This window comes from Strongylocentrotus purpuratus, unplaced genomic scaffold, assembly GCF_000002235.5.
Source record: "Strongylocentrotus purpuratus isolate Spur 01 unplaced genomic scaffold, Spur_5.0 spur5_scaffold_21, whole genome shotgun sequence".
Taxonomy (NCBI): Eukaryota; Metazoa; Echinodermata; class Echinoidea; order Camarodonta; family Strongylocentrotidae; genus Strongylocentrotus; species Strongylocentrotus purpuratus.
In genome coordinates, this window is record NW_022145607.1 from 40,380,752 (window position 1) to 40,437,014 (window position 56,263).

General features: G+C 39.3%; 1 protein-coding gene across 1 annotated transcript; it reads right to left on the minus strand.

Moving 5' to 3' along the window:
• Positions 1-5,324: 5,324 nt before the first annotated feature.
• LOC589363 (DNA mismatch repair protein Msh2) lies at positions 5,325-39,987 on the minus strand. Its single transcript, XM_030994796.1, has 21 exons — positions 39,881-39,987; positions 39,736-39,785; positions 37,960-37,995; positions 30,632-30,719; positions 29,681-29,826; positions 26,749-26,946; positions 25,672-25,891; positions 25,167-25,225; positions 23,551-23,671; positions 20,920-21,036; positions 19,561-19,814; positions 17,763-17,877; positions 16,075-16,220; positions 15,243-15,414; positions 13,627-13,690; positions 12,283-12,505; positions 11,286-11,453; positions 10,298-10,389; positions 9,680-9,834; positions 8,348-8,532; positions 5,325-7,271 (listed from the first exon to the last, which is right to left on the minus strand). The coding sequence occupies exons 1-21, from the start codon at positions 39,912-39,914 to the stop codon at positions 7,110-7,112; spliced, it is 2,805 nt and encodes a 934-aa protein (XP_030850656.1). The 5' UTR covers positions 39,915-39,987; the 3' UTR covers positions 5,325-7,109.
• Between the last annotated feature and the right edge of the window lie 16,276 nt (positions 39,988-56,263).

Here is a 56,263-nt window from a genome sequence, read left to right on the forward strand (position 1 = left end):
AGCCGTCCATAGCTCCCCGGATAGCTCCCCACTTTACATATTTGACCCACCCCCCCCCCCCGGCCCCCTAAAAAAAAAAAACACACACAATAACACAGGAACGAACAAAATAATTGATACGGGGTAGCATAGTTTACTATAATTAATATATAATCTATGGTGGAAATCGCTCTGTGTGATTGGGCGTGTCAGTTTTAGAGGGGGGGGGGCATTTAAATCGCTTTGCTAGCAGGCGCGCCGGAAGCAGTTTGGGATTGGGGGGGGGGGGGGCAAACATTCCAGGTGGCTCACTTTCCAGGGGTAGTGACGTAATGAGAAAAAAAAGTTCAGAAGGGGGGGGGCAGACGAAAAATCTGCATCACCACCAGTATTACACGTTACATGCAGGTCCCGCGGAACGTTTTTCAAAGTGGAGTATTATCGATCAGGTAGAGCGTAAATTGGCGTGGGGTCCAGGGCATGGGCCTCGGCAGGGGGTCCAGGGGCTGAGCCCCCGGAAGCTCAGGGGTTTAGGTATTTAATTATGGTTAGATGAGCATCCAGGGGCCCTCTGAATAAGGCAATTGACGTGTTCCAAGGGGAGGGGGAGAGCCCCCAGAAGCTCAGAGGTTTTAATATTTAACTACGGTCAGATGAGCATCCAGGGGCCCGCCTTAGGGCCCTTGGTGGGGTCCAGGCGGCAGAGCCCCCGGAAGCTCAGGGGTTTTAGGTATTTAATTATGGTCAGATGAGCATCCAGGGGCCCGCCTTAGAGCACTTGTTGGGGTCCAGGGGCAGAGCCCCTGGAAGCTCGGGGTTTTAAGGTATTTAATTACGGTCAGATGAGCATCCAGGGGGCCGCCTTAGGGCCCTTGGTGGGATCCAGGGGGCAAAACCCCGGAAGCTCAGGGGTTTGAGGTATCTACTAACGGTCAGATGAGCATCCAGGGGCCCGCCTTAGGGCCCTTGGTGGGGTCCAGGCGGCAGAGCCCCCGAAAGCTCAGGGGTTTTAGGTATTTAATAACGGTCAGATGAGTATCCAGGGGCCCGCCTTAGGGCCCTTGGTGGGGTCCAGGCGGCAGAGCCCCCGGAAGGTCAGGGGTTTTAGTTATTTAATTACGGTCAGATGAGCATCCAGGGGCCCGCCTTAGAGCCCTTGTTGGGGTCCAGGGGGCAGAGCCCCTGGAAGCTCGCGGTTTTTAGGTATTTAATTACGGTCAGATGAGCATTCAGGGGCCCACCTTAGGTCCCTTAATGGGCTCCGGGGGTGGAGCCCCCATAAGCTCTGGGGTTTTAAGAATTTAATTACGGTCAGATGAACATTTTTTATACATTATTTGTGACATTGGCAGGTCACTTATTTTTTCTACGTCTTTCTTTCTTTTTCTCTTTAATATACTTTTTAAAAAAGGAGGGGGGAGGGGGGAGTGGAGGGGGGGGGGGGGCTCGAGCCCAGCCACTTTGCAGACCATGACATAAAGGCTTCTAAATAAGCGTTCTTCGCCTGACTGTAATGTGGGAATTTCTTATTTTCCAACAAACGCATAAAAAAGAAAATCATGTCACAACATTAACATTTGTAAATCACTTGTTTGGAATAAGAAATACACCCCCCCCCCCCCCCCCCATCAGTATGCCAGCGTTCAGGGGCTCATGTCTTCTCACCCCTATAACAAAAAAAACGAACACGCTTTCCCATTCTCGCACAATATGTCCACGATATGCGCGTATCGCTATTATAGAGACCTCCATTTAAAATATCGTATAGGTGGCATGCGCAATGTTTATGAAATTTAATTCCTGTGAACTTTCCTTTTTCTTTGAATGGAATTGTATATGTGATTTAATTCAGGTTTTTATTATTGTTACGTTCTTTTGGATTAAAAATACAAACCATGTTTACTACTTTACTGTTTTTTTTTGTGTTTTTTTTGGAGGGGGGGGGGGCGTTTTGGGGTGGCAAAAATGCGTTTTGCCCCCCCCCACACTTTTTTGACTAGGGGGGGGGGGGAAACTGCCCCCCCCCCCACTTCCGGCGCCTATGTTTGCTGGTCTATATAACTAGGCCAATAATGCCTATATATGTCAACCAAAACGCACAACAACAAAAAGAAATTAAGAAAGAAAGAAGGAATTAAGGAGGGAAATAGGAAGGGTAAAATGTAGACCTGATATTATATATTTTTTATAAGATAATGAAGCGGATCCTAATGAAATGATTGGTTAAGAGCGTACACGTGACCAGGCATTAATTTTGCCTATAACACCTAATTTTACTAATGACCGGCCATTAACGCATCATTTTACAATTTACATAACAAATAAAACATCATCTTCATAAAAAAATAATACACATCATATTTTTCGGGCATTAGTAAAATTACACACACTAGGTATTCTAAACAGTTCAAACACCCTCGGCCATATAGCCTCGGAAGAGGCTGTTCCAAAGGTAGGCTACCTTGTGTGAATAATTCTTACTAATGCCCTCACTGCTGTGTATCATTTGTATATTTACCGTAGAAAATAAAGAAGCAAATTTGAAGACCAAAATAAACATCAGTTTCATTTTTAATATATCATTTCGGGGTTTTTTTTTTTCCATAACAAAATACTAAAAATCATTCCTATGCAGAGCGTCCCATTTGCAAGCCAAAATGAAAAGGCTAAATTCCAACTGCATTTGAAAGACAACACTAATTCAAAACTTCCCTCAAAATGAAAGGGCTTAAAAATACCGACCATCAGTTTTCAAATCGACCTAAGTGATTGCAATCACTTAAGTAGGCCTATAATAATCTGAATTTCAGACCCTTTTAACGAATGGTCGTACATGCCACTCAAAACTAAAAGAGTACTAGTAAGAAAGAAACATTCACCGTGTTTGAATGAATGGATTTTTGAACAAATATGATAACAAACATAGCGAACATAATAACAAAGATGTATATTGGAAAGAATATAGACAATAAAATACAAAATAAAGTTACATTTGAAAAAAGAAAACTTTAAAGTAACTGAAACTATAGACAGAAATCAAACATTGCCAACTCTCTTTCCTATCCAACAAGAACTCTCAATCACCTATCCCTGTGTCACACGATACTTTTGAAACTGCAAATTATTTTATTAATCATTTTGACAATGTTGCTAATGTCTTACATGTATGTAACGAGGCAGGTCTGGATAATGATATGCGAAATCCACTATCTTCTGAAACAAAATTTAAACTTTCTTTAGTTTCTGAAGCAGATGTGCTAAAAGAAATATACAGCCTAAAGAATAAGAAATCGGTTGGTTTGGATGGGATCAGTTCTTATATATTGGAAACTTGTGCAGCAGAAATCTTTAGAATAATAGCATACCTTATTAATAAGTCAATAACTGACGGGGTATTTCCTTCCCAGTGGAAGATTGTAAAAATTATACCATTGCACAAAAAAGGTGACAAATGCCAGCCAGATAATTATAGGCCTATATCATTATTGCCCTGCGTTAATTTTACGAAACTTTTAAAGAGAGGGTTGTTCAAAAACAATTACTTCATTACTTAGATGACAATGATGTATTAGTGAAGGAGCAATCAGGCTTTAGGTAAAAACATTTCACAACTACTGCACTTATCAAAGTAACTGATGAATGGCTTGAACCAATTTATCAAGGGAAAATACTGGGTGTGTCTGTCACATAAGCCCAGGGGTTTTAGGCATTTATATAATTACAGCCACATGAGCATATTTTGATACCTCATTTGTGACACTGGCAGGTCACTCATTTTTTTTCTTTCTCTCTTCCTTTCTTTTTCTCTTTAACATACTTCTCTTATACTTTTATCGAATTAGAAATAAACCACGTTTGATTTTTTTTTTTTTTTTTTTTTTTTTTTGGGGGGGGGGGGGACATGAGCGTATCGCTATTATAAAATCCTCCATTGATAAATATAGGGGCATGCAAAATGTTGAGGAAATTTAATCCCTGTTTATTCTCCTTTTCTTTGAATGGAATATAATTGTTATGAGATTTAATTCAGGTTTTGTTATTTTTCATTTTCTTTTTGGTTAAAAAATACAAACCGTTTTTACTCCTTTACTGCTCATTTTTTCGGGGGGGGGGGGGGGGAGGAAAAAAGAAGTGTTTTGCCCTTCCCCGCTTCTGGGTGCCTATGCTCTCTGTGAACTCTAGTAAAACATTATGCATGCTTTTAGGGACAAAGTTTATGCTTTCTGAGTTAAATGCCACTATAATCTAAATCAAGTTAAAAAAATCAAATATCTTGGAGTAAATGTAGATTGTGAACTTAGGTGGAATAATGCAATTCAAACTTTCATTACTTTGTCTTTGTGATAATTTTCTTCTACCCGATCCGATTGATACAAAGGGTTGATTCCCCTTCAATAACTAGGTTTAAACACATAGTCAGAGGGCAGATTCGATATTAACAGCGCCCCCACGGTCAAGCTGTGACAGGCCGATTTTTCACCTCAGAGGTCAACATCATTCCACCAGTGCAGCGCAACAAGACGACCAGAGTGGTCGGTGGAACTGTGTAAATTCATTCAATTAGATTGATTGTTCCGATATCCGTGCATAGTTTTAGATTGATGTCGAAACTCAAAACCAACCCATCAATTGATTTTAACTGAAAATTTGGCTTGATATTGAACAATTAAAACAAATTCATGGGGGGGGGGGGGGGGGGGGGGGGGGAGTGACTGAAATCACCATATTGTTTTTGATAGGGGTATATATATGTTACCATATAAATTCATGGGGGGGGGGGGGAGTGACTGAAATCACCATATTGTTTTTGATAGGGGTATATATGTTACCACTTTTTTTGCACTTTGTCACATTTTTACATAGATAGTCCCTTTAAATCTCATTTGCCGATTAGCAAGAATGGAAACATCACCCCTGACAAAAATTGCCCAAATGACCTTAATGTGGTTGAGTAGGGTCAATAAGACCATTATTTTTTGGAATCAGTGCAATATTTTACCCCGATAAGCTATGCATGTACAAACCTTCACCCCAAAATTAAAACCTTTTATCTCCTAGTATATAAAAATGCCACAGCTGATATTTTGGTTGACTTTTTCCCATAATGCAACATGTGCTATCCACCAAGCATTGGTGTCGCTAGGTGGCGCTGTGGATTGTGAATCCATCGTGTAAAGGCAAAAACTTGTACTTATAATAAAGCCTGTAAAAGGATCTGAATTTCAAAATATGCACAAGGTAAATAAGCTATTTGATGAATGTGTAGAATAGCTAAAAGAACACAGTCCACTAAACAGCACCTACAATTTAAATTTAAAAAACACATAAACAAGCAAACAAATTGGATTCCATGAAAACATGTTACTTTTATTAGTTTTTTAGAAACATAAATGTATATACACTATACAAAGATTATCATCTTTGATTACAAACAATATTTTTTGGCACTTTTAGCAATTCCAAACTTGCGTGTACAAGAACACAAGTTGACACATTCCATGAATAAACACTTATAACCTGAATTTATTACATGACCATGCCACATATCATACATACATTACTGGAAGACTTGTATATCTACTGAAATATCATACACTGAAACATATAGGTATACATACTCAAGGAAGACAAAAAATGTGGTCTTTATGGACAGGTTCACTTTTAGTACATGTTTCAATGAGAAATACTCTTTACGGGGAACAGAAAATGTTATCTTCATAGACAAATAGTCTTTATATACAGGTGGATGCTAAGCTGTTTTAACCCTTACTGTACTGGGCTATTTTGAGCATCTCCGTTCTTGGGGGGGGGGGGCCTGGTAGGATTATTCCTTGAAATGCACTGAGCGCTTATAACGGCTGCCAAAGCTAAAGCTAGGGTAATAATTTCCAAAGTTCTTTGGAAGCGCATAGAGATGTTATTTCATAACGTTTTATGCGCTATAGTAGTTATGACTTGTATAGCGCATAATACGGGCTATACAAAAACTGAACTATTATTATTATTACTATTCCTTTCACTCAGGAAGGGTATTAGGTTTCATTATTAACTGCAGGTTGCATTTAATTGTTATTGCTATATCAGGCAAACATCAAGGACAAGTTGTGGTCATAAAAAATTACCATAGTAGAAGGGGAACAAAAGCAAACATCATTTTGAACTGATTCATTGAACATGAATATATAGAATGACTATATAGCATTACAAGATTATGTCAAAGCATCATCAAACCATCTACTCAAAACCAGGAGGGATTCAGCTCTAATGAGAATGACTACCTCTTGGTATACAAAACATTCAATATATTATCTGATGTACAGCAGAACCATTCTTCTTTACATCAGATAATGAAAAAAAGAACCAGAGATTTCAGTTAATCATCAATATGTGGATATTACATATCAGGGGGGCGTTTCACAAAACTTCTCATCAGTGACAAATGACAGTTATTGTTATAAGCTACTGAAATCCTTGCTTCTGATTGGTATTAGCAGATTTGTCACTGATTTTTGTCATTTGTCGTTGAAAAAATGCTTTGTGAAACGGGTCCCAGGAGTCAGAATACGTTCGCATAAACTTATCATATTAAGACCGTCATCCATCATTTGGATACTTCACAACTACTGTTGAATAGACTTAAAAGGGCAATCCAACCCTTGAAATAAGTTCATTTGTACGAAAGCAGAAAGATAAGATAAACCGAATGGCGCAAGTTTGAAATAAATTGGACCAATAATAAGAAAGTTATGAATGTTTGAAATATGAGATTACTGAGCCTGGCAATTTGGGCAGTGGATTGTAACATAGTCGCAGATAAGTCTCCGGTTTGTCTGTATACAAAAATATCTTCTTTTTTTTCTTCTTTCTCCTAAGTGTCTTCTCCCTGGGGCACTGCTCAATAATAATCGGGGCAGCGCCAGGAGCGTCACAACATGACGGACATGTGCGCTATATAAGAAGCCACCATCATTATTATTATTATTAAAATATATTAGGGATAGTATATTATTAGGCTTGGGGTTGGGGTAGGAAAATGTATTGATCCAGATTTGAAGGTCAGACTTTGGTTAGTGGAGGACATTGTCTACAGGGAGCAATTGTCGCTGGAGCATGTGTTTTAACAACACTCCCTATGTTCCCCTGGAGAGCAATTCTTCAATGTAAGCATTTCCTTTAGCTTGGACCTCTGCCTTGAGGGACTGTAGCTTGCTCATGACGTCATCTTCTGAGAGGTCATCAAGGGGTAGTAGCTTGACCTTTGACACAAAGTCTTGTATGATCGCTTCTCCTTCCTGTCAACATCAACAAAATGAAAGGACTTCTCAATTATAGCTATGCAATTCCTATTTTTCTGTTGAATCAGTAGTTTGCCGTTTTAAGCACATTTTTTAACTACAGATCTAGTTGACTAGCAATAATATGCAAGTAGAGCATTCTTTCAAGTTTCATCACATGATCTCTTTCATTTTCATGCTCTATATTCAGTTAACAACTAAATTATTCATACCCTTACCAAGTTTTGTAATTTTGGAAGTACGTGAATAACTGATAACCTTATTTGGTACTTGGTTGGGTAATCCCTTTGGCAGCTCACTCAGGAAGCTATACTGGGATGGTAGGTGAGGCAAGTAACTACAAGGAGTGTCATGAATTGCAGGTATGGTGTGTGGATAAAGCACTCATTAATTTACAGTAAAATATGCTAAGTCCAGTGCAAGTAAAAACCAAGCTAGTAAGCTTATATGATGTGGGAACCAACAGGGGGCTGTATCATTTTGATGATGGGAACTGATTACCAAAAACCAGGAGTTTGTAATAAATCATGGAGTTGTCATTTTATGTAGGCATAATCAAAACCTAATGCCTCAGTCACACCTTTGTGTATTTGGCTTGCGTATTGCCGTTTTAACATTTATTCCTATTTCTTGATAATTATCAAGAAATGATTTTCTGGTGTAAAGCAATGGTAATTCTTGATTTCAAGAAATAGGAATAAATGTTATAAAGGCTTGCCATAAATATGCAGCAATACGCAAGCCCAGGCGCGTACGCAGGGGGGGGGGGGGGGGGGGGGTTGGAGGTTAAACCCCCTCCCCTTGAGTTTTTTTTATGTGTATGTTTTGTGTACGTTTTTCGGCAAATCCCCCCCCCCCCCCCTTTTGAGTTTGTTTTATTTTTTTTAATTAAAAAAAAAAAATTTGCCAAAGGCTGACCTAAAAAAGGTGACCTTAACCCCCCCCCCCCTTATTCAGCAGCGGGCCCGATTTAAAAAAAAAACCCTTGAAAAAATCCTGCGTACGCCACTGCGCAAGCCAAATACACAAAGATGAGACTGAAGCATAAGTCCTAATGATCAAGACAGACCCACCTGCTTTTCTACTCTGCGTTTCTTAGCCGTGGGTTCATCCAGCCCCTCCATACTAGCCGCCGCAGATGATGCGATGCTCTGGAAGTCTTCAAGCTCTGCTGCCTTCTCTCTGGCAAAGTCAATAACCTTCTGTGGAAAGTGAGCAAGCTCTGCCACATGGATACCGAAACTCTGATCGCATACACCTAACAAATGACATGTCAAAGGAAGTTTTGTATTAATAACACACAGCAAACTGCAGCATAAATGAATGACACATCTAATGATATGTTGCTAAATTATACAGACTGAATGTTAAATCTCATTTATAACGGTTGCTGAATTGCATTTGTTTATATTTAAATATCTGCAGGTAAAGAAAAAGAAAATCTCCCATTTTAAAATGTTCACACATTTTTTTAAGGTTGTGATTTAAATTCCATTAAGGGAATAAAGCATGACACTTCTTGTGATATATCGTAGAAGCCATTATAGTCTCAAATATTTTCATGAAGTGTTGTAGGGTCACTAATTTAACAATTGAGTTAGCAAAGCATGTGCAAAAGTGTATAGCAAGAAGCCCGTGTTAGTCATTGTGAAATCAATTCAAGAAAATGTCTATGTTCCTCCCCTTAGCACAAAAATAATAATCTGTGCGTGAAAATATTGGCATACCGTATTTGCCGGCGATAAGGCCGCACCGCCGCATAGGCCGCACCCCCAACTTTGACATTTCAAAGGGGGGGGGGGGGGAAACAAAAACAAAAACAAACGAACGGACAAAACAAAATAATCATAATTTTCTCGAAAACACTATTTTTTTTTTTACAAACTGATACAAAATTCATCCATATTCTTATAATTTACCGGAAGTTTAGCTAAAAGAGTGATCGCAGGCAGATTTGGTGTCCGTTACACAATGTACGGTATAATACGAATCTGCATGAAATGGAAAAACAAAATGGCGACTTCGGATGGTTGTCGCGGCAGCTCCGATAGACTGTCCCTTCCTTTACCTTTGCAATGCATTGGCACGAACTTAGATCAAGATCTATCGGCAAATGTTGTGTTAGGACGTTTATTTTCGTCTTCATGTCAACAATGCAAGATAAAATTGTCGGTAAGATGTTTGGAAATGTCCTGTACCATAGTGGTATTGTTATTTTACCGTTTCTAATCCCATACGTGCAAATTTGTATTTGTTTTGACTTTAAAAAAAAAACATTTTGTTACTCTTTCGTCGTAAAGGCCGCTCCCCGACTTTTAGATATTTTTTCTTCCAAAAATACTGCGGCCTTTACGCCGGCAAATACGGTATACAGTTTAATGTTATAATCCCTATGATTTACTTACCAGGCTTGACCTTATAGAGGAGTGTGAGCTGACCGTCTGATGTTAGAGCAGTCACATGAAGATTATTGACCGTAGGGATGACATCAGCTAGGGCGGTCAGCTCATGGAAGTGGGTTGCAAACAGGCAGAAGCCGCAGATCTTACTGGCGATGTATCTGACAAACAAAAGTAAAATATTCATTTTATTGGGATATTGTATTTCAAATCTCCATGTTGTTGGGCAAGCAGAGATGTACAGCTTTAGTATCATTCTGTGAACATCTTCATTAACACAGCAGATGTATTAAACTACTTTGAGAGTATGATGAATATTGAAATCAAAATTTGTCCATCAAATTCAACGTACTGATTACTGATTGCCCTGGGTTAGTACAGGAACGATCTACTTCCCACCAATAATGGGTTATGTAGGTTATGGCAACAAATAACAATCACAATTCTGTCTGCTATGAAGATTTGATGTTCTTTTTAATGAGTATATTTTGAAAGTACAGTATCACCAGTCTGGAATGGTATATGTACATGCATACACAGATATTTCCTATAACTACCGGTATGTCTAGTTATCATGTTCTATGGTAATCATTGATAACCAATCACTTTAAATCTGATCCTTACTCTGAAATGGCCCATGCTAGGCCGAATCCGTCGTAAGTAGAGGTCCCTCGTCCCAGCTCATCTATGATGATCAGTGAGTTGCTTGTGGCAGACTGCAAAGACAAATGGAAAACATGAATGTCACATAAATTTGACTGAGGATATTGCTTGACTTACCCTAAGCTGGTTGACTAACGAGGATATTGCTTGACTAAACCTAAGCTAGCTGACTAATGAGGATATTGCATGACTTACCCTTAGCTAGCTGACTAATGAGGATATTGCTTGACTTACCCTAAGCTGGTTGACTAATAAGGATATTGCTTGACTAACCCTAAGCTAGATGAATAATGAGGATATTGCTCGACATATACCCTAAGCTAGCTGACTAATGAGGATATTGCTTGACTTACCCTAAGCTGGTTGACTAATGAGGATATTGCTTGACTTACCCTAAGCTGGTTGACTAATGAGGATATTGCTTGACTAACCCTAAGCTAGCTGAATAATGAGGATATTGCTCGACTTACCCTAAGCTAGCTGACTAATGAGGATATTGCTTGACTTACCCTAAGCTGGTTGACTAATGAGGATATTGCTTGACTTACCCTATGCTAGTTGACTAATGAGGATATTGCTTGACTTACCCTATGCTAGTTGACTAACAAGGATATTGCTTGACTTACCCTAAGCTAGTTGACTAATGAGGATATTGCTTGACTTACCTTAAGCTAGCTGACTAATGAGGATATTGCTTGACTTACCCTATGCTAGTTGACTAATGAGGATATTGCTCGACTTTCCTTAAGCTAGCTGACTAATGAGGATATTGCTTGACTTACCCTATGCTAGTTGACTAATGAGGATATTGCTTGACTTACCCTAAGCTAGCCGACTAATGAGGATATTGCTTGACTTACCCTAAGCTAGTTGACTAATGGGTATATTTCTTGACTTACCCTAAGCTAGTTGAAAGCTAATTGACTAACGAGGATATTGCTTGACTTACCCTTAGGATCGATGCTGTCTCTAGCATCTCAGCCATGAAAGTAGAGACTCCTTTAAGCTGACAATCTCCTGCTCCTACTCTGGCCAGGATGCAGTCCACGATGGAGATCTCAGCCGTATCACAGGGTACGAAGCAACCGATCTGAGCCATCAGGACTATCACACCAACCTGGGTCAAATAATGAATTTGATGAATGACTTTGTGCAACATTCTTGACAGAAACTAGTTCTTTTTAAGACAATTAGTTGTTGTTTTGGGTACCTCTATTACATTTTATTGATATATTTATCTTCAAAATTATTTTACTTGGCATTACAACACCAATCATATTCAACAACACATCACACATTATATGATATCATCATCCTACAATGGCATTTGTACCCTAATGTATCCTCATTTCACACCTGGATGGACAGGTCTTGATAGGACAGGTCTTGATTAAAGATAAAGGTGAGTTCTGGTAATGCGATTGCATTATGAAAGAAATAGTGTGGAAACAATCAGAAAAGGTCATCTAGCATATAAGTATTGGTGTGTACTGCAAGGTTCTGGAATCATCAAAAAGCAAAGAAATTTGGCCCAGTCTTGGTAAATTTACAAGCATTGTACACAGAAAGATGTATATGGGACTACACTAACATGTGCCATCAAAATCCATCCCAATTTTTATGATGTTACATGCCATATTTAGAATGTTAAGGCATTTGAAGAGCCTTGCTTTTCAGGGAACATTTTTTATCTGTTCATCCGTGCTTGCATAATACAATGATAGTGCTCAAAAATTATTTGTCACCTCTTCCCAGAACTCAACCTTCTCTTTAAGGACATAAAGTGTCATGCTGGGGCTAGAATCCATTACTCCTGTAGATCAATGTAAGGTTGAATTGTCACCAAAATTAATCTGTGTAATTCAACTACAAAATACTATTTGGTTAAAAAATACAAAATATTTTAATCAAATAAAAGTAAATTTGGAAGATTTTGAATGCTCTACCTGTCTGATAAATGTAGACTTGCCGCCCATGTTGGGCCCAGTAATGATGTGGAACATTTGCTTGTCCTTATCAAAGGTAACATTGTTAGGTATGAAGGCCACATCATCAAGCATTTCTAGACACGGATGCCTGGACTGTACAAGATGCAGGAGGCCCTCTCCCTGCGCATGCAGTGTGGGTCGGACGTAGGAGATCGGAGCTCCAGCTGATACATGGGCAAAGCTTTAAAGAAAGGAGAATATGCTGTTAAAGGGATCGTTTAACAATGTTAAATCTGAGATGCACGGCCGTACATGGTATCAGTGTCTGTAATATATTGTTATATTGAAGCCCTAAAAGAATTGCGCTTCAAAATGATCAAGAAGTGCCTCAAAAAAGTAAAAACCTTTGAGTGACCGGTTTTACCATACTAGTTTTCCCCAATAGACTGTAGTGTTATGAAAACCGTTTGGCAAATGCAAAATTTGATTTCGATTTTCAATCATAAATATCTTGATAATCAGACAGGCGACCGGCTTGTAAAAGTCATGGGGTTCCAGACTGACCTAATGGTTTATTATTATCATTGCAGCACAAGCTAAATCAAGGATTTCAGAAGGATCTAAGACAAAGATACCGGATCCCTTTAAGAATGGTACTGACTGCTTGCTTATGGCTTCAAGGGTTGGTCAGACCTGATCAATAACGATAAAACTGGTCACACCTGAAAGAGATAATCGCTGGGGTTCTATCTATAAAGCATGAGGTACACTGTCCACATCATATCTTCTGAATTGACATCACATCAAAGAATTAAATTACTGTCTCTTGGATATGAATGTTCTGATCTGTCCAAAGAAGAATGGTGGTCAAGCAATTCCTTAGAGATGAAATTGTAGAAGCTCATTTCCATAAATATGACATACTACAACTACATACATGCCAACATTTGAAAATCAGAAATCTGTACAAATTATGCTATTTAAAAAAAAAGAGGAACAATCCTAACTCTCCTATTCAATACTACAGACAAATTTGTACAGGAAGAGGAACACCTGCATTAAAATGATAATTATCTTCTCCCAAAAAGAGGAATGTTCCTCTTTAATCTGAACAGTTGGCATGTATGCAACTATATTCAATGCCTATAACACATACCTAACAGGGACAAGATTCATCGCTATAATTATTGTTTAACACAATGGGGCTCACTACATTTAAGGAATTCTAATTGCTGACAAAGGTGGAAATCTCATTTTCAAGCTATGATGATTCAACAACATTTGAGAATAAACAGAAACATGAATTATATCCATATTTCGAGCATGACAAATGAAACGTATCAACGTTAAGAAATAATTTACCTGACTAGTACATCAAGTTGTGCAGTGATGTCATTCATACTCAGCATTGGCTCTACATATCCAGCTGCAGCAATGAAACGAATTGGAAAGTATATTTTCAGTTGGTAATTTTAAAGATAAGCTCCAGTTCTGGTAAAAAAAAGAAAATTAATTCTCACAGAATCAAACGAAACTTACACTGAATGTTCAAGATTACAAATAAATGACATGTGCCAAAGAATTTTGGAAGAAAATGTATACTGGCTGAGTAATGAGCATAGAAAGACAAGGAAATCAAGGTAGTACTAGCCCTGACAACATGTGATGTCCCATATATAGCTTTCTGTGTACAGTGCTTGTTACTTTACCAAGACTCTGCCAAATTTATTATGATTTTGATGACTCCAGAACCTTGCAGTGCACACCAATACTTACATACTACATGATCAACTGTTTCTGATCCATTCCACACCTTTTCTTTCACAATGCAATCGCATTACCAGAACTCACCTTTATCTTTAAGTCAGACAATGGTGCACTTAGAAACACCCGTATTAAGCGCCTACATACTACATGATCAACTGTTTCTGATCCATTCCACCCCTTTTCTTTCACAATGCAATCGCATTACCAGAACTCACCTTTATCTTTAAGTCAGACAATGGTGCACTTAGAAACACCCGTATTAAGCGCCTAATAAATCTTGTGTATTATTATATATTATTGACACAAGAATCATAACAGTGGCAATCGTATTGCCTGCATTAATTACAAGCTTAAAATAATCATGTTACTGTACAGGTAATATTAAGTTCTGGTTATGACAGAGACCAACAATTTCACAGATTCCAGCCAAATTTAAAAGGAATGATCAAAACTACAAATAAATGATAACTGCCACACAAACTTTGTTAAAAACGTGTTATAGGTGCATCATTTGGAATGGGCAAATAAAGATAAACAAGTGAGCCAACCATCCAGACATAAAAACAGTTTTATTAAATATGATTTCCAGCGAGTTTTCTTTAGTAGGCTCATGTTTTGCTGCTTCTAAGACCAATCAATTTACATTATGAGAATCACTACATCATCTTTTCTGGAAACGAAGAAGCTTTGGATGCATTAAAAGGTTGATGAATTTTACAATGCATCAGATTCATAGATATTTTTTGCAATTTACAAAAGTTTTCTGCTGCAAAAATGGCCATCATTCAGTAAATCCCCAAATTGGTTTGCCACAACTTTCCTGTTTTGGGGTAATGTCTTGTCTTATCTTATTATGTCAGTTTCCTGTCCTTTGTGCCCGTCTTGTAATTCTGTTCTTTTTTTATATTTCGATTATTTAGATACTCTAAAAATTTTATGAAAATGTTATTATATTACATCTATTTTACTGTGATTATTAAGACACTTTCAAATGATTTATGATAATAATGTTCTTTTATATTTATTCTTGGGAACCTACAAAAACAAGCTATGCTTTCCAGTAGGTTCCTGTTTCAATTCATAATTTTGAACTTACTTTGTTAACTTTGTTTTTATTGTGCAAACAATTGATGTATGAAATGGAAAAAATAAAATCAATCAATCAATCAATCTATGCCTATCATACTAACAGCACAGCAGATGATACTCACAAGCTATCCCAATGATCTCATCCACCACAGCCTTCTGGGTCTCGTTATACTCCTCCTTGGCAGCCATGTGTTCATCATTCAACCCTCGTAGCTTGGAGTTTGTGAAGCGCACACCATTCTTGTTGGTGTCTATAGTGGAATACTTGCTGTTATTTCTCAGGGCTTTCTCTTCCTAAACAGATAAAAGGTATAAGTTTTGACAAGATAAAAGTGGAAGAAAGAAAATTGAAGTACAACTATTAATGCTACCTAGAAAACACTTTAAAGATTCATAAATCTTATCAGTGTAAATGGAGGACTATATCATATTTCTTAAAGATTTCTCTTTCTACAAGGTTGAAGTGGACAATTTTCCTCCAAAATATACGGCACATTCAAACCATTTCAGATTAAACAGGGGAAGGTGCTTTCTTGCTTTACATTGTGACCCACAAGAAATCTAACATGACCTCAAAATTTCATACATATGTATGAAATTTTGATGCATGTGCTTGCATCAAATTTGATGCATGTGATTGCATCAAATAACTCCAGTGGTCAAAATTGTACTATTCCAGTTTGTTCTTATGAAATGTTTATTGGTGAGATCATCAAGAATTTCAAGGGGTGAAAGGTGCAGCTGTTCCATTCAACAGCGCAGTAGTTGATTTAAAAGAAAGCTGCATTTTTCAAGGTTTTTATCCTGCTGAAATTCATTTTTATTAGAAGACATATTTCAAACTCAATATATAAATTTTGTTTGCAATTTAATTTTTAGCATTAATGTTCCCACTTAACAGTCATGGCAACCAATTTAGGAACAGTATATGCAATAGCAAAATGCCCTTAATACCTTTCTTGTGACTCTGAAGAAGTATCCAAGCATATTATTAGACTCTAGCTTGACAGTCTTGTTGGCTTCCAATCCCAGATCTCTCGCTGCCCTGTTTATCTGAGTTTTGATTTCATCCTCAAGCTCATCCATCTTGGTTCTCAGAACTGTTCACACACAAAAATAAATAAAATGCATATTTCAAAAGTAATTGCTGCATAAACACTTGCTTGCAGAACCAGAGGATTTTCCAAATTTATTATCTCTTTGTTCGCCATGGATCGAAACCCTAAGGAATCTTTCACATAGACTAAAAAAAAACATTGATAGAGACAGGTGGTCTTTAAAGCAGAATTAACTCTTTATATGCCACACACATAATCTCTCTGTACCTCAATGTATTCATGAAACAGATATACCAAAGTTTTCATGATTTTTTTACTGTTTCCAGTGCAAGATTCAAGATAAAGGTGAGTGTTTGTCATCCGATTGCATTGCGAAAGAAAAGGTGTGGAATGGATCAGAAACAGTTGATCATGTAGCATGTAAGTATTGGTGTGTACTGCAAAGTTCTGGAGTCATAAAAATCATAACAAATTTGGCCCAGTCTTGGTAAAGTAACAAGCACTGTACACAGATATATGTGTACAGGACTACACAAATGGTGTTGGGCTACTGGCCTTGATTTCCTAATCTTTCTATGCTCATTACTCAGCCAGTGTACATTTTCTACCAAAATTGTTTGGCAAATGACATTTATTTGTAATCTTGAACATTTAGTGTCAGTTTCATTTGATTCTGTGAGAATTCATTTTCTTTTTTTTACCCAAACTCACCTTTGTCTTCAATCTATAGCAGGGTTAAAAGGGTTGTCATGGAGCTGATCAAGGATGAAATGGCTAGTTTTGTCAAACCATTGTATGAAACATTTGGTGCCTATTGTGTGGCAAACAAGTGACTGTGCAGAGAGCTGAAGTGTTAACTATACATGAATAGATGAGAATAAATAATTACCAAAAGATAAAATGAATGTAATATCAAAGGCAAGACATGATCAAAACAGTCGAAAATGATGCCTTCGTCATGGAGCAATTTTACAAACCAAAACAGAAGCAATTTTTCAAATTCGAGTTTGATTGTAATCCATTAACAGGGTTCTCAGAATATTGTGATTACTAGCTATTTCTCATATACATGTATGACCCTTTAATCTTTGACCTCATGACCCTAAAATCTAATCAGTTCAATGGCTTTGCAAGATATACATTTCCTAAGTTTAATTGTAATCCATCCATCAGTTCTAATGAGAATGCGTTCACCAGTTATTTTTGCATACATAATGAGCTTCATGACCTTTGACCTTGGACCTCATGACCCCCAAATCTACTCAGTTCATTGGCACTGCAAGATACAAGCATGACCTAAGTAGGGCAGGAATCCATCAATCTGTTCCTGAGATAACGCGATCACAAGTTATTTGTGCATACATAATGAGCCCTGTGACCTTTGACCTCGTGACCCCAAAATCTAATCAGTTCATTAGCTTTCCAAGTTACATACATGACCAAAGTTTGGCAGGAATCCATCAATCGGTTCTTAAGATAACGCGATCACGAGAACGGGACAGACGGACAGACGGACAACCCGAAAACATAATGAAAAAGAAAGACCTAGAACACAGCACTGGCCAGAAGGAGGGAGTCACTCACCCATTAAGTTTTCATCAAAGTCCGGCTTGATGAGGAATTCATGGTTCTCCACCTGCTGCAGGTCAAGGGTCGTCTCAACCATCTCCTGGAACTTGGAGAAGTCCATCAGCATCTCCTGAATCACATGGTAAGCAAACATTAATCGACTACGAGGGATGATGGTAGCCCCGAGATCACCGAGGCGATGAGTTTGTATCCATTGCTCGAGTAAAAGAGGTTAATATTTGTTTTATATCCCACATCGGCAATAAGGTCTATTTAAAGTGAATTTCACATAATTAAAAGAACTGATTCTGCAGACAGTTTAGCTTCAGGTAGTATTTAGGTCTAGACTCTTTGTGTAAGCAGCATAGTATTAGTATAGCCATAAAAATCTAACAATTTATTGATTTAAATGTTGTAGTTTGGTCTTAAAAAAACACTGACATTTCGCGTAACCTACTTTGCTATGCTTTTTTCAATGGGCAAGTGGGGCAGCAGCAAAAAAAATACTGTACAAAAGTACTATCGCATTGATCATGTGACCTCGTTTAGACCAATCAGATTGCAAGATTCTTAGTATGCGGGATACATGTATAAAACACAATATCCACAGCTAAATGTTATTCTTATTCATTATTATTATAGAAATGATATCATCACAACACAACGATGATAATGATAATATTAATAATAATAACCCCCAGTATATTTCAATTGGACACATCAATGTATCTAGAGATGCTCAAGGCACCTAGAGCAGCTCTTATCTTGGCTTTCGTCAAGCTGCCCCAAGGTGCTGAAAGCGTTCATACCCAATAGGCGCGTCTTCATCATCTCGAGATTGGCAAATAGCCTGCTATTTCTGATTTGGGAAATAATCCAGAAGTTACAAATCGCATCTTCAACAGCTCGAGATTCGACCTCGAAATTTGAAACTCGACCTTGAGAAATTAGCTCAATATATTTTGCTCAACGTTTGCGCATAGTGCGAGTCTTCGGTCTGGTGAAAACGCACCGGAAAATAGCTAGATATTTTGCAAACTGTCCCAAGACATCTTGGGATGACAATCCCGACCAAATATCCCGCTAATTGCAACTTCGGGCTGATGAAGACGCAAAATAGTTGGATAGTTTGGGATCGGGATAGTTCAAGTAGCGGGATATTTTGCAATCTCGAGCTAGTGAAGACAGGCCTATTGACTACACCTTGGTTGACAGTAAATGTTTATTAATGCTGTGTTAAAGGACATACAACTCAATTGGTATTAAAGCATGTGCCTTCACAAATGAAAGGCAATCAGTTTGAATCTAGTTTGGGCTCACAAAATGAGTTCTCAGAGTTGGCCTGACCTTTAGAGGATGGGTGATGATTTCTCTCAGAGTTGGTCTGACCTTTAGAGGATGGGTGATGATTTCTCTCAGAGTTGGTCTGACCTTTAGAGGATGGGTGATGATTTCTCTCAGCAGATAAGCCTCATCACCCTCATGCTCCTCTCAGGAGTGAAAGTGAGCACTAACAATTTTTTTTCTTTTTTCCCCTCAACTCTTGCATCTGACTAAATTCCCCCCCCCCCCCCCTTTTGAGTAAGAAAATTGGGAAAATAAGGGGAAAATCAGGAAAATAGGGGTAAAATCGGGAGGAAAAAATTAATAAATCAGGAAACCGATTTAAATCGGGTAATTATCAGGCCTGTTCTCTAGGATCTCAATCAGGATGATGTAAACTTAAGAGCAATTGGGTACATAGTCAGGTACACAGGATAGCCATTGGCGATGACTATTCCTTAGATTAGGTACAGTAAGCCATTTCTCTTACCGTTAGAGGATTAGAGAAATGTTCTCTGAGCAGATGAGCCTTGTCACCCTCATGCTTCTCTAGGATCTCGATCAAGTTTGGAAGATAATCTACAGCCTGATACACCTTGTAGCAGTCCTGGAGCGTCGCCCTCTTGCGCTGGAACTTCTTGGCCAAGCGCTGGAAGTCTGGAACCCTCTTCAGTGGCTCTTCTTGCAACGTCTGACGAAGCTCTAGGTCGTTGAAGAATGTTTCCACCATGTCTAGCCTTTCCTCTGCATAAGTGTAAGTTTGAGTACGTGCCAGTCAGTTATAGAGGTTGTAGAGGCAGATTATGTTATACATGTTTCAGATAGGATATATGATATTATTAACCGTATCAGACATCTGAGCAAGGCAATTTTTAAATGTTATTGCCCTCAATTATTGACCGCTCAGAAAAGTCAATGGGATTTTATTTGTAATTTGCCGGTCAATAAGGTCATACAGTAAACCAATGAACAAATATTATTTCCCGATCTGAAAAGTCAATGGCAAAATGCGTGTTAAACTAGTGAGCAATAATCGAGCCAGTTGTAAATTTCATCGCGCACCAGCTGCTGGTATATTACGCGTATAAGAAAATGCACACTATGCGCGAACTCTATTGTGACGTAACAATCACACCCTAGGCACACTTTTTGCAGTGTATCGAAAAATTTGACAAGCACTGGATGCACAGTGCTGGTTTGACAATGTTTTTGCAACTTCTAATGCTAGGAAATCCTGTGCAGTGTAGGCTACATAATTTAAGAGTATAAGATAGTATGAGTTTCTTGTTTGCTCTAGATGTCTGATGTGGTTAATAATAGTAATATTGACTGCCTAATTCACGGCAATACGACTTGTCATATATCACCCTCACCTTTGGATTGGGCGATATATGTCGTATTGCCCAGAAGGCAGTCAATATTACTTAAGTATAGTAAGGATCAGACGAAATATCAAAGAAAACAATATTTTCATTGAACAATTGTTCTAAATCCCAGGATACTTGGTACTACATGGGACGTAGAAAAAACAAATTTTCATTCTTATTTTACAGACATATTTTAAGGTTTCGAATTCATGAGCGAAGAATCAAAGAAAACTTTCAAATCAACAAGAGTCACTTCTCAACTAAAGTTTTAACACAAGTCTCAAACAACTGAGAATCTTTCCACTGAAAAATGCAATCCCTGTGGACCAGTGAACCAACATTTAATGTTAGGATTAGGATTTTTTAGGTTAGGTTTAGGATTAAAATTAGGAATTAGCACAGACAAAATGGACCATGGAGCATAGAACCGCCACCATTAATTAAGATCATCTTCTAACTTGACAATACCAAAAACATCTTACCAATTCTAATTTTGTCAAGCAGTGGTTGCTTGACCCACTGTCCTAATAACCTTTGACCCTGGGCAGTTTTGCATTTGTTGAGTAGACTGGTCAGGCTCATTCCTCCGTTGATGTCTTCTGTAGAAATAAAAGTAGAACGCTGGTCAAGTATCGGTCACATTGAACATTCCTACATGTTTGGAATGGTTGAAGTATAAATAAAAGAATAAAACTAGATGGAATTTTGACTGCGCGCAGTCGAAAATGATGCCTCCGCCATAGAGCAATTTAAACAAGTTTGGAGTTTAAATCTCCAGTGGTTCTTGAGATATCATGATAACAATCTCAATGTATGGAATTTCATAAGTTGACCTCTGTGACCCTTGACCTTTGACCTACGTGCTCCAAAATCTAATCAGATTGTCTTCCTATGGTGATACACACTATCATTAAGTTTGAAGTTTAAATCTCCAGTGGTTCTTGAGATATTATGATATGGTGATACATACTATCATTAAGTTTGAAGTGAAAATTCTCCAGTGGTTCTTGAGATATCGCGATAACGATCTCAATGTATGGAATTTCATAAGTTGACCTATGTAACCCTTGACCTTTGACCTACGTGCTCCAAAATCTAATCAGATTGTCTTCCTATGGTGATACACACTATCATCAAGTTTGAAGTTTAAATCTCCAGTGGTTCTTGAGATATTATGATAACAATCTCAATGTATGGAATTTCATAAGTTGACCTCTGTGACCCTTGACCTTTGACCTACGTGCTCCAAAATCTAATCAAATCGTCTTCCTATGGTGATACATACTATCCTTAAGTTTGAAGTTTTTACATCTCCAGTGGTTCTTGAGATATCATGATAACAATCTCAATGTATGGAATTTCATAAGTTGACCTCTATGACCCTTGACCTTTGACCTAAGTGCTCCAAAATGTAATCAGATTGTTTTCCTATAGTGATACACACTATCACTAAGTTTGAAGTTTAAATCTCCAGTGGTTCTTGAGATATCATGATAACAATCTCAATGTATGGAATTTCATAAGTTGACCTCTGTGACCCTTGACCTTTGACATACGTGCTCCAAAATCTAATCAGATCGTCTTCCTATGGTGATACATACTATCCTTAAGTTTGAAGTTTAAATCTCAAATGGTTCTTGAGATATCGCGCTAACAAACTCAATACAAGGAATTTCATAAGTTGACCTCTGTGACCTGTGACCTTTGACCTACGTACTCCAAAATCTAATCAGATCGTCTTCCTATGGTGATAAATACTATTCCCGAGTCTTAAGTTTAAATCTTAAATGGTTCTTGAGATATTGTGATAACGGTCAAACGGGATGGACGGACGTACGGACGTACGGACGGACAACCCGAAAACATGATGCCTCCGGCACCACCTTCGGTGGCGGAGGCATAAAAAAAACACCCTAGAATGTTACCAGAAAACATTTTGTGGATAAAATATTTCATGATTTCAGAACACTTACTAAAGATGATATGATGTACAATATCAAGGATTATAACTAACAAGCAGATCATGGACATGGACACAAAAACTCTGACTCTGGACCCCCCAATTTAAAATTGAACAGAGGACCCATGCATGACAGACCCTAAAATGTAAATGCACACACTCCCTGTGCACAGAAGTGGTTCAAGTGGAGCCCGGCCAAATCACAACAACATTATTTTGCATGTTTGTTTTACCTGACTACTAAGAAAGCATGTTTAAGCTTGCAAGTAACCAAACGGGGGAACGACGGCTTGAGGTCCTGTCTGATGGACTTGGTAATGAGGATTAATACCTTACCAAAGGGTACTAGTACATTGACTTAGTTTCGAACCCTAGACCTCCCTGTTACGAGAAAACTGCTCTACCACTGAGCCATCTCTCCTCCTTTACAATAGTACCATTTATATTACCCTTGATACAAATGTCTCTGGGTGCTATACAATTACCGTATTTTCCGGCGTAAAGGCCGCAGTATTTTTGGAAGAGAAAACATCAAAAAGTTGGAGTGCGGCCTTTACGGCGAAACAGTAAAAAAAAAAAATCAAGTCATTAAGTCAAAACCAGCAAGAATTTGCACATATGGGACTACGAACAGTACAATAACTATACCACTATAGTACAGGACATTTCAACACATCTTACCGACAATTTTATCTTGCATTGTTGACATGAATACGAAAATAAATTGCTAAACCAACATTTGCCGATAGATCTTGATCTAAGTTCGTGCTAATGCATTGCAAAAGTAAAGGAAGGGACCATTTAACGGAGCTGCCACAAAGCATCCATCCGAAGTCGCCATTTTGTTTTCCATTTCATGCAGTTTCGCATTACACCGTACATTGTGGTAGGGGTATATATCGGACACCAAATCTGCCCGCGATCACTTTTTGAGCTAAACTTCCGGTAAATTATAAGAATATTGATGAATTTGGTATCAGTTTGAAGATTAAAAAAAAAGAAAATTATGATTATTTTGTTTTGTCCGTTGGTTATTTTTCCTTTTTTTTTTTTTTTTCCCTCTTTGAAATGTCAAAGTTTGGGTGCGGCCAATGCGGCCCTGCGGCCTTATCGCCGGCAAATACGGTAGTGTCATGACTGAGTCTATACTCACTCTCTGGGCCAGTTGATGTTAGATTGAGAGCCCGTACAGCAGCAGCATCTAGCTTCATGTACTGACTCAGGTCAAAGGTTGTTAGCTTGAACTGACCAAAGTTAGTCTCATCACCCAGGAGCTTCAGAGAAAAATTGAGATAATACATCAGAGAGATCATTTACATTTACGTTTATGTAATATGAAGTAAAAGGAAATCCTTAAAGATAAAGTTGAGTTCTGGTCATGTGACTGCATTGTGAAAGAAGCGGTGTGGAATCGATCAGAAAAGGTTGATCATCTAGCATGTAAGTATTGGTGTGTACTGCAAGGTTCTGGAATCGTCAAAATGATAAGAAATTTGGCCAAATCTTGGTAAAGTTACAAGCCCTGTACATAGAAATATGTATATGGGATTACACAAACATGTGGCATAAAAATCTGTCCCAATTTTTATGCTGTTACATGCCATATCTAGAATATTAAGGCATTTGAAGAGCCATGCTTTTCAGGGAACTTTTTTATCTCATGTTCTTCCACACTTGGTTAATAACGCTCACAAATTATTTTCACCTCTTCCCAGAACTCAACCTTCTCTTTAAAGATCCTCTGCACTAATCTCATATAAATCTATGTCTAAAATAAAAAGAGATTTTACAACTACTTAAACTGTCAAGATGCTTCTTAGTTTAAAAACAACTATATTTTCAATAAATAGTGTCTTGTTGTGTTGTTATTCTTGATTCAAACACTGTTCCATGACATGTAATATCACACAATATCACAATCCATTACCTATTTAAAACTTTAAAAATAAAATGTTTTTTCTGCACCTAAAACTTCTGAAGATTCACTATATAAATTTGAGCCGTTTAAACTGCCTATGACACTAGGGTATAAACACATACTGGAAAACGTTTGCTCATTGCATTGTATAGCAAAAATATGATATGTGGAGAAAAAGCATTATGTTTAGGTTGAAATCTTTTCATGGGGATAATTTCAAATTCAATACAAGATGTTTATGCAAAAGGCATATTAGTTAGTAAGTGATATTTGCTCATTTTAAATTCTTTTTTTAAAACATCAGATAATATTAAAGATAAAGACCAGTTATGGTCATGCGATCGCATTGTGAAAGAAACGTTGTGGATTTGATCAGAAAAGGTTGATCATCTAGCATATCAGTATTGGTGTGTACTGCAAGGTTTTGGAATCATCAAAATGATAAGAAATTTGGTCCAGTCTTGGTAAAGTTACAAGCACTGTACACAGAAATATGTATATTATGTATCATGTGTATTATATCTATCAGGTCCAAATAGATATAATAATTTACCAAATATATCAATCAGTAGACTGTTTCTCTGCAAAATTTGTATGATCGCGTATTATTCAAAACATGTTCTTTCACATGATTGGTAATAAGAGCTTCCATTTCATTTTTTGAGAGGGGGGCGTTTCCAAAACTGGTCTTTACCTTTAAACCTAATCAAGATAGAACCTTCTTTACCAGCTCCGCATCTTAATGATGTGGTTCTACCTCTGTGTGATAAAATCATGATTTCCAACAATTCTGTGTTTTTGCGTTCCGGACGCCTGTTTTCATGCCACTGCCTGTCCCTAAGCTACCTTACCTCCATGTACTTGATAAGAGCCGACACGGATCCCATGGCATTCGTTTTCTCCATCTCAGCTGGAAAGAGAAAAAAAGAGCATTATCATAAATACAATGATGAACCAATTGAAAATAAACCTGGCAAGAATTACAATTTTTTTTTTTTTTTTTTTTTAAATGGGTCTAGGAAATACTGGAGTGGTGGTGAATTATTATATATACAAATAGAAGCGGCACTTAACTGGAAGAAGGTAGTTCTAGCTATGAAGTCACAAACTAGTTATAATTTGATATATTGTATAATTCTGAACATATTTAGTTATGTTATTGCACCTTCTATGCAATGGGCCCTAGGTGCTTTAAAGAAGACTAACATTCCACAGTAAGAATTTTGAAATATATATTTGCATTATGCAATGCTTCTATTCAATTACAATGAGCACCTGCATGTTTAAAAAAGAAAGGAATTAAATGCCATTTTGTTTCAAAAATAAATTCTAAAAAAACCTGACGGGATTTCTTACGTAGGGCTGCACTGTTGACCTGCTCTACGTTCCTCCCAACCTTCAGAAGACGATTCAAATCCTGAATGATGTCCTTGGTCGTGAAGTCCACTTTCTTACGATCTGTGATGAGCACCCCACCACGCTGCACAACCTGTCTCAGCTTACTGAACTCAGGATTATTAGGGTCACCACCAGAGGGCAGCAGACATTCTCTTGGGCCAAGCTGCACCATGAGTGCCTGATGAATAATGAACAGAAAGATATTTAGGATAATACTTAACAAATATTGACTGCTTTGAGGGGCACGGTGAAAAAGCATTGCCCAAGGTGATCTTGAACCTGTACTGTGCCCCGAGAGGATGAGAGATTTGAAGAGAGCTGAAGAGAGCTGTCCGTTTCTTCACTGTGGAGTCCGCAAGAGCCTACTAATGTTGCCACTGTGGAATCCGCAAGAGCCTACTAATGTTTCCACCAGCTCCTCGTGCATATCCTTCAGCTCCTTCTTTTGGAACACTATGGAATATTGGAAGACTGCACGTTGCTGAACAACATCGATTGACATAGTCAATGGTGGGGATGCTGTTTAACGTAAATTTTGTCACCTGTAATGGGAAAGATGAAATATTCATAAGACAAAATTACGTCAATGAGTACCTGCTCTTCATAGTCGGGCTATGAACTTATCGAACGCCCCTCTTATCTCCAATAAAGACTTCTTTGAAGGTCTTTTTGTTGACATTTGATCGCAGACAGAAAACATAGGAACAATACTGATACAGTCACCAATTGTTAGAGGTGTTTGTTTTTTCTTAGATAGGTGATTTAATCAAATAAAAGCTACTGACATCATAAACAATGGGTGAAAGGTGAAAGAATTAGGTGACAAACTCCTGACTGAGTTACCAATTTTTCCTCCATCAATCTGCCATTTTCATGTCATTTCATAACTCTCCTATTTATTTCCTATTTGGACAATATTTTCCTTATTTATCTGTTCCTTTGATTTATTTTCTGCTTCTCCCGAAAGCAAAAACATTTTTGGACTGCAGTTGGCCTTTAAATAATTTGATGCATAAAATCCTCCTCCTTATTCACCTCTAGGTTTGAGAACTGGTCATTATCTGCAAACTCTGACACGCCCAGCTCCCTCAGCGTTGCATCGGCGTACCCTACCCCGACCAGTCTCTGTCCGCTCTCTCCGGTCACCTTGACCGCCATGACAGAGGCCGAGCTGGACATGTCATTATTACCGAAGAGGATTTCCTCAAACTGGGTCAGATTGCCTGGAGAAGCCTAATGGGAGATGGAGGAGAAGAAAAACAGAACAAATTTGATGCTGGAGAGTTGGGTTTCCTCAACTAGTTCGTGAATCTGGTGTTGTTTTTGTTTTGGTGAGTAAACACAGAGGTGTCACGATCCAAACAACAGTATAGGTCTTACCTGTCTCACTAAAAGTGTTTTCCCCAGAGATCACTTTTCAATCAATATATCAGAATCATTGAATAAAAGATAAAAGAAGAAAATGACACGGTTCAAACTAAATGCATGTACAGCATTTTACTCTGATTGTTATTGCAACCAATAAAATACATTGTTCACTTGCTTAAAAATAAATTGTGTTTCCTACCCTGCTTCACCACTTTCATCATCACTTTGTATAACATTAAAAAATCCTGTTTAAGAAACACACTACAATACTACAATTAATGGTAAGAAAGGCCAGTCAAAATGCCTAGACAAAACCATTCCAGCAGTCATATGACAACCATCTCAAAATAGAGAGGAGAGAGTTAAACTCAACTTGTTTTCTCTTGTGAATTTATCACGGCGGCCTGCAGGATAATAATAGTGATTACTTGTATAGCACCCATGTCTGTCAGACTTTACACTCCTAGCACTCCACAACTACAGTACCCCAGCTTTAGCAAGGCTGCCATTATGGCACTCTAGCATTTCAAGGAATTAATTCCTGCCAGATACCCATTTACCTCACCTGGGTCAAGTGTGGCAAATGTAGATTAATGTCTTGTCAAAGGACATTTGTGCCACTGCTGGACTAGATCAGATCAGTTTTTCCCAATTTGTATCAGTTACAATGGTCTGTTTTCACTCAAACTTTCAGATTATCTTTATTTGTACATCTTGCATTGAAGTCACTACCTTAGCACCACTTTCTCTCATCTGAACAATGATACCAAGTCCCTTTAATGTCTTGGAACACCACAAATCTGATGAGGTACCCACTAGACCACGACACCTCCACACAGAGCTCACACATTGTTTGTCATCTTCACCAGAGTTCAACCTTCTCTTTAAAGGGATAGTTGAGTTCTGTTTTCAGACCGCAAATGCCTTCAAAGTGCATGGTTATTGCTCTTATTCTTATCTATGACATTAATAGTGCCCTTTTAGAACCTAAAATTGCTATTTTTAGACCCCAAAATGTGTGAAATTTAGCCAATACTATCATACCGATTCAGCTCTACGTTCAAAAAGACACGGTGACCGTTAATTATTTAATTAAAAATAATAATACATGAGCCGGCTAATTGTGGGTAATATAAGCAACAAGAAAATGCCAACAAAAAGCCATCATCTGAATCTGGTATTGGCGGAAATGCGACATAAAAGGCAGTTTTTTTCAACGTTTTTTTTCAAATTTTTCAAAATATTTAATATTTGTGGTGGTACACAATTTTTAGAAATCGTTTTATTTCAGCCGTCTCTGAACCGATTTTGATCAAACAAAGATGATTTTGTAATTTAAATATTATGTTCTTTCAAATTTGACACTCAGTTTTTCATTATCTCACAAAAAAAATTATTTTGTGTAGTGCCCTCTGCAACAACTCAACTATCCCTTTAAAGCTACAACTCTCCTACAGGATATTGATACAGAGTTTGACATCTGTCTGATATAGATACAAGGCAAATCTCAATGCACGAGTAAGCGTCAATGAGATATTGCTCCAAGGGGGAATAACATTATTTTGCAAGGGTACTAGAAACTCAAGGATCACTGGTAAACGGAAACTCTGACTGAGGAGGAAAGTGAAAACTTCTTGATTTCCCTGAAAGGAACTTGTGCAGGGGTTCCATGTACAATGCCAAGGGCACTCATAATTAGGGCAGCATGGACCAAAATAAATAATCAGGCAATTTGTCTTTGTACATGTACATTGTATGACTAGAATCTGAGAAAGCAGTAACACAGTTTATAGCAAAATATAATTATTTCAATTCTACAAGACTAGGGGCTCCAAAAATTAGGGCAGCATGGACCAAAATAAATAATCAGACAATTTGTCTTTGTACATGTACATGTATGACTAGAATCTGAGAAAGCAGTAACACAATATATAGCAAAATATTACTATTTCAATTCTACAAGACTAGGGGCTCCAACAAATAGGGCAGGATGGGCTAAAATAAATACTCTACTGGACATTTTTTTTTCCTACTTATGATTTTGGTCTGGGCATTCATGAACAAAGTATATAGCAAAATTTCACTCCTAAAAAGCAAACATATTGCAAAAGTTACGGTAGGAAATCCAAGTCAAAACAAATTTTGAGAGAATAACCTGAAAATCTGAATCTGTACCGCTAACCAAGTTCTTTCATTGCCCTAAGCCTGGTGCAGGTACCAATTAGTTCATGCAGGCAATGAGTTGAACAAGAAGTCTGACAACATTTAAACTAGAGGGAATTTATTCAGTGTTTAGTTTTCAGAACTTTTTGTTAAAGAATTTGGTGCTGAAAACTTAAAGCTACACATTTTTAAGAAATACTTCTAACCTGTAACCACTCCACCCCCTTCCCCCTGCAAAAACACAAAACACAATCTGAAATCCCCCCCCCCCCTTTCCAATAAAAAGTGTACTTGTGCATTGCGGCCCCTTAACATTAATTTTACAGCTAAAAAAGCAGCTGATGATTAATTGAGGGTAAGATATATTTTGGACTTGTGCCCCCCCCCCCCCAGAACAACTCCTTTATCCATCCCAGCACATAATCAAGAGCAATACCTTGTATGCTAGTGTCCAATTGTTGGCTTTCCCTGTAGCTTGGTTACTGTACACCTCTACTCGGTACTGTCTTACTAGCAGCAGGTCCCGTACCACCGATTCAAAGTTCATCTTGCTAAGTACCACCGATTCCGTCTTGTTTGCACCTGTAACATCAAAATCAACCAATGTGGCCAATTTGAATATCTGGCAGAGAAAGACAACTTAACTCATATACAGTGGGTCCTAGAAAAAACGAAACCTAGAATTATCTGTTTCGTTGACGATCAGCCATGCACAAAAAGACGAAAGACTTGATGTATGGCTGATCATCAACGAAACGAAGGTAAGTCTAATGCTACGGCAGGCAGCCAGTGAAAACGAATTCGTTTTTAAATCAAATTATGGAAATGCAAGCATTACTTTAAACAAACAGAACTTTCTTATTCCTGGCTCATTTGATTGAGGAGTCTTATGAAAGGGCAGAAAATGAGCTTTCTAGAAATGTGATTTTCTCTTTGAAATTCAGATACCGCCCGCTAAATGACTTTTTAGTACCCTCTCTTCAAATTGTTTTTAATCACTCATGCGTGAAATATGCGTCATATGGAAGAAAAGGATCTAAGCTTTACAAATATGTATTATTTATTCATTCTAATTTTGATTAAGTTATGATAAAACATCAATAATTGTCAGTTTTGTTTTTTCTGGGACGCACTGTATATTAACATGCAAGACATACTAGAGTGGTGTCTATAGTAAATTTATCAGGAAAAAATACAAAAGACAAAAGAAAGTGATTCAACTCTGGAAATCTATAAAAAATTAAAAAAAACTTTAGAATAATTTCAACAGAAAAAACAAAAACACATAGAACTTGTCACAAGTTGATAGTCCAATGGGTTGTCATAGTGATAAGGTCCATTTAAATGAATGAATGCAACCTTTGATGTGCATTTGTACAAATCTTACCTGATCCAAGATGTTTAATGACACCCAGAGTTTTGAACACCTCTCTGGCAGCAAATACAGCATCTTGGCCATGCACTGTGTAGTAATCCTGCAGCATAAAACCAGTCAGAGAAAACAATTAATGACAAGACCACAGATAAGAATAGAGACTAGAGTTTATGGCTTCCTTTATACATGTACTGGTATATTAAAATCTGCTTTGCCGACCACCTGTATAGAAAGACCACTTATCTATCAAGACCATTTTTTTTATTTTCCTTGATTAGCATTTCTGATTGAAATGTGTACTAAAGAACCTACCCAAAGACCACCTACCTACAGGTATACATTTATCATTGATGAATTAAATTGATTAATACCTATCTACATGTACATGTATTTCTGGATGTAGTGTAGTGGTGTAGTGGTTCGTTTACTTATCTCTCATACCTGCCAACATTTGAAAATAAGAGTTAGGAATTTTTAGCTCGGTATGCCGAAAACGGATGGGGTCGAGGGACGAAGCCCCAACGGGGGGTAGCAGAGGGCGGAGCCCTCTGAAGCTGGTGGATCTAAGGGCTTTCTAAAGGCCCAAATGGGGCATTTTTAACATCATTTCATTCCACAATATAATCAATCCTAATTTCATATTGATGTGAACATATTAGTACAATTCATGGGTACAATTACACTGGAGGTAAATTTATATGTACACTGTAGTTTTTGGGATGCAATAAACAAGGGAAATGTCAAAATAAAGTGAAAATCAAACCAAACAAAAACAAGATGTTTCCAGAAATTGGCAATGTACAAATTGGTAGCCCATCGTAAGCTAACTCTTGTTCAGAGATTAGGTTTAGAGTCGTATAAAATGGCAAAAAACAATAAATTCCCCCTTTCTTCCTGTTTGTTAAGCAGGCATTTTGGGCTCAAATTCGACTGCAACTTCTTGATTTAGCTGAGTACTATTTTTTGTTGTTGCAACAGTCGCGCGCCACTCGGACTGACCGCAAGCCCCACAAGTGGCGCGCGTGCCGCCAGTTGAGAAGGCCTGATATAACACTATGAAAAGAGATATTCTTCCATCTTGCCATATCAATACTGTGGGCATTTCCAACTCACCCCAAAAGGGGCATTCAGATTTCTGTACATGCTCGACAGCACCATCTAGTGCCGCATGAACATGCCATGAACGTATACACACAAATTCGCACACACAAAAATTACAATAAAAATGAAAAAATGAATTCACAATAACAACACTATATTTTATTTATTCTATTTCATTTGAATACCAAATTGATGAAGATAAACTCCAGCAACTCAGTCACACCTTGGCCTGTTGGCCAGGTTGCCAATGAGGTGTGATTGGATAGAAGGGATAGTTGAGTTCTTGTTTAAGACCGTAAAATGTCTTCAAAGTGCATGGTTATATTCTTATTTATGACATTTCTACTGCTCTTTTAGGACCTAAAATTGCTATGAAGGTAATTTTAGAACCCAAAATGTGTGAAATTTAGCCAATACGATCATACCAATTCAGCTCCACTTTCAAAAAAATATGGTGACCTTTAATTAAATAATTACTTAATAATAACAATACATACATGGGCCAGCTGGTTGTGCATATTATAACAAACACAAAAAAGCCATCAAAAAGCCAACATCGGCATTGGCTGGAATAAAACGTAAAAGGCGTTATACATATCTTTTATTCAACGGCTGGTGTAAATTATAGAATATTTGTGGGCCACCACAAAAATTAGAAATCATTATATTTATGGATATTTCAGCCGTCTCTGAACTGATTTTGATTTTAAAAAGATGATATTGTCATTTAAATTTTATATTCTTTCAAATTTGACACTCAGCTTTTCATTATCTCACAAAAACTTATTTTTAGTAGCGCCCTCTGCAACAAAACTCAACTATCGCTTTAACTGGGATCGACTCAAATAATCTCTGTGGGTACGTATGCGATAGACATTGTACATGATGTGAACCCAACTGCATATAGTGTTGCATCGGATGGGGAAGGTACATCTACGGGGATGAGTGTACATGCCGCATTGAAGTCTGCTGAATTGCACAAATTGCATGCCAGCCAGCACTAGTGCAGCGCAGGCTGTGACAGGGGCCTTTGCTCATTTCAGTACTGGGAGAGTTGCGGGGATAAACTGGCGCGACGTTCGCTGGACTGGTAAAAATTGCTATGCAGACAATGGCACACTATCGGATTTCATGACATCCTGGGGCCCGTTTCACAAAGCCTTTTTTCAATGACAAATGACAAAAATCAGTGACTTACTGTTGATAACCAATCAGAAGCAAGGATTTCAGTAACTTATAACAAAAAATGTCACTTGTTACTGATGACAAGTTTTGTGGAAAAAAACAACAGAATTTTGGAAGGGACTCTGTAAACCCACATGTCTGCATGTCTTCATGTCATATCTTTATAGCTTATGAACATCTTCATTGCCACAAGCGAAAATTACGTTCTAAGAATTACAATATTGACAAAATTGTGTTGTCCAAGAATCGCTACGTTTGTCTTCCTGAAATTGAACTACCGGTAAGGACTTCACAGTGAAATTTATCCCCATGGATGTACATGTAATGCTATGGTCACAAAGGTTCGTACGAATTTCCGTTTTTCCATTGTCTGAAAATCGGCGTTCGTAGCAGTTCGTAATGGCATTTTTGACCGAGGCTTAATCCTACTACAGTTTAACAATGCAAAGAACGTCTTCAGTCACAATTCTAATAAATGGAAGTCAATATATGACAGCTGTTAAACATCTTGATAGCAAAGAAAGGGTGGGTATATAGATCCAGACCAAGAGAGTGACGTCTTCTCGAAATCTCAGAAGCCAACCGCTTTGAAAAACAACCTGTAAACTGATACTCACTACAGATTTGTTAAGTACTGCAGTTGACATTTTTTCATAGCCCTGGCTTCAATCTTTCTGCGATTTGACATGTTTTCTTCAACAACTTGACCGATTCTTCACAAATTTACAAAAACACGTAAAAAACTACTACATTTCTACTTCTCCTTTGAAAAAGAAAATGGGGCAACCTGTGAAAAACGAAACCTGGGAACACCTCTCATGCAAAAAAAAGGAAAAAAAACTTTGGAAAACAACCGGTTCAATTTGCAAGTGTAATTCTCACAGCCAGAGGGCGGCACAGGGAAAGCAATCCGGATGCGCTGGTGATACGACACACCACAACCACTTTGTCACACGTGGGGGGGAAACGCAACCCTATACCTTGCACTGCGATCTCTGGCTTAAAGTCTTGGATTGTCCCCTAAAGCTATATCAATTAAGAGACACTGACAGAAAAGTAAAGGAAGAAAATTGGTCACAATTAGCACTTGTATCTATTCTGTATCTATTTCTATATCTACCTCAATCACTCAATCTCTCTTTCTTAATGTCTTTCTCTAACTAGCTCTCTTTCCTCTCACTCCCCCTTTCTCTTAACTTATCAGAGATAACACCCATCTCTCTACCTCTGCTACTATTTACTCTGTGATTTTGACATTCTTCTCTCAATGCTTTATAACTATTCCTTTTCTCCTCTCCTGGCCACCATTACCCCCCCCCCTCTCTCTCTCTCTTTACTTTCTTCCTCCTCAATCTGACCCCCTTCACCCCTTTCTTCCTCCTCAATCTGACCCCCTTCACCCCTTCCTTCCTCCTCAATCTGACCCCCTTCACCCCTTCCTTCCTCCTCAATCTGACCCCTTCACCCCTTCCTTCCTCCTCATTCTGACCCCCTTCACCCCTTCCTTCCTCCTCAATCTGACCCCCTTCACCCCTTCCTTCCTCCTCAATCTGACCCCCTTCACCCCTTCCTTCCTCCTCAATCTGACCCCCTTCACCCCTTCCTTCCTCCTCAATCTGACCCCCTTCACCCCTTCCTTCCTCCTCAATCTGACCCCTTCACCCCTTCCTTCCTCCTCAATCTGACCCCCTTCACCCCTTCCTTCCTCCTCAATCTGACCCCCTTCACCCCTTCCTTCCTTCCTCCATCCCTACCCTAACAACTCCTCTCTCCCTCCTCAAGAACCTCTTTAAGCTATAAGTGCCTGAGTCAAAACACTTTGTACATGCCATTACAATAGAAAGAAAAAAAATATTAATGACAATTAATGTGACATTTTGTTCATAAATCTGAATGTAATGGTCAGAACACAAATCACGATCAAATCCCTTGCCTTTTTAGGACCGTCCTAATTTTGTATACTCTGGAATGAGAAAGAAACAATTGTTCTGCTTCCGGTTGATAATGAACATTAACATGAAGCTGAAATGAAATGTAGTTATCTTAATTGAAAATGTAAAGAACTTGGGGACAGACTGAGCTGTGTGTTTTCAATGCACTCCACCTAAGGAGCACTGACTGGCATTATTATGAATCAAAACTGTCGAACAATTCACATGCGTGATAAATAATTTAAAACAAAAAATGCACATGAAAAATAATTTGAATTCTGGAAACAGAAGAAATTTAAAATTATTCATTTTATTTGAATCACTTCCACTCTAATATATATTTCACTTTTCCACCAATACCCCAAATTTAAAAAAAAAAAAATTAAGATGCAACATCGTCTTATTGTTACAGATACAAGGCTGTCATAGAATCTGCAAGAAGAGGCATACTTTCATGTCAAAAGACAGAGAGAGAAAAGATGCTTAGCAAACAGGAAGCATCCACGCAAAGTGAGGTTGAACTAATAATGCCGAGAGGAACACTAAACAGGAGGACATTTTGCTTGGTATGATGAGTGTGGAACAGGGTATCGGGTTCTGTTTGTGCAACATTTTAGTGAAGTGACTGTGTAACACTTATACAATACCCTCTAGATATAATTACATGACGGTGTTAGTAGTGGTATGGAGATGATACCGATTCCATTATCAGACTCAAGATTGGATGTTAACCCTTTCAATGCTGTTGCATGCATGAAGATGGTATATTTGTAAATTGTTTACTTACCTTACTAGCATTCTTGTGAATTAAAGGGAAAGTTTACTTGATATACTTACTACTTCTACTTCTAATACTGCTGCGGCTACTTCTACTACTATTTCTACTTAATTCTACTTCTACTATTTCTACTTCTACTACTTCTACTTCTACTTCTACTATTTCTACTTCTACTACTTCTACTTCTACTTCTACTTCTACTATTTCTACTTATACTACTACTTCTGCTACTACTACTACTACTACTCCTCCTGCTACTGCTACTACTATTACTACTTCTACTTCTACTATTTCTACTTCTACTACTACTTCTGCTACTACTACTACTCCTCCTGCTACTACTACTACTACTACTACTACTACTACTACTACTACTACTACTACTACATTACTACTACTACTTCTGCTACTACTACTACTCCTCCTGCTACTACTATTACTGCTACTACCTGTACTTCTACTTCTACTACTACATACACAAGTGCTTTTACAGTGCATGATGCCATAGCATCTCCATGCACTTAAAATAAAATATATAAAATGAAAGACGGGTGTGGTAATTAGCCGACCAAATATCTGTCAATATTATTTATAATCATTTACTATTTGAGGAGGTATAAACTAAATTTTGTATGACTCTTTTGTAGATGTGGTAGTGTTCCACACTGCAGGGGCAGTGCAAGCAAATGACTTATGAATGCTTTTTAATGAAACCTGTTTATGCAAATGAAAAAAAACAGATCAGCGACATTTTGAGGAACTACATGTATGAAGCCATCCATTTTTGTTTTTTTATAGCGTAGAATGTTGTCTTTATAAAATAATGTGAACAATGAAAATAGGGGTGAAAATTTGGAGGGGGGGGGGGCAGGGCTCAAATTAATTTTTTGTCCACGGGGGCTCTTCCAAAAAAAAAGAGCCCCCGTGAGCCTTCTCACGGGGGCTCTTTTAGTACTGACGGGGGCTCTTATTTTAATACGAATTTCCATTGAATTGGTACCCATGAAACTCCTAAATTCCTTGGTATTTCAGCATTTTCCCTCTGAAATGTACTTGTTACATAGCTGTTATTGAATTTTATCCCCGTGATGACATTCTCTCTATTTCTTCCCGTTCTGCACATAATGTCCTCATTATTCAGAGCAACCTTATTTACATTCTTTCTTTACTTTTAGTCTTTACCATATCCTCCCAAAACACAGGGGCGGATCTAGACCGAAAGCTTCAGTCTCTATACCGTCGGTTGTTCCACTGAGACTACGTCTGGCTCCACTAGACCTCCGGTTATAGAGACAGAACGATCGCCTATGCCAGCCTATGTTGAAGATATCATGGCTAGATTTTAGCCGTTAGGCCCCTCCCACAAACATGACAAACTTGCCACGGCCGTATTGTTATGCCCCCAAAATCCCCCAAAATGTCATTTTACCTCGTGCATATCCAATTTTACATTAGGCCTAGGCTATAATACATCAGTTCCACTTACTAACTTGATTGAAATAATCCATTTAATGGTCCCTTTTAAGGAAATTATGGGTCAAAATCGACATCCATGTTGAAAATCTTGCAAGCCGTGTTAAACTCTCGCTGCCGTCAATCTCATCCCTTCTAGTCTACGCCGAAGGCAAAATGATTATGAAGGAAAAACTGTGCGCCATCTACACGTTCGTAATGGCGTTATCACAGTTTTTCCTTCATAATCATTTTTGCCTTCGGCGTATACGCGTAGACTAGAAGGGATGAGATTGACGGCAGCGAGAGTTTAACACGGCTACGAGAAATCGTACCCGAGTAGTTGTCAACCGTGCGGGTACTTAAGCATTCGACTACCCGTCGCAGCCTTAGTAGTTGGGCATCGATTACACTTGTTAGACCAATAACAAAATTATGGTTGTTTCTTTAATGATTCAAGGCTTTCACTAAAACCGTTTGAATTTCAGAGAACGGTTGTTAAAGTTACTGAAAATATTGAATTTGATTGGCTGCAAGCATATGTTGTATAATTATTTTTGCCACTTGTTACAGACAAGATTTTGTTAACAAATTTGCCAAATAAAAGGAATAAGTACAATTTTAAGGTCGGGGTCCCATTGCATGAAACTTACAACTGAAGCTAACTTATTAATATTAACTTCCATGGTAACATCACTCAACAGCCAATCAAATCAAGGTTTCCATGGAAATTACCATTTATGGCAAAGTTACCATCAATCAATGTCAAGTTTTATGAAACTGGGCTCTGATCCACAAACCCAGTCAGGTGTCTAAACCACTCATGAGTGACACCTCTACAGTACTAGTAGAGCGTATATAGAATATCAAACTTAAATTTAAATGGTACTTACAGTTCTGTCAAATACTCTGAATGTTGTTTCAGGTTTCTGAAAGAATAAAAAAAGAACAATTTCTTTAGAAATCTGTGTGCGTGCCTTTCTACACTGATCGTTATTATTGTCAAGTTAGTATCAAATTATCATTGCGAAAAAGGTTTATTTCGTTAACACTGCGTGTAAATTTATTTCAGGCGTAACCAACATCACAAACTCTCATAAGAGGTCAGTGTTTTTGCAATGTAAGTTGTATGTTGGCTCACTACTATCAACCATCAAGAACATGTAGAAGGTAAAGATATTGCTCTCACTTAGGTATCCAAAATTCCAAATCAAAGTTTTTGGTTAAATTCTCGACCAATTTCAAATGGCTTTGTATGAGAAGACAGTGGCGGATCCAGGGGGGCCCCCTCCCCTGGGAAAAAAAAAACGTGTAAGAACATGTTAATTTTACCTTTTTTTGGAGATGGGCCCCCTCCCCTGGCGCTCAAGGGGGGAGGGATGCAATCTTTCATATTTTCGAGGGCCAAAAAAAAATTAGTGCTCACAATAATGACGTTGAAACACATGTATAAAAGCATTACAAACTGAGAAATATCAGCCAAAAGAGGGTGGGAAAAAAAAGAAGATACTGAAAAACATTCTAATCTAAAAAAATTATCAGCCCAAAGAGGGCGACAAAAAAAACTTTTCCGACCGACTGACCCATGTTTTGGCACCCAAACGGCAATACAACAAGTTTTCATTTTAGGCCTAATCGTTCAAAATTATCAACAAAATTATCTTCAAAATTGCTTGTAAAGCATTAGACCGAATTTTCCGTCTCTTTCGTTCGTTAACTCTTATCGTGCCAAGAACACTGTTCTGTGCATGCGCTGGCGTGCCACGCACACATAACCGGGTTTCTGTTGACATGCCATGCACACATAAACTCTCATCCGCTCGCGTGCCACGGACACATTTTCGTGCATAAGTACACAAGCTAATTGTTTATGCCTATTGTGCGATGCGCATTGCGTGCACGCATGAATGCTTACTGTATTTGTGGAGGGGGTTTATTGTTGTTTTGATTTTGTGTGCTTCACATACCGTTACATTGGATTTTCCTGAGAAAATTGCGATATTTTATCATCAAATTTGTCAGTTTTGATCATGGCCCCTCAGATTGTGTGCGGATTGGTTTGACAACTCACTGATAGTGCTTATTTACTTTACCAAAATTACAGATTCATGAAATGATATTGGTATCAACAGAAAGAGGGTTAAATTTCCTACAACTTTAACTTACAATTCTTTTTTATACAATATACAGATGAGATGTTATAGTGGATCAAACAGAGTAACAATTTAAACTACACGCACTTGAACCAACCCTAAATTAACTTGGCACACAGGAGATTAGTAGCGGGCACAATAGGGATTAGCACTGTGGCACTGGGTGCATTGTATGGGTGGCAGCTTAAGAGTTAAAGAGAGAGCCGACCCTACCCAAATAAGAGGCTTAACGAACGAAACATGCACGCCATTTACAAACGATTTTGAAGACTAGATAGATCTAGACCTAGTCTTACTCTTTGACTTTAGTGCAGGCAGTTAATATTAGTGCCGGATCCATTTCAATGATTTGGGTGTAGAGACTTGAAATGAAAATCTTTCAAATATTTCTAGTTGCATGCCAGTCTATAGATCTACACAAATTGCAATACGTTGGACTGCACTGCAGTACAATAATGACTCGCTCATCCAATGGCAATGACACACACACAAGCACGAGTCAGTGAATGAACTTACCTCGGGCATCGAACGTAAATAGGTGAGAAAGCCTTGTTCTTGATTTGAATCTGTGATAAAGATAATAAAAAATATTAGAAAATGAATAAGTTCTTTCTATTAAGATATTTAGAATATCGGAAAAAAGAAAACTTAGACATCTTACCCAAAGAAAGTTGGTGTGTTGATTGGAGAGCCATGATTACAAAAATACGTGGTCTAAATAGAGAAGTCGATTTGGCGCGCCAGGCATGTTCTCAGCCCGCCATATGTAGAATAGAAGAATCGGGGATGTTCTTTTTTTTCAGATAAAAAAAAATGTCATTGCTAAGAAATAAAAGTATTTAACAGAATTCACGTTTGAGATTGTTTGTATTATTAATATATTATCCAAATTTTTAGAAAGTATTAGGGTGAAAATGAAGTACATGTAGTGTTATATATTTGTTTACTACTCCATATATTCCCTATAAAATAATGGAACGGTCTTTGTTTTGGTTTTCGAAGAACGTCCACGTGCTTTTATCATTCCAATCACTGCACTCTGACGACTGCACCTCATTTCATTAGTATGTGAAAAAAAAAAATTGTTCCGACTAATGTTTCTTGAGTATGGTACATATTATATTTCAAAGGTTACGCATGAATCCAAAGGCGGCGCCCCGGGGGTGGCGGGGGTCACTAAGTGCCCCTAAAAGGAAAAGTGCCCCTTTTACTTCAGATAAGTGCCCCGTTTTTTATTCTAATAGGTGCCCGCTCCACTGTCTCCACATACTTATAAGCAGGCGCGGATCCAGGATTTTCCAATAGGGGGGGGGGGGGGGGGGGCCGGAAATTTGAAAATTGCGCAGACCGTTTTTTCAAGGTCATATTAGAAGCACCATACCGGTACAATTTTTCACATTTTCATCGAGGGGGGGGGGGCTATAGCCTCTTGCCCGAAAAAAAGTAATTTTCTGGTTTCACAATAATTCGGCTAGTGAGCGAGGCAAGCGAGCAACAATTTGAGCATAATTGTGTAACGATCCGCTCCGCGGTCGTGACGTAACAAAGAGGCCTAACTTAAATGATTGTTGTTTTCAAGCGCGTCATCATACACCGACGCACAATGTTTACGTTAATAATTTGCATACGAGCGATTGACATTTGGATCATTATTGAGATGCTTTCAGATGTTATACTGTTACTTGTTTATCAATCTATCACATGAATTTGGATGGAAAGTTGTTTAGACAATGTAATTTGTTAATATTTACTGCAACTGATATGTCATTCAGAGTGTTGTATTTAATTAATGGTAAAATAAGAGATTTACTTAGATATTTTGCTCTGAACTAGCACAGTCTTCATGTTAAGTCCATTTTCGCTGCGCGTGTACTTTCCAAGATCGCTTAGCGCATCGATTTCCCCACGTCCGCATTATGCCTTTATAACCCGTAACATTTCTAAAACGCGAAGAGTAGTTGGAATTGGACGCTCGTCGGAATCAGAACTATTAGTCTCTCCCTGGAAATCCCCCCCACCTAAGGACTTGTCTTGGAATTGGGCGCTCGCCGGGAAGCGTTATTTTTTTATGCGGCACAGATTGGGGCTTTTTTTTAAAAGGGGTCTTGATTTACAGACTAATACTGGTCGTGTGCGTACTAGACAGTATAAGTAGTAGAGGTCTGTTTTTAATAGTGTTACATTTAATCCACTACCGCATGGAAAATCATTACATCAACAATTAAAATCAAATTGGAAATATGAAGAGGAGGCAGCACGTCAATAAGGAGAACATCACAATAATTAGTCAATAAAACTTAACTAACTTAAACGAAGAGGAATGTTATCTAAACACATAGTTCGCGATGGATTACAAACTTCTTCGCAGCGCTAATGCGCTAGCTAACATGAGTAGTCTCACGTATGTGCAGACACTATTCAGAAGGGAAAGAACATACTTCCCATAGGTTTAACACGCGCCATGCCCCAATCTGTGCCGCATAAAAAAATAACGCCGCCGGGAACCGGTACCACACATAAGATCTCTCTCCCTCCCTGGAATATAAAGGTACACAAGGAAGTCTACGCTGGAATTAAGATGCTGGAATTAATGAACCACTATAATTAAGATGCAGGAATATTCTAAGTCCACCTCTCCCCCTATGACGCTATGGAATTAAACTAAGAGGAAAACTCCCAAGTCCCATAAATCCCAATGAATCATTGCCTTTACTTTATTACATGTATCCGAATATAATAACGACAATCGTATAAATTCATTAAGTATAACTATGAGCACAAGGTATTTGTGACAGTGGTGATATAAAGATGTAAATATTTGAAGTACATGCATTAATAAAAATTGACCATTTTCTTTTGTCTTAAAACTGAAATTATGAGTCTATAAACACTTTGTCTTTCTTCTTGACTGGTACTCCGTCATAAGTCGTATATTTCGACGAAAAGAACGTAAATAAGTATTGTAGCTTCCCCCGTCTTTCCTCAAATAAAAGATAAGATCTAATTACTCTAACCGCTCGGACATTATAAATAATGTCGGCTGACGAATATCCTGACAGATATAAAGAATCAGTTTCCCCAGCTGGGAAAGAGATTAATCCCGACGTAGTTTGAGAGGTCGGAGACGGAGGCGGGGGCGGCCGCCACAAATTTGGTGTCAGAAGTGGGATTCTTAATATGGCGGAGGTACCAAAGTCTAAGAAAGAAATAGATGAGCTAAGTTGCTCCTCAGATGAAACAATGTCTAGTACAAAAAGTTCAAAGAAAAAGAAGAGTAGGTCAGAGAAATTACAAAGTCGGATATTAAGCCAACTAACGAAGTTAATGGGGCAAATGATGAAGTTGAAAAAGAAACCAAGGAATAGGCGTGGTGGCCCAGACTCATCCACGGAAGAACTATCTGATTCTTCAGATGATGAAGTGGAATTCAACTTCAAACCAAATAGACGACCGGAATTAGGAATGGAAATCCAAAATGGAGACGAGGAAGGAATATCTCATGTCGATGAATCAAAGACGAGGAAACATAAGGAAGAAACTAACCAAATGAAGGCACACAAGAGGAATGATGATATTCGCTATACCAAAGAAGATAGAATTCGGGAAACTACTCATCGACCACTGATCATGCCGGACAAGTATGATGGAAGTACCGACTGGAAAGACTACGCCTCGCATTTTGATTCTTGTTGCGAAATCAACAACTGGAAAGATGAGGAATCTGCCAAGTATCTAGCTGCTAGCTTGAGAGGTCAAGCTCTGAGATTACTAGAAGAACAAAGAGGCACCAAGTGGAACTTTGAAGAAATAAAGAGTAAACTGTCATTCAGGTTCTCTTCTGCCAAACAGGCGGAAAGCTATTTGTTGGAACTTAGGAATCGTAAGCGACGTCAAGGAGAATCACTTCAGGAACTAGGACGTCATATTAGGGAACTAACTGATAAGGCATATCCAAACTTTGAAAGTCAAGGGGTCGATAGACTAGCTAGGATTCATTTTACTGATGCTATTCGTAGTAGTGAGATTCGTATGGGAATATTTCATGCTAAGGCAACAAGCTTAGATGAGGTAATTCAAGCAGCAATAACCACTGAGACATTTCTACAGACGGAGACTGAGAGGAATGGATGGAAGGTTAAGCCTACTTACAATAGAGGAATCGGCTCTGAAGTGGATCTAGAGAAGATGATCAAAGATGAAGTCAACAAAGTCCTAGGCCAAGCCATGGAAAGTCAACCTAACAAGGAAAGATGTCAGGGATATGTGAAGAAACCAGGAACTAATCAAAGACCAAGCCAAACAGCGCATGAAGGAAGATTTGTTGTGAAAACCCAAACATGTTTCTATTGTGAGAAACCTGGCCATTTCGCAAGAGAATGCCGTAAGAAACAAATGGATCGAAGAGGAAGGAACTATCCAAGTGATGAATCTAACTGGTCAAGACAAAGATACCAGCGTCAGTCAAACGACAAGTGGTCGCCCCAAAGGGTCGTGGCGCGGCCAATCGTCCAAAATTAATTGAGACCCAAACTAGCAAAACAAAGACAAGTTTCATACCCAGTATAAATCAAAATGTTGATGGTCTTTATGTTCCAGTGCACATTCAGGACAAGGAATACAAATTTCTAGTTGATACTGGTGCTTCAGATTCTTACATTTCTAGACGATCATATGAACAATTAGATGAAAAAGATAGACCCCCTCTGCAACATCGTAGCATAAGTGCACAGTTAGCAGATGGTTCACCATTAGCCATTTATGGAGCAATAACTCATGAGATGAAGATAGGACCAAATAAAGGAGTAATTACAGTTTTGGTAGTGTTGTGGTACTATATGAACAACATCAATGTGCGTAATGAGGCCGCGATTGGCGGAAGGATACATGAATAAAGCACTTTCAAGATGGCCACTTATACATGAACCTTGTCTACTACAGTGATCTCTTATTTATCCGTTCATCTGATCTTTCAACATGGTGGCAGCGGTCAAAAGAATTGCCATATCTATTACTATCGAACTGCAGATCACATAGGGCAAGCAATAATCTTGAATGACTTATGAAAGATTGATAAGGGACGGTTTTTGAACTGCCGACAATCACACTGCACAGCCAGCAGAGTAAACTCACAGCCGCGTCTCCAATATGACTTTGTGTCGGCGTAAGGTTGCGCACTATATTACGCGGGAAACACTACGAGTAGACTAGTGTATTGACTGTCAGACTAAAGCCCTATACATTCAGGACCAGAACTGATGCGGAGGCAGAACCAGAGCCTAGAGGCTCGCCAGGAGCAGAGCCTAGAGGCTCGTCAGGAGAAGAGCCTAGAGGCTCGACAAGACCAGAGCCTAGAGGCTCGACCGGGACCGGGAACAGTACAGCTCTAAGGCCGCTACCTCGGACTTCCAGCCCTGCACTGCATTATGGTTTTGGAACTAGCCGCCACTCGGACCCAGAGCGTCGTGTTGCGGACCGTGCAAGTAGATCCAGGACTGATTGCTGGACTTCGCCGGATCTGATTGTGGAATGAAAACTAGATTACTGATTAGACTCTCAATCAAATGGACTATAATCTAAGCAGACATATAATGTTTGGACTCGGTTTGAAACAATTAAACCATAATTAATGTGCTTTGTTTGTCGTATAAAACTGGACTAGAGTCTAGTCTAGTCTAGGGGTCTAGATCAAGACCTAGCCTAGATAGATAGTCTAGACACTTTTTTCTAGTCTAGACTCCACTTATGGATCTAGACTAGACCGAGTATGAGAATGATCTAGGTGTAATTTGATCAAAATCTACTTTCACCTTGTTCTATATTACTGGACCTGGTCTAGATCTGGACTAGGCCTAGTCTAGATTTCTAGATGTGTTTACTTTAGACCTTAACAAGTCCAATTTCTACATGTGGACCTGTCCTAATTAAGTGAATGATACACACATATCTCTTACATGTATGTAGAAGTGCTGATGTACTATTACTAACTTAAATCTAGATCTAGTGGTGGTAGACTCTACTGCCACTGGTACTATAGACCAAACAGTGGTCCGTGGTATCCCCTTAAAGCGGGTCCAGGACCAGTTGTCTTTGCTAGACCAATTACACAAGGGGGTCTAATTGTCTATGGATCTAGACTTGATATATTTTGATACATTTGAACCTACATTTTGAAGTTGTACATATAGATCTAGTCTATAGTGTAAATGCTAATTGCTATGTAGGCCTACATGTCGATTTAAGTCACAATTCATGTATTACATGTAATTACCTGTGTAGTCCAAGACCCCATTGTAGAAACCAGGACCATGGCTCGCTATCCAGAGATGAAGTGGGACCCTCAGTGTGGTCTCGCTGAAGAATTCACGTTATTTCAACAGCGAATGGAACTTTGCCTTCTCGATAATGAGATAACTGATACTACAAAACAGGCAACAAAAATAAAGATAGCTCTTGGGAACGAAGGGTTACGCAGGATAAACGCCTCTAGCCTCAGTGTAGAGGATCAGAAGGACCCAGGCAAGCTATGGGCCCTAATCGAAGGCCAACTGAATGTCAAAGTGAACTTCAGGATTCATCGGCTCGAATTAATGCGATACAAGCAGATGTCTGGAGAAACGATCGACGAGTTCGTCAATAGATGTCGGAGTAAGGCAAAGGAATGCAAATTCACCGAGGGGGAATTGAGTGAAAGACTCATAGAGCTGGTGATTTCGTCTACACAACTCGAGTCATTTCAGAAAGGCCTACTCGACAAAGAAAAGGGGTTCTCAATTGATAAGCTTCTTGAAGAAGGCCGCAAATATGAGGCCATTCAAGTCGGTAAACAGTGCCTGCAGACGCTCCACACCATTGGAAGTGGGAACATTGATGCTGTTAGTCACGACAGTAGGCAGAAATGCAGGAACTGTGGTCTTTCACACCTTCCAAGGAGGTGTCCAGCCTTCGCGGACCTGTGCAATTCGTGTGGCGTCAAAGGACACTGGGCGAAGATGTGTCGAAAGACGAAAGAACAGGTCAAACCGAAGATCCCTCCTAGACGTCCACCATCACAAGACAGGTGGAGCTCACAGCAGAGACAGCCCAGAAACAGGCAGTATAGGCCTACATCCTTTCATAGCAGGAACCAGCGTAAGGTTGACGAAATTGGACCGGACGACACAAACCAACCGGACAGTGGGGAACGTGAATTCCACATGATACATATATCGCTAAACTCTATTGACTCGGAGGAGACCGAAGCATATGCGAGTATCAACATCATATGTCCAGACCTGAGGGGTCATCATCGCCTCAATGCAAAGGTTGACACAGGAGCCAGCGGTAATGTTCTGCCACTGCGGACGCTGAAGGACATGTACAGGGCTCGATGGAAAGATGTTATCCGTCCCACTACTACGCGACTATCTGCCTACGGAGAAACGCCTTTACGCTGCTTAGGCACCTTGATGATGTCGATGATGTATGAAGGGTCGCCTTGGGTCGTAGACCAAACATGGTATGTTGCGGACGTAAAGGGACCAGTCATTGTCGGACTTCCTACTTCCAGAAAGCTAGGGATTGTTACGATTCACACAGTTGAACAACAGATGGGCCTGGACAGTCCAAATGATCTTCCTCCCATCAGGTCAGCTAAAGACCTACAGGCGGCTTACCCAGACCAGTTTGACCAGATTGGGAACTTCAGTGGCAAGGCAACGTTGCACTTGAAGAAGGATGCAACTCCATCAATTGATGCGCCTCGAAAATGCAGCATCCACCTGAGGGACAAGCTCAAGAAAGAGCTGGATCAGATGGAAAGTAACGGCATCATTAGGAAAGTTACTCATCACACAGATTGGTGCAGTTCCCTCACCACAGCCCTGAAGAAGGATGGGTCATTGCGAGTCTGCCTTGACCCCAAAAGGCTCAATCAAAACCTGAAAAGATGCCCTCACAAGATTCCAACTCTAGAGGAGCTCAATCCTGCATTCTCACAGGCCAAGTACTTCTCGAAATTGGACGCAAAGGCAGGATATTGGTCAGTCCACCTGGACGAAGAATCGCAGGAGCTTACTACATTCAGATCACCATTTGGAAGGTATTGCTTTCGCAGACTTCCATTTGGACTTTCGGTGAGTCAAGACATCTTCCAACAAAGGATGGACACAATCCTTGCACAGGCGCCAGGCTGTGAAGGTATAGCTGACGACATAGCTGTATTTGGCAAGACTGAACAGGAGCATGATGATAATCTCTGGAGACTGATGGGAGTTGCACAAAAAGAAGGTCTGGTGTTCAACAGTACAAAGTGTGTGATCAAGGCGAGAAGCATCAATTTCTTTGGTTCACTGTACACAGACAAAGGCATACAACCAGATCCTAGCAAGTTGGAGGATGTCAGAGAAATGCCTCAACCACAGAACAAGGACGATCTCCAGCGAGTGTTAGGGATGATGACCTATTTATCACCATACATCTCAAACTATGCTGAAAAGTCAGCAATACTGCGTGATCTTCTGAGGAAAGATGTTCCCTTTACCTGGCAGGAGGACCATGAGGAATGCTTTCAACGATTGAAATCAGAAATTTCAGAAGGAAAGTGTCTACGGTACTATAACCCCAGTGTCCCAACAGTACTAGAGGTAGATGCATCGCTCAAAGGACTTGGAGCCTGCCTCCTTCAGAATGAAAGACCAGTCGCATTCGCCTCAAAGAGTTTGTCAGATGCACAATCAAACTACTCAAACATCGAGCGAGAGACATTGGCACTTGTTTTTGGGATCACACGTTTCCATTCATATCTGTTTGGTAACCAGTTCACAGTCTACACTGACCACAAACCACTCGAAACGATCTGTAGAAAGCCCCTGGGGAGTGCGCCTCCAAGATTACAGAGGCTTCTCGTCAAAATACAGGGCTATGATTGTGATATCCTATACAAGCCCGGAAGTCAGATGACATTACCAGACACACTCAGTAGGTTGCCAAACCCCAGAAAGAGAGGAGACGTCATCGTTGAGCTCCATGTAGATGAAGTCATGGAATTAGAAGAGAATCATGACAATGATCTGGCAAGCTTCACACCTATGAAGCAGACACAGCTGCAGAGAGAGACAGCAAGCGATCCGAACTTGAAGCAGCTGAGTAGAATTATTCACGATGGATGGCCAGACGTGATTAAGCAGGTTCCAAGCAGCTCAAGGATTCACTGGTCATACCGAGAGGAACTGGGTGTCGCCAACGGCATTATCTTCAAAGGAAGACAGGTGTTGATACCTTCAACGCTGCAATCAGACATCCTGGAGCAGCTACACACGAGTCATATGGGTATAGAGAGAACTCATAGACTAGCAAGGGACACGGTATACTGGCCAGGCATCAATAAGGATATTGAAAACCTTGTCAAGACTTGCCCTGCTTGCCAGGAGAACCAAGATCGGCAACAAAGGGAACCACTACAACCGCACGAAGTTCCAATGACGCCATGGACAAAGGTAGCCACAGACCTGTTTTTTCTTGATGGAACTGAATACTTACTCATTACTGACTATCATTCCAAGTTCCCTGTGATCAGGAAAATGCACAGCACCACAAGTGCTTCAGTTGCTACCGTAATGAAAGAAACCTTCAGCCTCCTGGGAGTGCCCTCCGAAGTTATATCTGATAACGGACCCCAGTTCATTGGAAAAGCTTTCAAAGACATGTGTGAGTCATGGAACATCAAGCACACCACCTCATCGCCGAGATATCCGCGCTCCAATGGCCTAGCTGAGCGGATGGTACGCACCATAAAGTCGATGATTAAGAAGTGCAAACAGACAGGACAAGATGTCCAAAAGGCACTTCTCCACCTTCGAGCAACGCCTCAATCGGACCTGCCATCTCCTGCCGAAATGATGTTTGGGAGGCAAATGAAGACAACCCTTCCAGGTCGCCATGATCATGACAGACAGATGAGCGATGTCCACGACCAGCTCCAGCGAAGGCGGGATGTGATGAAGACCGACCATGACAGACATGCCGGTCGGGTACTGTCCCTCCTGAAGGTCGGCCAGAAAGTCAGAACTTTGCATCCAGACGACAATACATGGCTGCCGGCTGAGGTTTCAAGAGTTTGCCCAGAACCAAGATCATATGAAGTGACAACACCAAATGGCAGGGTGTTAAGGAGAAACAGGTCCCATCTGCGAGAGATGCCGATACAAATAGAGACGGCAACAGCACCCACACCAGGGACAGAGCATCTTCCAAGAGAGGATGGTGACAACTGCACAACACCCGCAGGAACACAGGATTTCGATGGTTCAATCCCTCGTTCTGATTCTTTTGCCTATGTCACAAGATATGGTCGCAAGGTTAATCCCCCATCTCGTTATCAAGAATAAAAACTTCATCGATTAATAGATTGATAAACAACAACTATACTTTATTTGTTTAATGATTTAGCATACCCGGTAGAATTACATTGATGATAGTAAAACCTCATATTTGACATCAGGTGATTCAATTTCTTAATCAGTATACATGTATATAACCAAAATGTTTTATATAACTGCCACGCTTAATATTGGCTATCTTTCAACAGAAAATCTCTTCTGTATACAGAACCGAATTTAACAATTGTATGTCGTGCTCGTGCATGATATTTCTTCTCTCCACACAAATGACCAGGTATTATAGTTTTGTTACGCTGATTTGTCGTATTGCTAAGTCCTAATCGAAATGGGATGAAAAACGTTTTTTCACAGGAAAATGTTGTTTATAACTGTTTGCCAGAAAGCAATATGGAATCACTTTAGTTTATTCCAGCAAAAGTTATGTAAATTATAAAAAGTTGAATTACATTATACAAGTATGTCGATTCAGCGACAAAAATATGCCTGTTATAGTGGAGGACACTATTTTACCATTCTAAAATTTGTTTTCTTGTTGAAAGGTACTTGTAAGTTTTAGTTGAACAGTTTTTAGTACTGTGCTTCTCAAAAAAAAAGAAAAGAAGAATATGTTTGGAATGTTTCCTCTTGTTGAAATTTCTAAATTGTGTTACTGTTTTAGTGGATAATTTCCGTCATGTACAGTGCCTATTGAGCAGGGAAGATATAACTGGTTAATGAGAGCACTATCAACTTGTCATTGAAAGAAGGGGGATGTTGTGGTACTATATGAACAACATCAATGTGCGTAATGAGGCCGCGATTGGCGGAAGGATACATGAATAAAGCACTTTCAAGATGGCCACTTATACATGAACCTTGTCTACTACAGTGATCTCTTATTTATCCGTTCATCTGATCTTTCAACAGGTAGCAGATGTGAGTAGTGATGGAATCCTCGGCTTGGACAATCTAACAAGAATGGGGGCTAGCATTGATCTGACTAATTTCCAACTCACCACAAAATGGGGCAAAGTAGAGTGCAAGAATGAAAGTGGAGAAAGACTATCCTGCCGCATAACTGCGTCAGAAACTACTACAATCCCCGCAGGACATGAAGCTGTAATACTTGGATCAATGAAGGAAGGAGATCGAATTAAATCTAACACCCTAGGTTTAATAGAGGCTGGAAATGCTCAACAACAATTAGTGAAGAAAGGACTCATTACAGCTAGAACTCTAATCAAGACAGGGGAGGAGTTAGTGCCTGTTAGAGTATTCAACCCATCTACTTCCAACAAAGTAATAAAGAAGAACACACCAATCGCTATGATGACCGTAATAGATACAAGTGAAGTACAAGAAGTTCCCAAGTACACCACTGTTGGTAATGGAAAAGTTCCGGAACATTTGAGGGATTTGCTAAAGAGAAGTACAGAAGGAATACCAGATCAGTATCGCCAAGACGTGGCAAAGTTATTGACGGAATTTCAGGATGTATTCTCAAGAGGAGATGATGATATTGGAAGGACTAATTTGGTACAACACAAGATAGATACTGGAACTCAGCGACCAATTAGACAACGACCACGCAAGCACCCTTTTGGGCAGAGAGACGAAATCAAGGAGCAAGTGGAAGGGCTACTACAGAAAGGTCTTATTGAACCAACTGATAGTCCATGGGCTTCAAACATTGTGCTCGTAAAGAAAAAGGACGGAACTCAGAGATTTTGCGTGGATTATCGGCAACTGAATGCTGCCACGATCAAGGACGCCTACCCCCTACCTCGTATAGACGAAACATTGGATGCTTTGTCAGGAGCGCAGTGGTTTTCAACCCTGGACTTGGCAAGTGGATACTGGCAAGTAGGCTTAAGCAAAGATGCTAAGGAAAAATCAGCTTTCGTAGCTGATGGTGGACTCTACTCATGGAACGTGATGCCTTTTGGACTTTGTAACGCCCCAGCCACTTTTGAGAGATTGATGGATAAAGTACTAACCGGATTGCATTGGGAGACATTACTTGTCTACTTAGATGATTTGATTATCTTTGGTAAATCGATACCAGAGGAACTTTCACGGTTACGTCAAGTATTCTATAGACTACGACAAGCCAACTTAAAGTTAAAACCAAAGAAATGCTTTCTGTTCAGGAAGAAGGTGTCCTATCTCGGACACGAAGTATCAAGCAAGGGAGTCTCAACACAGCCAGAGAAGGTTGAGTCTGTAAAAACATGGCCGACGCCGAAGAATGTGACGGAAGTTAGAAGTTTTCTCGGTCTTGCATCCTACTACAGACGTTTTGTTGAAGGTTTTGCTAGTATAGCCAAACCTCTTCATCAACTCACGGAAAAACGCCGTGCCGGACAGTTCGAATGGAGCTCTGTCTGTCAGGATGCGTTTGAAGAGTTGAAAAGAAGATTGATTACTGCACCTATTCTGGGATACCCGAATACGGAAGGTGCATTCATTCTTGACACAGACGCCAGTAAGGATGGGATTGGAGGAGTGTTGTCACAAGTACAAGATGGAAAGGAAAGAGTAATTGCATATGGAAGTAAAGTGCTAAGTAAGGCAGAACGGAACTACTGCGTTACAAGAAGGGAACTACTTGCAGTTGTCGTTTACTTGAAGCATTTCAGACAATATCTCTACGGTCGACATGTAACGGTGAGAACGGATCACGGAGCTTTAAGGTGGCTAACGAATTTCAAAAACCCTGAAGGACAGCTGGCAAGATGGCTTGAGGTCATCGCAGCTTATGATATAGAGATCATTCACAGGGCTGGTAGAAGTCATGGAAATGCAGATGCATTGTCGAGAAGACCATGTGGCCAGTGTGGAAGAGGACTGGAGTGCGAGTTCAAGGTCAAGGAGGAAGAAACAGCCAAAGCCCGTGTAATAATGATGACAAATGAGAAGAGACTGTCTGAGATGAGGAAAGATCAACTAGACGACCCAAATATAAAGCCTGTGCTAGAGGCTATGGAAATGAAGACCAGACCACCAAAGGAAGAAGTTTCCGCAATGTCTAAGAAAGTTAAAGTCTTGTTAGAGCATTGGGAACAACTTGAAATCAGAGATGGAATACTCTACCGTAGATGGGAATCAATAGATGGCAAAGAAGTGAAGTGGCGACTAGTATTACCTGGAAGGAAAATAGATGAAGTTTTGAAAGAACTTCATGGTAGTGTTTTAGCTGGTCATTTGGGAGCAACTAAGACACTGAAGAGTAGTCAGATGAGATACTACTGGGTAGGAATGAAGGCAGATGTGAGGTCTTTCATCCGTAAATGTGAATCTTGTGCTCGACGGAAGTCAGCTGGTAAGAAGAGGCGAGCACCTCTACAGCAGAGAAGAAGTGGAAGTCCGATGGAACGGATCGCTCTTGATATACTAGGACCTTTGCCAGAAACGAATGACGGAAATAAGTACATAATGGTAGTGGCTGATTACTACACTAAGTTCGTAGAAGCTTATCCCATACCTAATGAGAAAGCAAGTACTGTGGCACCCAAACTAGTTGAAGAGTTTATATGTAGATACGGGGTTCCAACTGAGATTCACACAGACCAAGGAAGGAACTTTGAGTCACAGTTGTTCAAAGAAGTTTGCCAGATCTTGGGAATAAAGAAGACAAGGACGACGGCATATAACCCTAAATCTGACGGAATGATTGAACGCTTCAACAGAACATTGCTCGATATGCTTGTCACGCTAATAGAGCCTGGAAAGAATCAGCGAGATTGGGACAAGTATGTACATATAGCTACAACGGCATACAGAAGTTCAGTTCATGAGACAATAGGAGAAACGCCAAACATGATGATGTTCGGAAGAGAACTGAAAATGCTTTCAGATCAGTACATGATCCAACCAGATATGGAAGTTGGAACAGACTACGTCGAGGAACTACGAGACAGGATGGATAAAGTCTATACAAGGATTACTGAGCACAGTCAGAAGAATCTCCGAAGACAGAAGAGAAACTACGACAAGAAGATTACTGGAAGTAGTTACGAAGAAGGAAATTTCGTTTGGTTACGAAATAATCAGAGACACAAAGGCATCAGTCCCAAACTAAGTTACAGATGGAATGGCCCATTCAAGATTAAGACGAAGCTGTCTGATGTGACATACAGAATCCAAAAGAGCCCTGGAACCAAGATGAAGGTTGTACATTTTGACCGTTTGAAACCATGTGAAGGAGACGAGCCTAAGGAATGGAAGACAGCTCATACTAGACGGGAAGACGCTGGAAATGATGCCAGAGAGATGGAGTCCAACTCTGAAGAGGTTGATCAAGATTCAACGCCTGACGTGACTGTAAATAGAAGACAAGAAGATACTCGACGCTATCCACTGAGGAATAGAAGACCCGCACATTTCTTTTATTAGAAATGGTTTTGTGGAAATAAAGTTTAGAATAATATTTGTTTTACTTTGGATCTGTTTCCTTCTCCTCTTTCCTTCTCTATAACTTTCTATCTCACTTCTTTCTTTCTTCTATTCAACTCTGTTTTCTCATCTATATCTCTTTCTTATACAGATTCCATTGCTTGTATTGTATATAAATGAACATTATTGACATTGTAACGCCACTGAGTAGATTTAAGAATTAGAATTTATTTGTGATAGGTAATCTAGGGCGATGAAAATTTAAGAATATATAAGTGCACGTTCCATGTTGCATAGGAACAGAGAATTGACAAGTTTTGGAAGAAAAGCAGATGTCTTATGTTGTAGATGTATATTTGATTGATGCTGGTGTTGATAGAGAGATTGTGAGGTAACAGAGAAGGAGAAGAAAAGTGGGCAAAATAAGACAAGTGTTTTCTTCCAAATGTCACCTACCTTATTGGTAATAATATTGAGTAAAGATATTTTTGGTTTGTATACATGTATATACTTGCAATCGAATTTAGACAAGGTTGCATTGTAACAAGGTTATCGCCCAGGAAAACCTAATGTTTTAAATGCGAGGACGGCTGTGTAACGATCCGCTCCGCGGTCGTGACGTAACAAAGAGGCCTAACTTAAATGATTGTTGTTTTCAAGCGCGTCATCATACACCGACGCACAATGTTTACGTTAATAATTTGCATACGAGCGATTGACATTTGGATCATTATTGAGATGCTTTCAGATGTTATACTGTTACTTGTATATCAATCTATCACATGAATTTGGATGGAAAGTTGTTTAGACAATGTAATTTGTTAATATTTACTGCAACTGATATGTCATTCAGAGTGTTGTATTTAATTAATGGTAAAATAAGAGATTTACTTAGATATTTTGCTCTGAACTAGCACAGTCTTCATGTTAAGTCCATTTTCGCTGCGCGTGTACTTTCCAAGATCGCTTAGCGCATCGATTTCCCCCACGTCCGCATTATGCCTTTATAACCCGTAACATTTCTAAAACGCGAAGAGTAGTTGGAATTGGACGCTCGTCGGAATCAGAACTATTAGTCTCTCCCTGGAAATCCCCCCCACCTAAGGACTTGTCTTGGAATTGGGCGCTCGCCGGGAACCGGTACCACACATAAGATCTCTCTCCCTCCCTGGAATATAAAGGTACACAAGGAAGTCTACGCTGGAATTAAGATGCTGGAATTAATGAACCACTATAATTAAGATGCAGGAATATTCTAAGTCCACCTCTCCCCCTATGACGCTATGGAATTAAACTAAGAGGAAAACTCCCAAGTCCCATAAATCCCAATGAATCATTGCCTTTACTTTATTACATGTATCCGAATATAATAACGACAATCGTATAAATTCATTAAGTATAACTATGAGCACAAGGTATTTGTGACAGTGGTGATATAAAGATGTAAATATTTGAAGTACATGCATTAATAAAAATTGACCATTTTCTTTTGTCTTAAAACTGAAATTATGAGTCTATAAACACTTTGTCTTTCTTCTTGACTGGTACTCCGTCATAAGTCGTATATTTCGACGAAACGAACGTAAATAAGTATTGTAGCTTCCCCCGTCTTTCCTCAAATAAAAGATAAGATCTAATTACTCTAACCGCTCGGACATTATAAATAATGTCGGCTGACGAATATCCTGACAGATATAAAGAATCAGTTTCCCCAGCTGGGAAAGAGATTAATCCCGACGTAGTTTGAGAGGTCGGAGACGGAGGCGGGGGCGGCCGCCACAATATGTATTTTGTGAAAGTGTTATTTATCACCCCCCCCCCCCCCCCATTACGCGCGAAACGCGGAAAGCTTTGACCTTTCATTAATTATTAGAGAAAGAAGACGATTTGTTGTACCATTCTCGACTCGCAGGCTATTCCTTGTCTGAATTCAGTTTTCCCCCTCCCGCGCAAAGCGCAGAAGCTTAAAGTTTCATTAAATTATTAGAGAAAGAAGACTATCCGTTGTACCGTTCTCGACTCTTAATCCTTGTTTGAATCCAGTTCCCCCCCCCCCCTCCTGTGCGAAGCGTGGAAGCTTTGACCTTTCATTAATTATTAGAGAAAGAAGACGATTCGTTGTACCATTCTCGACTCTTAATCCTTGTCTGAATTCAGTTTCCTCCCGCCCGCTTGAAGCGCGGAAGCTTTGACCTTTCATTAATTATTAGAGAAAGAAGATTTGTTTTACCATTCTCGACTCTATTTGACTGAATTCAGCCCCCCCCCCCCCCCCCTCCCGCGCGAAGCACGGA

Coding starts and splice junctions, on each gene's coding strand:
- LOC589363 (XM_030994796.1), bottom strand. CDS start 39,914: ATGGCTCTCCAATCAACACACCAACTTTCTTTGG. Junction 8,533..9,679: donor CCTCTATAAGGTCAAGCCTG/GTAAGTAAATCA, acceptor GTCATTTGTTAG/GTGTATGCGATCAGAGTTTC. Junction 7,272..8,347: donor AACGCAGAGTAGAAAAGCAG/GTGGGTCTGTCT, acceptor TGATGTTGACAG/GAAGGAGAAGCGATCATACA.